This window comes from Gastrolobium bilobum, unplaced genomic scaffold, assembly GCF_033153095.1.
Source record: "Gastrolobium bilobum isolate Gb01-03AN ecotype WA unplaced genomic scaffold, APGP_CSIRO_Gbil_v1 utg19092, whole genome shotgun sequence".
Taxonomy (NCBI): Eukaryota; Viridiplantae; Streptophyta; class Magnoliopsida; order Fabales; family Fabaceae; genus Gastrolobium; species Gastrolobium bilobum.
Genome location: NW_026896119.1, coordinates 1,465 through 73,553, shown reverse-complemented (window position 1 = coordinate 73,553; position 72,089 = coordinate 1,465). Strand labels below are relative to the sequence as shown.

Below are 72,089 nucleotides of genomic sequence, written 5' to 3'. Positions count from 1 at the left end.
GATACAGTGAATGAATGAAAGGAAAGGAAAGGAAACAGAGAACAATTGAACATGGCTATTGATGTATGACAGTGCTTTTGAACGAGACTAATTTACTTGCATTTTAATATTCTGCTGTTTTTGCACTCGCTTTTGCTTTATTATCCCCTAGACTTTAGGTATCTGAAAGCAACATTATGTGCATTTGACTAGACAAGCTTAAATGAATTTACTTGTATGCACAAATATATATAAAGAGGTACATGACAACTTCTCTCTCTCTCTCTCTCTGCCCCCACATATCCGCAACAGCAATTGTTTAAGTGACTGCTTCAAGATTACTATATCGCCTTCTTTTATAGGTAAGGAAAATATCTAGTATTAACAAGTTGTATCGACTTTGAGATCTGAATATGCAATTATGTTTAAAATTTGGTAGGAAAAACTTTGCAGCCCTTATAATCCTTCATGCCTCAAATCGAATTAGGCGGATGAATTTTCCCTTATGGTCCTTCTCTCTTTGAATCGGATTAATTGGATAACCGATGAAGAAATCCAAACATAATGATTAAGGAAAATATCCGATAAATGCAAACTTATTTAACTTAACAATAATCTACATGTGTACTTTCCTAAAACATAATCTGCTTGCTTGGATTAAGAGTCTTTAATTGGGAGGGTAGGAAAGGAGGAGTTATTCTATGGACCGGTCCTATATAATTGACAAATGCTCCCTCTCATATGCAAAGGACAAAAATGGAAAACAAAAGAAAAAGCAGGGGTAGAATAGTAAAAACAAAGTGTTGACTGTGAGTGGGACCACGAAAATATAAAATGGGCCGGGATCGTATAAATTTTTTTCGTAGGAAAGGGGATATTAAAGAGGCAAATGTATTTGCTCCAACTCAAATGAGTGTGTCTAGTAATTAATTAATAGGTGGGATTATGAAAAAGTAAATGTAAATTAATTTCACATATATTTTCTTCACATTATCCTACTTAGGGAATAAAAAGGGGCGAACCGGAGCCGTGGTAAAACTGTTTCTTCGTGATTGAAAAGTCATGGGTTCGAATACAGGAAACAAGAGTGATTTTTATCCTACCTAGGGAATGATTAACCATTGAATTTGTTGAAGAAAAAGGAGAGAGAATATATGTAAGTAATGTGAATAAAAACTAAGGATAACTAACATTACTCTTGTTAAAATGTGCTAGAAAATGGTCCTCCACTGACATTCAGACGGTTGTACCTAATTTTATTACACAATAATTTAAACAGTAACTGATACAAAAAAGTAGATAATACAAGATGGAATAAAAGAAGAAAAATATTCATCTAACATTATTATTACATTAGATAAGCATTAATGATGGACTTATCCAAGTAGCATTTAGAAGTAACAAGAGGACTAAAAGTTAGAAATAGTAGTAATAGACTAATAGTGATAATACAGACAAGAGGAGCAAGTGTTGTCAAAGATGTACTTCCACGCATCATGTTTCAATCACCTTATACTAAGCAAACACTTAAGCCTATAAATGGATAATTGCCTTTGCAGCACTCTTCATTCATCAGCATAAGCACTTTATTCCATTATCTTCAATGGGGTGCCCTCTACAATTCCTTCATTTTCTCTTTACAGCTTTCCTTCTTATCTGCTGCAAAGTCATCTCAGATCAAGTCCCCAAGGTTCATATATTTTTTTCTTTGTTTCTTATTTTGATTCTTATATAGGATGAATCTTGGAGCAACAGTGAGGTTGTTTTTTGTGACCTTTGAGTCTAGAAACCATCTCTCTATAAAAATATAATAATAAGTTTGCGTACAATCAACCCTCGTCTCTATTCTCGCAAGTCAGAGCTGAATTTGCCTTTCATAATGACAGAATCACTAAAGTTTTTTTTTTTTTGTTATTTTTATTTTTCTGCAGCCTTATGTTGTTTATATGGGAAATTCAGCACCTAATAGCACTGGGACAGAATCAACTCACTTGCAGCTATTGTCTTCAATTATTCCAAGGTTACTCATCACTATGATCATCTAATTTACACCATGTACCTTTTTCCATAATCATATTCATTGTTTAAATAAATTCAACTTACAAAAATTTACTTATTTTTTTTTTCATTTTCTTAGAAGAGAGAGTGAGAGGATAGCTCTAGTCCACCATTTCAGTTATGCCTTTAGTGGGTTCTCTGCCATGCTTACAGAGAGTGAAGCTTCTGCATTGTCTGGTATTAATTCATCTTGTCAGCTAGCTCATTTTCTTTTTGTATGCTCCAAATTCCTATCATCAATCTTTGACTTCTTAAGTGTTTTATTGTTGAGACATTGTCGATCGAGCATTGATGTAAACTAAAGGCAATATAAAACAAAGGCAAGTGTTCTTTTAATGAAAATTAAAAAAATAAAGTCAAATATAAAAACATAGTATATTCATGACTAACATTTAATTTAATATATGGATTTGCCCACAATAGAGTAAATTTGATGACCCTAATTATCCTTGTGGGACCAATCAGGTGTGTTTGTGTAAGTCCACAACTAGAGGTGGCAAAGTGGGCGGGGCCATCAACCCGCTAAAAAATGAGTCAGTCCGTCTCGTCCCGCTTTTGAAAGTGGGCTGAAAAACTCAGTCCGCTCCGCCCCGTTTGGTGGGTTGGGCGGGTTGGCCCGCCAACCTGAGCCTATTTTACACTGACCCTCCTCCGCCCGCCTATACCCGCCATCAACCCGCCAAAAAATGAGCCCGCTCCGCCCCGCCCCGCTTTTGAGATGGGATGAAAAACTCAGTCCGCCCCATCCCGTTTGACGGGTTGGACGGGTTGACCCGCCGAGCCGAGTCCATTTTACCGACTCTATCCACAACCCGAGTGGTGAAAGAGTTAATCCCGAATCGAACTGCGTAACAATTGTCCTACCTTGACCTCAAAGATTTTTTCAAGATTCTAGCACTTAGTCTCTTAGGATGTTCATCCGAGACTCAGTACCACTTGAGTCAATCCCAGAGTTAATTGTTTATAATTTCTAATGTTACGTAATAATAGTTTTAATAATAATATTATTAAAATTGAACTATTGCAATATACCATATTATTGCAAATATGCTTACTGTAAAATTTTATATATCAATGTCATATGTGTTCCACTTTTAAAACTTGAGAATATTGGACCCCCAAAAATATTAAACAAAAGCCTGTAAAGTACCGGTGTCCTTATGAGCAGTTAACTGTTGCTACATGATTTGTATACAGGTTATGGAAATGTGGTGTCAGTGTTTCCAGATCCAGTTCTTCAACTGCATACAACACGATCTTGGGACTTTCTGGAATCAGATTTAGGGATGAGGCAGAGTGACACTTCTAGATACCAACACTTGGCATGTGATATCATTATTGGTGTAATAGACACTGGTAAGTAGTAACAAAATGGAATTAAAAAAGAAAAGAAAAGAATTAATAGCTCTTTTATATGTACTCAATAACTTACAATTGCTTTTTCTTTGTTTTTTTCGAAACATGCTTTTTCTTTTAATTGTCTACCTTGCTGTCATCCTACTTTACTTTCTATTATACAATAGATATTGGTACCTTGCTATGTACACTAAATATACAAAATTCTTTTGCCAAAATAGTGTGATTATCAGGTTTACATATCTAAATGGGAAATTATCCATTTATAAATTTTTTTTACAAATTACACTAAGTATGATCGGTCATACACTCTTGATTTAAATATGACCGGTCATACTTAGTGTAGTTTGTAAGAGTTTGTAAATATAACCTTCCTCTATCTAAATATCCCAAAACATGATTTTTTGCTCCCCAACTTCTCATGTTGTATGAGAAGAAATTTCTCTTGCAACAGATTAATAATATGTATTACGAATAGTACATAATTATAATATTAAAATTAATTTTATTCTCTCCGCCACGTCAGCTGACAGCATCTGAGAAGAAAGAATTTTTTTTTTTTTAAATTATAACTATGTACTACCCGTAATATATAGTGTTAATTCGTTGCAAGAGAAGATAACTTCTCCTATTACATTAGAGCTATATTTTCTTCTTCTTTTTTTTATAGCCTATATTTCCTTTTTTTTAATATAGAATACTTTTACCTTTATTTTCTCTAATAAATAAACCCACTTAAACTTCTCATTTTAGTTAGTAATGCATTAGGAACTTTTCCTAAAATAAGACATAGGGAGAGATTTTATACTTTTTTTTTTTTGGTGAAAGATTTTATACTTATTTTATTGTCAATTTTATTTCATTTGCATACAACTGCTATATAATTTTAAATCTGTTAACTAGTTTATTTAATCTTTTAATATGTGATAAATAATACATTTTTTCTTTGATTTTTCATTTCTTAATTTATAGAGAGAATTATTTATTGTGTGTTAAGAATTCAAAAATTACCATTTTCAGTGCAATTTATGTAAGGTTGCATTAAAATTAAAAACCATAAAATTGGAGTTACAACTTTTAGTTTTTTTTTTTTTTTTTGATAACACAACTTTTAGTTTTGATTAAACAAATTTTGGTAGTTGGGGGAAGCCACAAGAAGAAGAAAAGTTTAGTGGTGCGGAACCACCGAATTTGGTGATCCCTTTTATTAAAAAGGAAAAAAAATACTTTACTTTTTTTTTTAATAAAAGGGACCATCCCTGAACCATTAAAGTTTTTCTCCAGGATCTAAAAGGAATAATGGCAAGAAATAAGTAAATAAACAATCCTCATGAAAAAAGAAGAAGTAAATAAACAATGAAATATAACAGTATGTGTGACAACCATTCAATTGGCTTTTGGACCTTTTTCTATATAGAAATATATATTATTATTTTTTCATTTTTTGGTATCTTATTTTTTTTATTTTTTTGGCAATCATTTTTTTTTCTGCACCCAGGAATGTAGAATTAAAAAAAAAAATTGTGTCTTTTTCTTTCAATTTTTGTTCCTCAGCTGCCAATTCATTCACTGGAATAAAAAATAAATTAGTTTTATCAAACATAATTTTTAATCATTCTATTCCCCAAATCAAAAATAGAGGGGGAAAAATGTTATTGAAATATTATCACAGCTACAAACATATAGAAATAATTGCATGCCTTACCACACTAGCATGAAATTCGTTATAGAACTTGTAGAAAGAGTTTTGGGAGGGGCACCCATCATTCTCACAAATGGTCCATGGGCCTAACGATACAGTGGTCTCATGTGAAACTCATTGTCCCTATATATATACACTAAAGATATCTTAACCCTAAGTTGAAGCTCAGTTGATAAGTGAATTATAGCTCATGAGTCGAGCTCTGGTGGCTGATAAAGTCATGGGTTCAATTCCTACGAGAAACACTTTGGAGCCGGTGATGAAAACCTTTTTGTTCCAAGCTGCGAAGGAATTAGTCTCATTCTACGGGTGAGGACACCTTGAGTTCACTCAAAGAAAAAAAGATATCCTTGTTATAGAGGGCAGTTCCATTTTTTGCCGCATCCAAAACTAGCTTTAATGATGGTACCGTTAGACTTCACTTTCATGCCATACAAAACCATGTTAGAAAGCAATGGCAACTTATTGTGAACAGAAACTAGCTGTTGTGATTGACACACCACATTGTTTTGGTTAAGAGAGAACCCAAGATCTTATAGCCACTGAAACCTTCACTTGCTTATTTTGGTATATTATCATATGCTAGTCCTTATAAGTAATGTGCAATTGTGCATGCATATATGTTTAATTCAGTGTGGGTCTGATGGTGGCCTCTTAAATGCAAACCTCTTATCAGTGATGCTCAATTGTGAGTTTGGAAAGCGAAAATACGATAAATGAAAGAGAAGAGGTGAGGAATAGCATTATATCAAATGAGTTTTCCATCACACGTTCCTTTCATTTAGCTTTCCATTCCTAACTAATATCAAAACTAACAAAGAGGTGCATGAAATAGCTGCTAAAGTGAAGTGAGGAATAGCAAATATTATGTGTTCAAAAATATATAGGAGTTAAAAGTGAAATAGTCACTTTTAAAAAAAATTCAAGCACTGCATTCAATTTCTTGCTGCAAAACTTTGGGAGAATATAAACAATTTGAAGGCTTAAAAGAGTATAAATCATGTTAATAACTCCATCTTCGATCTTGTCCCCAATGAACTGTATGTTTGATCATGTAATGGTAAACAAGATTCTTTTCAACACGGAGTATAGCCTATCACAGAATAATTATACTACCCCTCGCTTGTGATCTTCAACTCATTGAGTAATCTTTTAAACTACATTCTCTCAAAATGCCATGTGTCACTGCTAGAGTTTAATCTACTGCAAGATACAACTGATTATTGCTTGCTTCTCCATGTTTCCAGATTTCTCCAGACATAGTACAATAACCAGACGTGAATCTATCATTTGCATCAAATCTTGCCCAAATTTTAACAATTTTGTTGTGCCCCTTTCTGAAGAATAAACCAATTAAAGAGAATAATCAGTCTAGCTAATTAAAGTAAAGTAAGAATTAGGATCGTAAAAAATATATGTTGCAATAAAACAATAAGAATTAGGATCCTAAAAAAATGTTACAATAATTCCTTAATCAGAATGAATAACAATAACTCCTGATTAATCCTGATTGTTAAATAAGTTTTCCTAACTCCTCACTTTGAAACTATGGAAGTCCATCATAATCTTCGTTGTTGAGCATCACGTATTTATAAGCTATATAGATCTTACTATACAGCTTGCATGTTAGACATTATGAACAAATTGTTTGAATTGAATATTATTCAATTTTTATGCCTATTAACTGTTCTGCAAAAAGGGATATGGCCAGAGTCTCCAAGCTTCAAAGATGAGGGTATAGGGAGGATTCCTTCAAGATGGAAAGGAGTTTGCATGGAGGGTCATGATTTCAAGAAATCCAAGTGCAATAGGTGATCATACATTCTTTTATAAATTATTTAAGAAATATCTTATATCTATTCATGTCATATTTACTACTGCAGAAAACTGATAGGTGCAAGATACTACAGTACCCAAACTTCATTTGATAGTAACCAGACACGTACTCGAGGAGCCACAGGCTCCCCAAGAGACTTTAATGGACATGGGACTCACACGGCATCAACAGCAGCAGGAGCCCTAGTCAATAAAGCTAGTTACTATGGTTTAGCACAAGGAACAGCAAGAGGTGGCTCACCTTCTACTAGGATTGCTGCTTACAAGACATGCTCAGAAGAAGGTTGCTCTGGTGCCACCATACTAAAAGCTACTGATGATGCTATTAAGGATGGAGTCGATATAATCTCAATCTCTATTGGAGTTAGCTCACTCTTCCAATCAGACTTTTTGAATGATCCCATAGCCATTGGAGCATTTCATGCAGAACAAATGGGGGTCATGGTTGTGTGCTCAGCTGGGAATGATGGTCCTGATCCTAAAACTATTGTGAATACAGCTCCATGGATAGTCACAGTTGCAGCTTCAAATATAGATAGGACCTTCCAATCAACTATTGTCCTTGGAAATGGGAAAGCTTTCCAGGTAGGTTGCTTAATCACTGCTTCCAAGCCAAAAAGTAGTGGGGTAGATTTCTTAGAATGATTTCTTCTTCATGTACCAGATACCTAACTTGTCCCCTTGTTTATTCTGTTAGGGTTCAGGCATTAACTTTTCAAACCTGACTCGTTCATAGATGTATCCTCTTGTCTTTGGAGAGGAAGTTGCTGCCAAATTTACCCCTGCATCAGAAGCTAGGTCTTATAATACTAGTCTAATTAACAGCACCTATAAGCCTATAAGGAAGTAACACTTCTAACATAATAAAGCATGTTCTTTACCACTAATGCAGGAACTGTTATCCCGGATCACTCGATTACAACAAAATTGCAGGGAACATTGTTGTTTGTGTTGCTGATGACCCAACTGTTTCAAGGCAAATCAAGAAGCGAGTTTTACAAGATGCAAGGGCCATGGGGATGATACTCATTGACAAGAATAACAAAGATGTTCCCTTTGATGCAGGTGTATTTCCATTCACAGAGGTTAACAATCTTGAAGGTCATCAGATCCTTAGCTATATAAACTCTGCCAGGTATTAACAACATGAAAATTTCTAATAACTCTTATGTTTCAGGCTGCTTGATTCTTCAGCCATATACACTCCACAACTTCTTTTATTGATAACAAAAATTTGCATTAATATTTTCTGCCATTTTAGATCACTAGCAATTAAATATTATATGAAGCTTAACTCAATAAACATAAACTTAAGATATGATCAACATTCTTAACACCATGCATTTTACAATTTTGAGGAATTCAATTTCAAAACATATTAGTGCATTGTAAAAGTAGCTTTTTTACTTGTTCTATGTACAAACAAGATGTCAGATAGTATAAAGTTAGTTGCACACAAAACTGGTAACATAAAATGCATGGTAAATGGTGGTTGTCTAAACAGCTCTTGTATGAAGGGTTAAATAGTAAAGATAAAAAAGCACATAATACGATTATTTATTTTGTTGCCGTGATGATTGGGAAAGGTTGAAAATTAAAAATCTAGCTAATATGCCAAGTCTTCCATGCCTCCATGACAGGAAACCCACTGCATCAATTCTTCAAACAGTAGAAGTTCCTAAATATAGGCCTTCCCCAATTGTTGCATCTTTCTCATCTAGAGGTCCTTCAGGCCTTACGGAAGACATTCTCAAGGTATTTTTGTGCCCTATAGCCTTACAGGCAAAACACAGAATTATATAAGCATCATGAGGACAATTCATTCAGCATTTCTTTCACAATAGCTATAGCAACTCTCTTGTCCAGCCAGATGTCATGGCTCCAGGCATTGACATTTTAGCTGCCACGATTCCCCAAAGTACTGAACCAGGAAGTGTTCCAATTGGGAAAAAACCATCCTTGTTTGGCATAAAATCTGGTACATCTATGGCTTGCCCACACGTTACAGGTGCTGCAGCATTCATTAAATCAGTTCATAGAAGATGGAGTCCATCAATGATCAAATCAGCACTAATGACAACAGGTTCAAAACCCAACATCCCTTTTAATTCTTCAATGGATTTATACTCAAGACAGAAAAAAGATAAATAGTACTTATGCTCTAATTTTTTTTTCACATTGTTCACATGAGGAAGCCTCTGACCAACAGTTCAAACTATTTTGCCAACCCACATGAAATGGGAGTTGGGGAAATTAACCCAATCAGAGCTCTCAACCCTGGTTTAATATTTGAAACAGCTACAGAAGACTATCTCCTATTCCTTTGTTATTATGGCTATCCACAGAAAAACATAAGGTCAATGTCTAAGACTAACTTCAATTGCCCAAGGAAAAACCCTGAAGATCCTATTTCCAACATTAACTACCCATCAATCTCCATAAAATCACTCAATAGACATCAGGGAGCAAAGATAATCAGAAGAACAGTTACCAATGTGGGATCCCTAAATGCCACATATACTGCAATGGTGCATGCACCTGAGGGATTGGATGTCAAGGTCTTCCCCAACAAACTTGTTTTTGCTGAGGGTGTCAAAAGCATGTCCTATGAAGTCTCATTCTTTGGGAAAGAGGCCCATGGTGGATACAATTTTGGGTCTCTAACATGGCTTGATGGCCGACATTATGTTCATACAGTATTTGCAGTCAACGTTGAATAATTTGGCACACAGACATATAGATATATAAATAGGTTATATAAACATACATAAATGAACATGATATTGTTCAGGTTTAATTTTATTCAGTAGATTGGAATGATCTTTTTACACTCACTGTACTCCAGAACAGAAGTACTGTCCTAAGGAGGCAAGTCCTTCTTAACAAGAGCCTTCAACAATTGAAACTTCATTTTGTAAGAAGATGGGGAATTACTTGTGATTCTTGTTATTATAGCTATTCACAGAAAAACATGTCTACAATGTCATGTGTAAGACTAACTTAAGCAGCCCATGGTACTCCACTGCCGATCATATCAACAATTTAGATTACCTATCCATCTCCAATAGCCAGAGCAATAAGAAGAATTGTTATCCTTTAATGCCACATATATAGTTATCAAGGTCTGCCCCAATAAAGTTGATTTTGCTGAGAGTGTATATACATATTGGATCTGTAAAATGGCTTGATGGTCGATGTTTTGTTAGTACAGTATTTGAAGCCAAGGTTGCATAATTTGGCACTGTTTCCTTCCTTCTATTGACATAAACACACAGATAGACTTAGATATATGAACATAGTACGGGGAAATAAAAATACATATACAGATGCAAACCTATTTTTCTTTTTCAACTTGTATGTTGAATTAAACTTCTAAACTTCCCAAAGTGGTATGGTGTTAACTATTAACTCCCTAACCTTACTATACTTGTATTACAAGAACAGAGAAGTAGTAAGTAAATGTAAAAAGCCCATACATCCTAAAGAAGAAGAAAGCAATTTTTAAAGACTATTCAAATAGATATAACGCATTTTATGAACCGACCTCACAAAGACTATTCAATTACTTCCTGCCAGAAATACCATGCTAAGCACATATATAAGAGACTCATCACTCACCAATTATTAACACTACCACACCCACTACAACAACATTTCCACTCCACTGGGGACAAAGATGATTCTTTCAGCAACATAAGGGTCAGTTAATCTGTATGAAGGTTTTAAATTGTGGACTGCAACATCTAAGTTGTAATAGTTGCCAAAACTGTACCAGGCCGTGATTGCAGACAGTGTCGGTTGCAATTGGCTGCATCAAATCGCATCAATGGCAATGCAAGTGCAACCGCAATTTGTAACGCAACTGCTGCCATAATTTAAAATATACTACTCAGTAGATATATCTATTTAAAATTTATTGAAGAAAGACCCTCGAATTTTCATCAACATACATGTAGCTTGAACCATAAAAAAAGGGCCGACCCAGTTCAAATACCCACTTCGTGAGTGTCTGGGGAAGGGAATACTCTAGGCAGTCTTTCCCCTGCTTTTTGCAGAGAGGCTGATTCGAACCCGCGACCTGACACACCACGGCAAGCAAGCTTACCGCTTAAAAATTAATTATTACCTAAAATACCATGCTAAGTAGATATATCAATTGATATACCATTCAAATGGATACAATGCAGTTTGTAAAATGATCTCACAAAGACTATTCAATAACTTCCCACCAGTAATACCATGTCAGGCAGATAAATAAGAAACTCATCATTCATCAATTATTAACACCAACACCACACTACAACAACTACATTTCCACTCCATTTGGGACAAAGATGATTCTTTCATCAACATAAGTGTTGGTAACTCTGTATCAGAATTGCAAATCGCAGACCACATCTCGTAATGCAGCCATGACATTTCAGTTATAATGGCCGCTGCAACCATATGACGCCATGATTGCAGGCCACATCGGCCGCAATTCTTTGCATCAGCCAGCAACAGGAAAATATCTTCAATACTACGGAGTACTAAAGACTTAGTACATCATTTACTAAAATTGGAAAAAAAGTAATACACCCCAACTTTACCTATTCTTTTATGATTAATGCCACCTAAGTCCCACTTTTTTCCAATTTTTAATAAAGGAGTACCTACTCGTATAGCACTGATATGCTCCAGCAATAGGCACAATGCAACCACAACTTGCCACAAAACAGCAACCAGTAATTTAAAACTCTACACTGTATATCATTATATTTTAAAATTTTGGAACAAAAAACCCTCCAATTGTCATCTAACATGCATCTAGGGTCAAACCATAAACACATTACGCAACAAACACTATACCTTTACAAAAAGAAATCACCAATCAATCATCATCATCATCACTCTCATCACTAAAGTACCCAGCTTTCTTCTCCTTCTTCTTCTTCTTATTGGCCACAACATTTTCATTCATCCCCAACAGCCTCTCATCAGCCCCATTATCCACAACCGAAGCCCAATTATCATCCTCAAACCTGTCCCTGCCGCCGCCGTCCGATCCATCGTCCTCCTTGTCATCCTCCTCCTCATCCTCCTTACCTCGGCACAACCCGAACCCTCTCCTGCCGCCGCATTTCGGAGGCGGGGGACGCTCCCGCGGGCCTAACAGATTCCTAGGGCAGTCATAGGACAGGTGGCCACTGTCCCCGCACTCGAAGCAACGGCCGTCGTCCCGGTAAACGCGCTTCCGGATGAACTCGGGGGCGCGGCCGTTGTCGGCTGCTATCGAAGCCGTTAGCGTCCGGCCGTTGAGGATTTTGCGGTGCATTTGGGCGGCGGCACTTCGTGCGTCGTCGCGCGACACGAACTGGACGAACGCCACGCCCCGGCTGAGGCGCGTGTGGCGGTCCTTGAGAACCGTTACGCGGGCGATGCGGCCGAACGTTGAGAAGAGTGTGTGGATGTCGGAGTTTGTTAGGGAGTAATCGAGGTTCGATACGTAGACCGTTGATTTTGACGGCGCCAACGGTCCTGATCCGTTGTTGTTGGTGGTGGTGGTGGTGTTTTTGGTGTCGTTGATTTTGTGTTGGTGTTGGGTTTGGGTTGCGTTTGATGAAGATGAACCACAGTAACGGTAGAAGAACATGTCGTCTTCATCGCTCTCACTCTCTCTCGCTTTCTCTTTCTTCTTAGTCATTGTAGCTTGTTTTTTCTTCTCTCTTTGGAGTGAGAGGGTTTTCTCCACTGTTTATCTCTCTTCTCAACTTTGCACTTGATTTAGTGTTATAAATTAGAATATCCTCTCATAGCATACATAAACATATGGCTCTGTTTGATTGTTTTTATTTCTAACATTACTTTTTGAAAAATTTGTGTAATGTAAAGTTAAACGAAGTTTTGTATGCGAAAATTATGATCTATTTATAATTTTAATTTATTTTAAGTTATAATTGTTTTTTTTAATTTTTTAACCCAATAACAATGTTATTTTGTTGATTATAAGACAAAGTTTTATAAAATAATATTAGGTTTTATTAATCTCATGCAATAGGAGAGAACTCTCAGTAAAAATAATCATGTATGGGACCCACCTATTATAGAAAAAGAAAAAAGAAATAAAAAAGTAATACGGAAATCGAAGTATGTATAGGAGAAAAAAATTCTTTTCTATAACATAAAAGTATATTTTTTCAATAATATTAGATACTTTATTCTCGTAAATATAACAATAAAGTTATTCTTCTATGTTTTAAAATATGAATAAGGTTTTATAACTTTTAGTTGGAGAAACACAAATTTTTTTATTTTTTTTTTGATAACAGAGAAATACAAATTTCATGTTGTAAGAAACTTGTATCTTATGTTATAGAAATTTTGATAATTATATTATCATTTTCTCCTTTTTGTTATCATTTTATATTTTAGCATAAGATAGATTCTCTTATTACATGATAGTAGACAAGTCATTTTAGTTATGCCTCAACTAAATATCTATACTACTCCTATATTTGTTTTGCAAGAAGAAATTATAGGGCTTATTTTTATTTTCTTTTGGTCTTATAGAAATAATTCAGTGTTCTTTTGAATGCAAAATTAATATGATTTTGCTTGTGAATATAAATAATGTTTCCATTGTATATGATAGATACGAAGAACGTTTTAGAAATTTTATTTTTTCCTTATATCATTAAATTTTTATTAAAATATATTGTATTTTTTTCTAAATTTATAAAATAATATCATTTTAAAATTATAGGAGATAATTTCATCTGAAAAATATTAATCCCCTAAAAATATCATGATAAATAAGAAAATTGCCTTTTAGTATTTTTCTATTGTAATTAAATTAAGATAACTTCAATTATTTTTCGTAATAACAGTTCTTATTTTTTTCCCGGTAAATTACAGTTCTTATTTTAACCTCAACATCAGTTGTTCAATATTTAGGCGATTATTAATTTATCTTTTGGGTACCGGTTGATTAATTACTTAATTAATCCGATAGTATTTTTTTCTCATTCATGACAAAATATGTCTTTATAATAAGACTATAATTATAACTTGGAAGAGAAGATTATAAACCATTACGCTTAATAATATAAAAAAAAAAAAAAAAAAACAAAAATTATGCATCGCATTGGGCGGCCATGCCATAACGAAAATATATAAACACCGTTTTGTGTGATAGAATATCCCTTTTAATAATGGGATTTGTATTTGTCATTTAACATGACACAACAAAGTTTTTTACACATACAACATTTTATGAAGCCCACACTTTTTGAAGAAAAAAAACTACGGCACGCAAAATGATTCTCTATAACATTACACAATCATTTTTCCTACAACATAACTCTTATAAAACCCTTTAATAATTGAGATAAATATAAAAACTAAACTTCTTTTTGTTTTGGTACATTTTTTTATTTACTTTTTTTTCGTAGTTTGGTACATTTAAGGGGAAATCACTTCTGTTGTCACTGCATAAGTGATTTCCTCCTACCATACTCTCCCTAACATTTTTTCTTTATTTTTATTTTTATTTTTATTTTTAAAAATAGTGGGGCCCACCATATTTTTGTGTCAGCTGTAAACTCTCAAATTTTGCAGTCTCAGGAGAGTTGTAAAGCCCTTATACTTATATTAAAGAACAAATCAGGGTAGCACTGAGTTAGGTTATGGATATTCTTCTTCAAGCCCTCCAAAATCCCCCCTTCTTCAAGCATGCAGCAACATGTGTATAATCCTTAAGATTAACCAAAGATTAAATACATGAAAATATTTTTTGCATTAATGTAATTTAAATTTGGTATATTAATCATTAAAGTGAAAAAAATAATCTACATAATTACATTTATTTAATCACATACTTTTATATTTTTAAAAATTCACAATATATAATGTAGATATAAACTATGTTTTGTCTATGAAAAGTTTGGCCTAACCACACTCTATTGAGCTTAGTCCAAATGATGTTGGAAGAGATACAATAATGGGATTTGTTGACTTGTGATGCAGGATAATTCTCTGAGATGGTTGAACCGGAGAGATTTTCTTGTCCGGGACAAATTGAGGATACCTGCAAGGCACTCTGATGCTAAAATCATTATTTGAATGAAAAAGCTTAAGTAAATTAGAAAAGATGATCATTTTTTGCCTTTAAGCCTTCCTTATATCATAGCGACATGATATGTTTGTGCCACCTTAGTATGGCGGCATTTATTTTCATTGGTGGGTTGGTGTAACCTCAAAGCCTATCTCATTTGTAGGATGCCTGTTGGTGAGTATAATGTGTAGGCTTAGCTGGAGTGTCATGCATGTCCTTTAGCCTCATGCTATGATGTGTAGGCTATTAAAGAGGCTAATAAATTCTTTGTTGTTGTCAATCCAAATGTGTGTCTGAGAGATTGTATGTACGTGGGATTACGTGTACACAAGATATAAAGATTTTCTTACTCCTTAAGTTTTTCTCATTACACCTCTTGGGTTATAATTGGACTGAACCTCTTATCTTGCTTAGTATGGGTTCAGATCAATTTTGATGATAATAAAGAGACAACAACAAAAAGGGAAAATTTTTTATAAAGAGCAAAAAACATCAATAATGTGTCAAGATTGAAGATATATATTGGAGCCACACAAGAAAAGTGATAAGATAACAAAGTCGCAAAACATGGATGAGTTTGGAAGAAAGCTAGCCATGAGTCAAGAGAATTAGATCAAGAGAAACAATATAGAAAAAGAAGAGCTAAACCAAGACCAATAGCAACAAAATATCTACAACCTTCAAGAGAAGCTTGATGTCACAAACCATGGTAAAAGTATATCAAATCTAACACAATATCAAAGAATTGTCTTATCCAACAAGTCAAGAGAGGAATCAAGATTGAAGAATCAATGTAAGAAGCAAAGTCCAAGACCATTAGAAAAGTATTTATTTAGGACTTATATTTGTATGTTAGGGAAAATAAGACATTGCATTGCATGAGCTTAAAGTTATTTTCAATTTGTATATTTGAAAATGCTTGAAATATTTGGATAGATCTTTCAAAGATAGATGAAAAATATTTTTAACTAGTTTTAACCTTATAAATATCTTTCCAAGAACCAACTACATGTTCCTAGAATATTAGGAACCACTTAAAAGTGAAAGGGAGTGAAAAAGAAAGTATTTTCTAATTTGCAAAAGATCATGAAATCTGTGATTTATTCCTTAGAAATCGATGAAAAAGAGTTTTAACACGATTTCGAATTCATAGACATTCATCCATAATACAATTGTATGAATTTACAATGTTAGAATTCGATTGAATCAAAAGAGACCAAGTTTGGCATAATATGAGGATTTGCTTGACTCATTAACTTGAGTACATCATTCTTTGTTGCTGAAGAACAATTTACTCGAGTAAGTTTGAAGATTTACTAGACTAAATGTTGTCCAAAAAGTCTACAACAACTATATTTCATTGGAAACATTATAAATAAACTCCCAACTGTGAAATCAAGGTGATGATATGGATTGTGTGTGTTATAACAACCCTTACTGTCAAGATAGATGACAGTGAATTAACAAAGTGTTTAAGTGAAATTTAAACACGTATTCAAAGAAACGGTAATCGGTAAATCATGTAATTGATGAAAAGAAAAGATGGCTAAACAACCACACAAGAGGGGGGTAAATTGTGTGTTACTTAAAATTTGAGAAACAATTCAAAAATCAACTTTTTAACATACAACTTCAACCAAAACAAAATTTATTGACCATAAACATTTTCCCAATAAAAACAGAATTAAAATAATTCTTATAACATTAATACAGAGACAATATGCAACGGATCAAATTTGAAAGGGAAAATAGAGTAATTTCAATGTTTATGCCTACCCTTTTCATGAATTCATGTAAGAACAAATTAAAACAGAAAAGTAATGATTATAATCCTTAAAACACATTCAATATGACATATATCAAGAATCAAAACGAAATTCAATTGATAGAAATCAAAAGAGATAGGGTAAGGAAGAATCGCACTAGGGTTTATCCTAGTTCACTCTTTAAACCACTTGAGAGCTAAGTCCAGACTTTCACTATCATCAAGCTTCTAACAGGTGCTTGAAGAAATCTTTTTACAACTGAAATTTTACAAGTCTATGATCACACCTTGATCACACTTAATCTAAGCCTTTAAGGTCACTCCAATTGTCTTTCCAACAATTACAACAATTCACTTTTCCTAAACAGATGTAGAGTCACCTCTCTAAGTTCAAACAAAAAAGAAAGAACAGAAAAAGATTGAGAGATGAGAAAGTAATTGAGATTTTTCTCAATGATGTGCAAAAGTATGCCAATATGGGTTCAATTCTAAGATTTCTTTGATTCTGAGTTTTTCAATGTTAATTCTTATGTTCAGAACCCTAATAATATGTATTTATAGGTGCCCAATGAGTTATTAGTCATTTATAGCCGTTGGGCATCAAAAAAATTGAGTTTCTTCGAGTTTAAGTCACTAATAACAGAAAGTTTTCGATTACTCTTCAGGGAGTATTCAAATATTTCTTTAAACCCAGAAAGTATTTGATTACTGTTCATCAAGTATTTGATTACTTTTCTACCCAAAAAAAATATTCAATTACTTTGCAAAAAGTATTCGATTACTTTTATGCATAAATCAGTTTCCAGTGGCTTCTAAATGATTCTAAGTTACTTCTAACATATGTATGATCTTGTTCCACACTTGTATAACAACTTTTGATGTGTGTGAGCATTATATGCATGATCAAAGTGAATATGTGTCACCTATATGAGTTTATGGTTTATTTTTGCACTTCCCAAGTTAAAAACTCAATAAACTCAATCCCAATAAGTTCTAAGACTCTTAATGTACTATATAACCAGTAAGTGCTTGAGTCTTCATTGTTTTCTCTTCTTCTTCATAGTTTTAGTCTTCTAATACTCCTTTTAGCTTGAAATCTTTGACTTGAGCTTTGACTTTATATATTTGAGTCTTCTCTTCATGTTTGCACTTTGTTATACTTGTGTCATTTAGAACTTGTTGCCATACCTTTCATTGAGAGCTTTCATGTTGAGCTATGTTGGTACTTGTTGGTGGTTTGTTATCATCAAAACTTCATAAACATAGTCTTCTTGACATATGCACTACAAAAATTAAGGTATTTTGTGGGGGTCAGATTTGCAAATCGTGGAGGTCTTTGACCCCCACAAAAGACATTTGTGGCATTCATAGAAACCTCCAGTTTCGCATGCGCCACAACACATTTTGTGGGGTCTTTGTGTGCAACGCCACAATTTGTTTATGTATTTTCTGGAGGTTCCGAACCCCCACAAATATTGCATTTTCTGGGGGTTCCAAACTGCCACAAATGTTATATCATTTTCTAGAGGTTCCGAACTCCCACAAATGTCACTTATAGACCTCCACCACATTTATAACATCCTGGAGGTCATAGACCGCCACAATTTTTTTTTATCATTTTGGCAAATTTAAACCTCCACTTTTTGTCACATTTTATGGCAACTTTAGACGGCTAGTATCCAAAAGTTAAAAGATTTATGTATCATAATTTTAAAATTGGACGCATCACTTGATTTATTAGCCAATTCATTATTTACTTGTTAAATCTCTTACAATCTCCTTGAAAACAATTACTATATACTAGTTATCCAAAAATAATATTGTAGCTCCAAAACAGATAAATGGAAGTGAGAACCACAATTAAGCAAGTAGGACAGAATCAATATGGTTGAGAAAACTGAATATTATTTTCAACAATTGGTGATAATATTGTTCGTGAACTGAATATAATGTCATTACAATCCACAAGAAAACTAAACTATAATAAACAAAAGGTATCCAAACTCCAACAATAGCAGTAAGGACTAAAATCAAAATGATCACAAGTGGCTCCACATAAGCTTCAAATCCTGAGTTCCCATATTCACTTCCATGAAAGTAAGCCAAAAGAAATGATATGAATGCTGCAGCCAAAAGTATCTTCACCAGCATGTCATCAAATTGTTCTAATACTAGTTCCCACAAGGGCTTTCCCTTCTCTTTTGCTAACTCATTCCAACCATATTTCTCACGCCTCTTCTCAACCTCATAAGAACTCAGACCCTTGTCCAATTTCACACCATACTCTTTCAAGCACTGCTCAACGGACCATGACCATGCAGGGAATGGTTTTTCCTCCATTGGAACTTTCAAGTTTGTGTTAAAATTCACCACTGAAAATTAAAAGAAAAAAAAGTAACATGGTGCTACAATTCACAGACATACAACTAATCCTCTAAACCGATCAAAAACACTTATAAATAATCTAAAAGAAGCACATATTACAAGAAAAAAAACAATGTTTTTTGACAAAAACATTTTTCTGTTTTTTCAGGATGAAATAAACGAACAAAGCAATTGCAGAAGATAAAAGGAACGAGGATATATTATCATAAATCAAAAACATCATCTTATGAGGACATCAAGTCAAGGCAAAATGCATACCTCAACCTCTCTCTATCTCTCACACAGAGAGCATAAAGTGCATGATAAAACAAGACATGGGGTTGTGTAATACACATGAAAGGAACAAAATTTGTACCATTTGAAGAGGCAGACAAGGTTAAAGTTTGTTAGCTTGGAAACCAAGCAAAGCTAAGGCCGAGAATTTTTCCACAGATGCTGTTGAAGGAAACCCTTCAATATGGAGGAAAAATAAAACTTTAGCCAGAACGATATGGGGAAAGCATACTATAGAATCAAAAGATATATCTATGTACCAAAAAAAAAAGATATATCATCGGTGCGTTCTTTTAAGGGAAGAGGCATTAAGCATTTTGCTATCAATCTACATTTTAAAATAGTACTTTAGTATCAAAAAAACTCAATCCTTTGGTCCCTATGTTCATAAGATCTTATATTCATAATTCGTAATGTTAAAGGAAAATATTGGGGTGCGAAAAACAAGGATAAAAAAGTAGGCAGTTTACTATAGAGGAATAAAAGGATATGCATAAAAATAAGTCATGACATCCATTCAGAGACGTAATTGATTTGATTACCATGTCTGAGAGACTTGCTTATGTTTGAATCATCCAATCGACCAAATTCACATACCACTAAAAATTTCTTAGGTTCATAGTGTCCCACCAAACACCAAAACAAGTTACTAAGCACAAGCAAATCATATTCCAAACGATGATAAAATACAAGCACCAACTGATTTTGAGATGTAAAAAAACTCAAAATGAAAAGAGGGCAACGAGTTGTAACCGGATAAGCAGACTCAAAGTACAAACTATATACAGAACAAAAACACACACAATGCACAATTACGAAGGAGTAAGCTAAGAAATTTCTAGATACAAATAAAAATCACAAGAAAAATGGAATGAAAAAAAAAGGTTGATTGGGATAACATACAAGTCAACAACTAAAAATGAGATATTTTTCATGCAGTTGATTCTCACGAAATCTGGAGGACAGATTATTTACAATGGAATGCTAGGTCATCATTCAAGTAGACTAATTGAATATTTTCAAGTATGCTCAAACCAGCAGTGTACATAGTAGCAATTTGGATTCTGGAAAAATCAATGATCATCTTATTTTTTAATGTCCTTTTCTTGCAATAGTCTTAAGGAAGTGAGTGACTGGTAACAAACTGGTTAAGACTTAGATAATTAAAACTGCTCATTGTCCATCACAGTATACCTGGAGTGCCAAAGATCAAGGACAATTATAATCCTGCAACCTGGATGTTGGAAGCTACCTCTGCAACTGTAGAACAAGAACTTAAAATAGATTTTGCAGAAATCTATAAAGAGTCACACATTCACCGGTTAGTGTCCGGTTGGCTGTCATTTCTTTTCACAAAAATATAGAAACTTTTGTTTTTTGGTTTTATGCCCTAACTGGTTTCAGTTGTAATGATATTCATCATACATTGGAAAGAGCATTGATCCTAAGTTTTGAATTAAAAAAAATTCTCCAGGAGGAAGGAGCAAAAAAGCCAAATACCCGGAGGTACTATACGTGCTTTAAAGAGAAAAGAGAGATAAAATAATATTATATAGAACTCCAGCTAAAAACAAAGCGGTTCATGTCAATAAAAAAATTATAAAGGTACTGAAAAGAGGGTAAAAAAATACCAAAAGTAAAGATTGGATAGGTTTGAAAGTTTGGATGGAAGTTGACCATTAAACGAGTTGTTGTTCATGTGGCTGCAAAGATACAAATGAAGCAGATAAAGTACATGTAAGAAATCAAGCTCCAAACTAAGTTTATGATGCATTGGGCTTAGAGATCTACTTACATGTGTTAGCATTGACCAAGTTGGCAAATGAATCTGGTATAGGAACTGATAATTAGTTTTCGTCAACTTGAAGTCTATTCAAGTTTGAAAGGTTGCCAAGCTCATCTGGTAAACTACCAGATAAGTTCCCATATAGGACCCTACATAGGCAATACATCAGAATAACTATTCATATTACAGCAGAAAAAAACATGATGAGGATCAATACTAATAATTTATTTTCTTTGGTAAAGTTCTTACAAGAGTTTCAATGATATATTATTTCCAATTTCCTTTGGTATTGTGCCATTTAGATTGTTCCACATGAAATCCCTTCAAGCATAAAACAACGAAGATATTAGCATGGAAAAAGATGTTACCAATAGTACTTTTGATACATTTTTTTTTATTATTCAGAGAACAATATATAAAATGACTCAACTCAGAATATCTCAAGTTGAGATAGTTGACCAAGCTGAGGTGCTAGACTTCCAGAGAGATTCATAGTCATCAAATGGCTACAGTAAAACTCGGATAACACAAAATAATTAGAAATTAGAAATTCACCTTCTGAAGGATCTGTTGGTTGTGAGGCTGCTATGAGGATGATAAAACAAAACGAAACAGCCAAGGCATATCCATGAATACTCAGAGCCAACATCACGGTATATCCTAGAAAAGCAACCAAATAAAATGGAATATGAGTGAAACAAACTCCTGATCAGTGCACAATCCACACAACAAACACTTGGGGTGCATAGTATCAGAACACGTGTATATGGGAAAAATGTTATAGCTCGCACCAACAAAAAAATGTCGCTTAAGAATGCCAAATAGAAGTCAAATTTTGAATTTCAAGAACCAATTCATGGTGAGTGCAATATGCGATAATTTCCAAGGTAAATGAAAAAGGATATCAGAACAAGTCAAATTTTTGATTTTCAAGCTAAATTGTCGGATCTAATATCAAAGCAGAAACCCTTAACCTGACAAGGAAAGTGAGTGTCGCTGTGAATCTAATCTTTATTGAGAATGGAAGAAAAAAGGAACGATGACCATTCATTTGAAAATCTGAGAAGAGAGAAGGTTGGGTTAGGTTTTGTGAGCTTTTCTAGGAGAAGAATCAAAATAAAAATTGAAAAATTGGGAACCACAGTAATGAAAATGGAAGTGGCGATGGCTCTGAATTTGGAAGTAACGAACTTTCTCCGAGCATATCATGATCAAAACAAAAGGTTTTGAATTGCAACTTCAACAAAGTCATGATCTCAGCGACCAAGACGTACCAAGCTTGAACAGAAGAAAATAGGAACAAGAAAGCACTAGAAATTAATCTGAGCTATGAAGCTTCACTTATAACAGTTCAAGAATTAGGAAAGCTAAGAAAAGGTGGAAACACAATGTGGCGGTCTCTGAAAACGCCACAATATACATAATTAGTGGAGGTTTTATTAACCTCTAGAAAATAACCTCCACAAATGGCATATTTTTTTGTAGTGATGGTTTAACAATTAACATGATAAATAAGTTAAGAATACAGTTCCTATAAAACAAGTCGAATAGGACCCTAATATAAGTATAAGGTATATGTGGGGACATAGATGTCATTAGGTGAAAAGTTATTTGGTAATTTACCAAGGTTAGGCCAAAGGTTGATTTTGATGATGTCATTAAATTCCATAGTTAATTTCATGGGTTCAAAGTGATCTTATTGTAATCAAAAAATGTCTAGATTAATTTATAAAAATAGGTTAGAGTACGGAAAATTATAAACCAATGGAAATTGGCTCAGGTCAAAGATGAATGCAAAGTTGTCAAGTTAGTTATATAGCTTGATTTTGTGAATTCTTTGCATGAATTTTTATGCATGAGTGAGTTGTTAAAAGAGTTACCAAGTGGGTATGTGAAATGTTAGTTGCTTGTGTGTCAAGCAATATGTGTTTAGGTTTGGTGATAGAATGTATTTTTATAAATAATACCAGAGTGTAAACAGACAAAGTAAGTGGAAGTAAAAAGTACAGGTAGCTTGGTATACAAGTTATAGTAGGAAAGCGAAACATTTAAGTTCTCGGTTTAGGAGCTTTCTCCAACTTAATGTTCCATCGTAATCAAGTGGATTATGGTTTCTGTTTGAAATATCTGTAAGAAGTGTTAATCCTAGCATAGATTGCATTCATATAGGATCTATAATTATATATGATTGGTATGATTTAAATAATGTGATTTTATATCAATTGATTTAAACTGTTATAAATTATTATATTAATAATTGATGTATGAATTTGTGCATAACTATATGATTTGTCATGATTAACATGCAAAATGATTGATGTATTGATAACATGTGAATTATGTATGATTGTTGTGATTAACATGCTAAATGATTTATGTATTGTCGATATGTGCAATATGTATGATGTGATGTTTACAGTTAATAAATGATGTTGAACATGAATTTATAAATAATATATTGTTTGTTATATTTGATTAACGTATTTATTGACATGATGTATTTGATTTGATATATTTTGTTGATATGTTTAATTGATTGTGTATATATCCTAAATGCTGTGTTGTGATGTGGTTATATTTTGTGCTTGGATTTTTGTGAATTAAACTTAATGTACTGTTATGATTTGGTTATCAGCATAGGAAATGTTGTGTTGTGATTAATCTGATAACATATTAAAGAATACTGTATAAATATGATATAAAGATTTGTGATTTTGAGTAAGGGTGTTGTGATATATATATATATATATATATATATATATATATATATATATATATATATATAATAAGAATTCCAGTACGAGGCTGATTAATAATTTGGTCGTACAAGTTGAGTGTATCCATATAAAGGATAGCTCTAGTGGAATTATTGAGAATAAATATTATCGTGAACGTATCCGTCCTCGGTTGGTTTAGATTACTTTGTAAATTAGAGATATATGATATTCTGATGTATTTTGATGAATGTGTATCTGATAGTTCTGGATGATTTGATTAGTGTGAAGTATTAATCTTTCTGTTTATGAGAATTATGTGTTGTAGATAATTCTGATAGGAGTATCTGGTTTCTGAAGTAAATTCTGATTATGTGAAATAAGTATATTTTAGTGGATTATAACTGCTAGAATGAGATTGTGAAGTATGTGTTATGAAGTATTTGTTTGTGAAGTAATTAATGAAACTATAACTTGAAAGGTTATGTATGTTTAATGAATGGTAGGAATGATGCAACATACTTAATTTTATTATTTGAAAATATATGGTGCTTTTTGTGTTTGGGAATTTAACATGTAATGCAAGAAAGGAACTCATGGGTGGAGACTTCTCCATAAACCTCGAGCTTTTTGAGTTTAACTCACCCCGCGTTATGTAGATATATTTAAGGTACTTTTAGAGTTGGAGATAAGGATAAATGTAAAAAGCCAGTGGTTGAAGACTAGAGTTATGCAGGAAGCTGCTAGTTGAAACAGTTATATGTTTTGTGAATTATCTGTATATGTGTTTTGATGTGGTGGGACTAATGTAAACAATGTTTTGAGAAGCCTGCACAGCCTATGTAATTAATTTTTAAAAGGATAACAGAGATATGTAAATATGTAGGTGTTAGGTTAATGTAAGTGGCACGTAGCCATCTTTATTATAGAGTTTGAATGGAATGAGAATTGTGTCAATAAGATGGTGTTAACTAGGGGAATTGTGAAATTCCTGATTGTTGAATAAACAGTGGAGATGCTGTCAAAAATTATAAAAAAATGTAATTGTAGTGTGTATGATTTGGGTAAGTCGTATCTCACTCAATTTTTAATCAAATGACATGTGTGAGTTGTCATTTTGAAGCTTAGGATGTAAGCTTTAACGTCCTAAAATAAAGAACTGCAATGAGAGAAAAATAAGGTGCAATTTCTATTTACGTTTGCTGCTCAGTTTGTAGTGAAATTGACGAAAACTGTTAGTTAACTTTGAAAGTTAATAACTCCATTGTTTCTTATCGAAACAAGGCTTATAATATGTCAAATTCAAGTCTAGGTGTTAGATATAACATATCAAAATTTGAGAGAAAACAAACAAGTGGTTTCGTTGCAGTTTTGAACACAGTGGAACAACACAGACTCGTTGTTGACGTATGTTGACAGTTTTGAGTAATTAACTTACGGTAAACATATCTAGAGTTGTAGATGTCCAAATTAAGCTTATGATACCTTTTAGAAAGCTTAGAATGTCTAGTTTAATATACTCAAAGATAGGAATTTATTGGTAAACAAGTCAAGTGCAGTTTGTAAAAACCGAACCTATATAAGGTTAGTAAAATGCATAATAGTGTGTTGAAACTTTGTTAGTTTATGGGAACCAATTAGCAAGTCTTTGTATATGTATTATGTGATACTTAAGCAGTAGAAATTTATATTCCGAAATTGATTTTGATTATGATCATGTTATGAGAATTGTTTTTAAATATGATTGTTTTAAATGAAAACATTATTTTAAAAAGGAAAAAGTTCTACCGTATTTTAATTCAATTATCGTGATTGTAACTATGCTTAATATCATATATATATATATATATATATATATTAATACACTGATCTGGAACGAGTGTTACATGTGTAGATACAAGGTATGTTTTGATGATAACAAAGTGGCTACAACAAAAATAGAAGAGCATTGATCTAGAGCAAAAAAATCAACCATGTGTGAAGATTGAAGATACATGATTGAGCCAAACAAGAAGAGTAATGAGATATTAAAGTAGCAAGAACATGGATGAGCTATGAAGAAAGATAGCAATAGATCAAAAGCAACAATGAAGAATAAGAGGAACAAAACCGATATCAAAGGAAACAAACCATGAACGACATATAAGAGAAGCTCAATATCACAATCATGGTGAAAAATGATCAAAACCAACAAAATGTCAAGCATTCTCATATCCAACAAGTTGAAGCATCAAGTTAAAGTAAGGATCAAGATCCAAGATTGAAAGCAACAAGCTAAGTCCAATTCTTTATTATAATACACTTTTAGGACTTAGATATAGTTGTAAGGGCATATGGTAGATTACATTGTATGAGCTCAAAGTTTTTCTAAAAGTAAATATGTTTTCAAATTGCATAATCAGTAACATTTCATATACTTGAAAGAAATTTGAAAAATTCATGGAAAATATCATTGACATGTTTTATAATTTCAAAACATATTTATTAAGTCAAGATCTTTCATAAAAAAGTGGTTGGAAGCAAGCTAGAAGACATTTGAACTTAAAATTTCCTGTATAATTTGATTACTGTCTTCTATTAATTTTTTCGTATCCAAGATGATGGATTTGGATCTCGTGTTCTATATAGACGTTGTATATCTCTCTTTTATCTTTCCAACGAAACCATTATCACATCAATTCAACAAGAATAACCTAAGTTATACCCAAAATATGAAACAATATTCTTGTTGCCGAATTTTCAACCTGTAACAGGGTTGGTAATCGATTACCTACATTAGGTAATCGATTACCTCTGCGAAAAAAAGCCTATAACGGCTATAAACGGTTAGTTTTAAGAAAAATCATTATATACATATTCCATATTGTAATAGCCCGTTACGTATCGATATTGTTAACATTGATTATGATATTAAGCGTATTTACAATCACAGTAGTTCATTTATAAAAATGTGAGTAAACTTTTTCCTTTTAATTACGCGAGCATTTAAAATCATAATAAAATATAATGAATAAAAGCTGTGATCATAACATAAAACTAAATGCGAAATAATTAAAACAATTGCATAACTATCATATAATACTTCTCTCAAGTTGTAACACCCCGTATATATCCGGTAATGTTATCATACTATCGTATTAAGCTGCGCTTAATTAAAAATGTGGAATATCTTTTTCTTTTCAATTATGAAGTCATTATCATTACCAACTTGCTTATTAATCAATTAATAAAACATCGCCTGTATGTAATTGCAATAAAACAGCTATCTGAAATACCTCATTAAATAAATAACATAAGATGGGTCTCTAGTCACGGAACTACAACAAAGTAGACCGGACCATCTAACATTTTATACAACTCCAAATAAAGTACTAACAACATAGTGACATGGACAACATCCCATGCTCACCCGAATAAGGCAACAAAGCCCAACATCAGTCTCAACTCAAAACATAAAGAGCAGAAACATAAACAGCATCTAATCCAGTCATGCTAGCATAAAGCAGTAATAACATAATCAGCTAAGCTCCGGCCTGCTGCCGCCTGAGGCATCGGCCCCCATACTACCTGGTCCTGAAATAAGCATTTTCAAACGTGGGGTAAGATCTCTAAACTAGAAATTTCAGTAAGACAGTGAGTCCTCAAGGATCTTCCACCCCAAGCTCACTTACATGTGCAATATAAGTTCAAAAGCAGTTTATCATCATCAGTTCTAAATCAGTGCAATGCAGCAGATAATCATGTCATGTGTGTCAAATACTATTCTACTGGCCAGAGAAATGCAGGATTTATATACGCCAAATACCCACACATAGTGCAAGACGCCACTTGCATTCACCCCGGATCATCATATCGTATGACGCCACATACTCAGGCTTACCGTCAAGATGAAACAACACATGCATATTAAAAGCCATTACACATAAAGCTCAACAGCATTTCAAATATTCAAAGCATGTAACACAGCATGCATATAACCATACCCCCATGGGACATGGTGGAACCACAACATGGCTAAACCGAGGACACGAAAGCTTACCTCTCAAGCTATCCGTCCAAACCAAGAGTCCACACTGGCCCAAGGTCACCAAACAGCACAATCACAGTCTGTTTATAACAGTAATATCATCAATAACCATACTTGATTGCTTAATCATTTTCAATACTGCATTTTCATCTCTTTATGAAATATTCTAAGATTTTAATATGTTAAACTAGACATCTCCAGCTTTACAACGACATATTATACGCCTCAATCGGAGTTGTATAACTCCAGTTATGCTTTACGCAAAGTGACTGTTGTAACCGGAATTTCCAGCAACCAAAATGCGACTTCAAAATGACACTGCGATCAAACCACTTATCCAATGGCTACTAAATTTTACAGAGTTGTAGCTCTATGTTTTAGCTTTACATAGGTCCAAATGTCACTCAATATGGAGCTTTGTAGCTTGAGATATCGCAATTTTACTAAACTAGGTCGTTGCTGTCACATTTGCACTAGGTAATTGATTACCATACAGGGGTAATCAATTACCCTTCATGGTAATCGATTACCACTCAAAGGTAATCGATTACTACCTGCGCAGAAATGCGAAAATGCAGATTTTTTTGCATAATCCGAGCTCCAATGGCCTCCCAAGGTTCCCAAGTCCGGTTTTTCCTCAAAACAGATATTCATTTACACTTATTAGCCTTGGATTAACAACCTTTAACATGATTAATCAAAGTTACCTCTTTTCATGGCATAAACAAGCTATTTTCAAAAAAATTCAAAGGAAATGTTCAAGGTATACCTATGGGGTCCTTGAACTCAGAAAAGAAGAGCCTTTAATACTCAAAGAAGTGCCCCAAGCCTCTGCCTTAGTGGTGCACGAAAATCACCACACAAAGGTAAGTTCTTTCCCTCCAAAGCTTGGTTCTTTAAGCTCCAATGGAGGTGAAATGCACTCACACTCCCACAACCAAGGAGGAAGCCCCCAACACTCAGAAAAACAGCACCTTGAGCTCACAAGAACACTCTCCCCATTTCCCCAAAGCTTGTCACAAGCTCACTCAATGATGGAGAAAGGCTTTCAAGAAGAAAAGGTGGAGTCTTTGGCTTAAAAATGAAGAAAAGCTCCAACTTTGCAATGGAGAAGAAGGTGGAAGCCAAGGGAAATCAGAAACTCACGTAGGAAGGCTTCAAATTCTGACCTAGAAGTGTGTGCCCCTTGTATTTATAGGTGCGCTTAAGTTAATCGCGCAGTATTAGCGTTAATAGCTACGCTTATCATTTTAATCCCAAACTTTGGAATCTGAAACTACTCATTTTTACAAGAATTATCATATTTTTCTTATATTTTTCGGAGCACCTTTCCGGTACGCGCTTTTCATAGCCAGTACCAGTTTCTGGCACCAGTTGTCATTATTTTAACTTGAAACTCGTTTTACAAGTCCTACATGTTATTCTAGTAATTATCATGCGCTTATTATAATTTTCCGGAATACTTTTTCGGTACGCATTTATACCGACTAGCAGAACCGGTATCCGCACTTTTCGTCAGAAAAGCGACTTTCAGCATTATTACCCACTTACTATAATTATTAGAGCTTCATAATAATTATTAGGGTCAATTATGGAATCATTTCCTAATTTCACATAATTAATTAATTAACTTCTTTAATTAACGGTGCGAGTTCTTACACAAGTCACTAAGGGGTTCCCATAAACTCACTTAGCATAAATCTCACTTTTACGATTTTTACATAACTAAACATGGTTCAGTAATGTGGATATTGCGAGAGATCCGCATGCTACGAACGTCCCATCTTTTATTATATTATTCTAGATTTAATTCTCTTTCCAACAAACTATCATACGCTCCATAAAGTTCTCGTTTGCTCCGGTTATCACCATTTGAAGTTGGACATGGAAAGCTGCCAGCCAACCTCAAATAGGGCTCCAAACAGCCTATACTCTTTCAACGATTCTGGACAAACTACTCAACCAATTTCTCTTATATTTTTATAAAGTAAACTAGAAACCTCAAGGTTCAATTTGAAATATCATGGGCCTAATTTGACGAAGAATTGAGGCGGGAATAAATTTCCCACTTCAGTAACCCGACAGCCCCAAGTGCAGGGCTATTCTGGACAGTCCGTATTCAAATAACTTTACAGGTCAGCTTACAACTCCAATGGCTACCAAATTTTGACACAACATATTTGACATCTCAATATTCAAAATGGTGTATGGCACGTCCCTATTGGACTTCTGTGGAGGGAGATATACTCTCCCAAAGTTCACTCAAAATCTGCCACTTTCTAGAAAATTCGACGGCATCTCCTTTGTTTATTCAACCTATCCCACTTTATCAAAAGTGTGTTAACTATCATCAATGATACCTAATATTCAAGGGTGCCACTCAAGTACCAGCAACGCCTTGATGCACTTACAACCCACAACAATTTATATCAATTTGCTTATTTTACATTTCATTTCTTACATTTTAAAACTTAAACCATTTCAATCACTTTGATCCAATTGCATGCATTCTTTAAACATACACATATTCATAACCTAAAATAGGCCTATTTTCCTTTCATCATATAGCATGCTTCAATATTACACAAGGTCTAATATTACAATTATGAGAAACTTTGATTACTCTTATGTTTTCTTACTGTTTACAAAGAAAGAGAAATGTTAACTTTTTATGGGTATTGCTGATGTTTTCTATCTTAGTAAGGGGAAGCATATTGGTAAAAAAAGTTTGATTTTGATTACACATGCTACTAACCCCATTTCTCAATTAAGTGCTTTTCATCATCAAAAAAGGGGAGATTGTTTAACCATAGGTCAAGAAGACTATGTTTATGAAGTTTTGATGATAACAAAGCACCAACAAGTATCAACATAGCTCAACATGAAATCTCTCAATGAAAGGCATGACAACAAGTTCTAAATGACACAAGAAGTCTATAACAAAGTGCAAACATGAAGAGAAGACTCAAATATACAAAGTCAAAGCTCAAGTCAAAGATTTTCAAGCTAAAAGGAGTATTAGAAGACTCAAACTATGAAAAAGAAGAGAAGACAATGAAGACTCAAGAACTTACTAGTTATATAGTACATTAAGAGTCTTAGAACTTATTAGGATTGAGTTTATTGAGTTTTTAACTTGGAAGTGCAAAATTAAACAATAAACTCATATAGGTGACACATATTCACTTTGATCAGGCATACAATGTTCACACACATCAAGAGTTGTTATGCAAGTGTGAAACATGATCATACATATGTTAGAAGTCACTTAGAATCATTTAGAAGTCACTGAAAATTATTAGGATGCATTAATCTTCAAAAACCAGCATGAAAACTGATTTCTGCATAAAAGTAATCGAATACTTTTTTGGGTAGAAAAGTATTCGAATACTTGATGAACAGTAATCGAATACTTTTTGGATTTGAAGAAGTATTTGAATATTCCCCGAAAAGTAATCGAATACTTTCTGTCAGTAGTGACTTAAACTTGAAGAAATTCAAATTTTTTTATGCCTAACGGCTAGAAACGACTAATAACTCATTGGATACCTATAAATACATATCTTTAGGGTTCTAAACAAAAGAATTAACACAGAAAAACTCAGAATCAAAGAAATCTCATAATTGAACCCATATTGGCTTGCTTTTGCACATCCTTGAGAAAAATCTCAATTGCTCTCTCATCTCTCAATCTTTTTCTGTTCTTTCTTTTTTGTTCGAATATAGAGATGTGACTCTACATCTGTTTAGCAAGAGTGAATTGTTGTAATTGTTGGAAAGATAATTTGAGTGATCCTAAAGGCTTAGGTTAAGTGTGATCAAGGTGTGATCATAGACTTGTAAAATTCAAGTTGTAAAAAGGTTTCTTCAAGCACCTGTTGGAAGCTTGATGATAGTGAAAACGATCAACCTCAGTCTGGATGTAGCTCTCAAGTGGTTTAGAGAGAGAACCAGGATAAACCCCGATGTGATTCTTCCTTAACCTATCTCTTTTGATTTCTATCAATTGAATTTCATTTTGATTCTTGATATATTTCATATTGAATTTGTTTTAAGGATTATAATCATTACTTTTCTATTTTAATTCGTTCTTGCATAATTTCTTGAAAAAGGTGAGCATAAACATTGAAATTCTTCTATTTTCCTTTTCAAATTTGATCTGCTACATATTGCCTCTGAATTGATGTTATAAGAATTGTTTTAATTCTGTTTGTATTGGGAAAAGGTTGATGATCAACAAATTTTATTTTGGTTGAAGTTGTATATTAAAAAGTTGATTTTTGAATTGTTTCTTGAATTTCATGTAACACACAATTCACCCCCCTCTTGTGTGATTGTTTAGCCATCTTTTCTTTTCAGAAAGATTGATGACTTGTGAAGGAAGTTATTGATAGATGGTGTAATTGGATTGGTGGTGGTTTGAATCATAAATGATGAAGTTAAATAAGAGTTTTAAGCACTTGAATTGTCAAAAAATTACCTTGGCCCTCATTATGTACACATTCGGCCATATTGAGATTTTTAGGGAAAGATAGTTTAAATTGTGTTTTGGTTTGATGGAGGGTGTGGGAGTGTATTGGTTATTTGATTGATGAGGTTTAAATTGAATTCATGAAAAATCTTCCTTGGAGTCTTTAAGCATACCCTCAGCCTTAGAGTAAAATTTTGGGGAAGATGTGATACCTTGTTGGAAAGTTAGAGGACTATAGTTTAACATATCAAAAGATGAGAATTTATGGACATGTGGTCCATCTGCAGTTTTGATAAGACTGAGTGTACCTCAAGTTGGTAAAACGTCAAATTGTGTATTTGTGCTTTGTTGGTTTGTGGGAACCACCTAGCAACCTTAAATAGACGTCGTATGATATTAAGCAATAGTATTTATGATTCCGCAATAGTTTGAGTTACAATCACATTTTTGTAAAATGTTTAATGCGGGTGTTTTATAAAGTGCGAGAATAATTGTGAACGGTGTTAAAAAAAAGTTTCCTCATATCTGTAAATGAACTGTTGTGATTGTAACTGTGCTTAATATCATAATTGATGATAACATATCTGAATGCATACAAGGTATTACACTCATCGCGCCTCTTGAAGAGGTTAGCCCTGAAGAAAGCAAACTAGGTGAAATAAATGCAGCTGCTAATTTTTAACTATTCCGGGAATACGGAACAACCAAATCTGAATGTCTTGGGAAACAACAAAGATTTGGTTCATATTGACATAAAAGTATGCAATAAAACTATATTAATAAGGGAGAAAATATAATAATATTATTTGTCATCGGCGACACCATTGCCTTCTCAGTAGCTCTTGTTATCTCAAGAGATAATCTGGATCCAGAATCCAAAATCATTCAAGATTGCCAGAAGCATTCATATAAGAATGAATGAAATGATGCAATTAAGAAGGAACAAGGGTTTTTGCAGAGACCCTACATCAATTTTGATGTTTATTCTCCCATAATAAATTCTATTATGTTCCATTACTTGATCAGGATGGCAACTAGGATGCATATTAAAATGCATTTAATAGACGTCATGACTATAAGGTCACTTGACGATGATATTTATATGAAAATCCTTGTATGGAAAGAATAAAATTCGTAGTATGTTCAGCATCGAGCTGCAAAAATCGTTGTATGATGGTCTCAAACATATTATTATCTCGGCCTGCAGATCGAGCATATTCTAAAATGATTATTTTATTTTCACCAATGTTATTATATAAGTGACCAAATGATGGTTCATTCACTAGAAGTGAATATAGATCTATTTAGACCAATTAACGAGAAAAGATTAGGACTTGAAGCCATTAATCTTAAACGTCATGAGAACACTATTATACTCTGCAAATTGCAACAGGCCTGATATTGCATTTGCAGTAGAAGTTCTAACTAGACATAATGTGGCCATTTAAGACATTGGAATGATGTTAATCGTATTTTAGTTATCTTCAAGTATTTACACATGATATGGAGATTTTACATTGGTGGAATGTTTTGATGCTGACTATTTGTCTAATAATAATGAATTAGATATGCATTTGTTTGTGAAAGCACTGCAATGCTATGGAAGGCTATAAAAACTAAGCCTACTCGCTACTTTCTCAATAGGTTACTTTCATTAGGGGGAGCGAATTAATTAAGACTATCACTGAAGGTTTATTATTATAATTTTCCTTTCCTAAGGTTTTCTTTGCAAAGGATTTTTCTTGGCTAAAGGTTTTTTTTTTTTTTTTTGTTAAACTAGCTAAAGGATTTTTAATGAGACACTTTATGCGATGTTTTTTAATGATGGATGAATAATAAGATTTCTGCCTCCTACTCTCTCTTCTTTCTCTATTTCCCTCAAATCTCTTCCTATATTTTATAACATGATTGATTTTTTATTTTCTTTTTTTGTCGAAAAATTTCAAAAATTTAATATTATTTAATTTAGGCGTGTAATATCGTACTAAATAATTGCTTGAATGCTAAAATTATTCTCAAATAGTATCATGATTACAAAAGGAATCCAAATTGTTACTAAGTAACATGAAAAACAAATCAATAATCAAAACGTCATTAATGATAATAAATTTAATATTTTAAAATTAGTAAGAATGCTGGAAATCATGCCTAACAATGATTTAGAATATTAATTATCGTTTGATTAACTGAATTCAATATTAATTTACAAAATCATATCATAATAATTATTATGATATTAATTAATATTTAAAAGATAAAAATATGAGAGACAATAAAATTTGGAACATGTTACCATATGGCGAATTCGCTTGCCAAACCTCCCCTGCACAATTAAAGCGTTATATTTATCTTATTTTATATGAGATAATTAAAATTTTTATACATATAAAAATAAGTGGGTTCTATTCTTTTTTTCTCTCTCTCCGTATCTATGGATTCCACTTGCAATCTTGTTTCTACAACATACAATAACTATTTTCCTACAACATAAGAAAATTATTTCTCGCCATTCAATATTTAAAATGTTTTAAAATCACATTAGAATGATAATATTTTTTTTAAATGCTTTAGTATGTGCTTTTGCAATAATTTAGGATTAATAATAAATTTTATTTATCAAAACTTGACTGTAAATTAAATTATACAATTTTCCGTCCATTTATAATAAAATTAAAAGGAGTTATGTTTCTTAGGACATAATTTTATTATCCACAAATACATAAAAATATGTAGGACTCAATTTTGTTCTCTCCTCTTTACATGGCCTCACATGAGCCTTACACATTTTTTTTCTTGGTTTCTAAAGGTATTCTCCAGCCAACAGCCGAAGACTAATTTATTCGAGCAGGAGATTACATTACGTAGGTAAATCTCTCTCAATAATTTTTTTTCCATACACATAGCCAGAGATTGAATCCCTATCAGTATATTTAAGGAACTAGCTATTTACAAACTGTATCGGACTTTGTTGGTAGGCCTTATACACTTTCATGTATAAATGATAAAATTATCTCTTATAACATAAAAAATATTAAATCCAAAATTAATTTTAAATCTCCTAATATAAAAAAGTATGTTCCCAGTAAATTAGATTTGCAAAAGAGTTTATTTTCAAAATTAAAAAAAATTATTTTGATACTATTTATTATTTAATAATGGAAAAATATTTTCTCTAATCGTATAAGAATTATTTTCTCATACCAATGACTCTTCAATTTTCATAGAGTAATTCTTTTGTTTTTTTAATAGATATAGGTTCGTATGAGAAATTTTTATCAAACAACATGAAAAAATTGAAATCCTTTAGTGATATATCATTTATTAGTGATATATCATTACAATTTTTAATCACAATTTTTAATGAAATTTAAATTCATTAAATAATTTAAAATATATTATTAAATAAAACTATAATTTTTTTTTCTTAATAACATATTAAAAATTAAATTCTTACAGTATCACGCTCTTTTAAAAACAACCTTTTATATTTACCGGAAAAAAAAAAACCACCTTTTATTACAAGCACGTGTTTTACAGGACAACATAGAAACAGTACATAAATATTTACCCTTTCACTCAGCACACCGTACAAAACACTGCTTGGTACTTTGTTCCCATAAACTCACTTAAATTTTCAAGCTCTTCCTCACTTGCAGCTTCATCCATCACAAGCTTCAGCAATCAATCACTCCCACAAGGTAACCCCAATTTTTTTTTTTTCTTTTAATGTTGAATTTCTCCTTCTTTTTTCTTTTCTTTTATGATTCTCGTACTTTGTAGTGATTTTCAAGCTTGGTTAGAATTTAGCAAATTGTGGGGTCCATCTATTTTCAGTAAAAATCCCTGCTTGATCTCATTTTTGTTTTGGGTTTCATCTCATCGACAAATTTCTCCTGAAAAGCATCTTATTGTATGACTATTTTGTGTTTTTCTGCAGAAAATGATGAAACTTTCCAAGTTGGGGTTTGAAATGAAGTTGTGAATTTGATTAGTTTGTCTGGTTTGGGCTAAAGGGAAAGAGAAATAAAAGGTTGGGGTGGGGTGGCTTTTGTTTGAGGGAAAAAAGAGGGAGATTTATAACCAAAAAAAGGAGGAAATTTCTAGCTGGTGGAGGTTGATTTTCCGTGAGCTTGATTAAAAAGAGATCTGATAATGGAAGAAGGGTTAGGTCAAAACTCAGTTCCTCCTTCAGGTTCCATTGACAAGTCTAGGATTCTGGATATTAAACCTCTTAGGTGTTTGATTCCTGTTTTCCCAATATCTCCTCAACCTCCACCTTCTGGCCAATATCCTTCTGGGTATTCTCCTTTTTTCCCATTTGGTGCACCTCAGACAGCAAGGGATGGTGCTATACCAGCTCCAATAAGGGCATTTAGGAGCCCCCTAGGGGCAGGAGACACAAGTTCAACAATGGAGGGGTTCAATGATCATGATATTTCTGGTAACAAAAAACATGCAGCATCGCGTTTGAACCGCTACAAATCATCCATAAAGAAATATAAGACAAGTCAAGAGTCACATATTGACTTAAGTGCTTTAGTTAATATTAGCCCCGCGCAAAGAGAAGATGGTATCCGTGAAGTGGTTGATATTACACTCATGACATTTGATGCACTTAGAAGAAGACTCTGCCAACTTGAAGATGCCAAGGAATTGAGCACGGGTTCAATCAAGCGTGCAGATTTAAGAGCTTGCAAGATTTTGATGACGAAAGGAATTCGGACAAACATGAGGAAGAGAATAGGATTTGTTCCTGGGGTTGAGATTGGGGACATTTTCTTTTTCCGAACAGAATTATGTATTGTGGGTTTGCATGCTCCCAGCATGGGTGGGATTGACTCCTTGCATATCAGGGGTGAGTCTGAGGAGGAAACTATGGTGGCTATAAGCATAGTTTCATCAGGAGAATATGACGATGATGCGGAGGATAATGATGTTATAATTTATACTGGTCAGGGTGGGAACTCTAGCTTCAACAAGAAAGATAAGGTCGTGATGGATCAGAAGCTTCATAGGGGTAATCTTGCTTTGGATAATAGTTCACGACTGCACAATGAAGTAAGAGTCATCCGCGGCATGAGAGATGCTGTGAATCCGAATGCAAAAATCTATGTCTATGATGGTCTGTATCAAATCCAAAATTCATGGGTAGAAAGAGCAAAAAATGGCGGTGATGTATTTAAGTATAAGTTGGTAAGAATGCCTGGACAGCCTAGTGCCTTTTCCGTTTGGAAATCGGTTCAGAAGTGGAAGTCTGGCTCCCCTTCAAGGACTGGACTTATTCTTGCGGACCTTTCCGCAGGAGCTGAGAGTATTCCTGTATCACTTGTCAATGATGTTGATAATGTGAAGGCGCCTGCTTATTTCACTTATTTCCATTCTCTTAGACATCCAAAATCATTCAGTTTAACGCAACCCTCCAATGGGTGCAACTGTGCTAAAGCATGTGTACCTGGTGATTTGAACTGCTCTTGCATTAGGAGAAATGAAGGTGATTTCCCATACACTGGCAATGGCATTCTGGTGAGTCGGAAGCAAATGGTTCATGAATGCGGCCCCACATGTCAGTGTTTTCCTAACTGCAAAAATCGAGTATCCCAAACTGGTTTAAAGCTCTACATGGAAGTATTCAAAACAAAGGATAGAGGGTGGGGTCTTCGATCACTGGATGCTATTCGTGCTGGAACTTTTATTTGTGAGTATGCAGGAGAAGTTATTGACAGAGACAAGGTAAGTCATCATGTGAAGGAAAGATATAATGATGAGTATGTTTTCGATACAACCTGTATTTATGATCCATTCAAGTGGAATTATGAGCCTAAGTTGCTGGAAGAAGTGAGTACAAATGACACTAGTGAGGATTATGCTATACCGTATCCTCTAATTATAAGTGCCAAGAATGTTGGAAATGTAGCTAGATTCATGAATCATAGTTGCTCCCCAAATGTTTTCTGGCAGCCTGTCTTATATGAAGAAAACAATCAATCCTTCCTCCATGTTGCATTTTTTGCACTCAGACACATTCCGCCGATGACAGAGTTAACTTATGATTATGGATTTGCTCGATCTGATCATGCTGAGGGTAGCAGTGCACCCAAAGGGAGAAACAAATGCTTATGCGGATCATCAAAATGCCATGGATCTTTTGGTTGACATTTTGTGACTGCTGCTCACAGACTGACATGGTACTGGCAAAAGCATTCATGGCTAAAAAGGTTTGGAAATCTCTTTCATGTTTCAAATCTCCTTATCGATTCAAATCCAATTTTTGTAATAACCAACATCTCTCTCTAACAATTTTCTTTTCAAATTTACTTTTTCGTTTCTTTGTTTTGTTATCTTAAAATTGATAATAATAAGTTTTATGATAAATGTATGGGATATAGGTTATATCTGTAGCTTCACATTTTACCCACACACTTAAGCTGTAGAACAGAAACACTTTAGGAAATGAAATTTAGTAGTGTATGAATTCATGCATCATGTATCATTGTCAATTTTTATTCCTCCCATTTTCTGGAAATGTGTATAAGGACTCATTTTAACAGCACATCAAACTCATGAGAAGCCAAAAGATTTTATGCTAAATGGGTATACTGTATACAGACGAGGTAATTTTGTTACTTTTTACACTATTTTTAATTCAATTTTTCATACTGCTGCTCTTGGGATAATGATATGTTGGCATTTCCTGATTAACTACAAATCAACCAAGCATCTAAGTTCATAATGCCTTGAATTCACTTCAGATGCTGTTGGGGTTCATTATTATGATATTATATATATACATAATAGATGTTGATTAATAGTATTATCATTGTTTTTTTACTTTGTTGACATGTGCATGTATATTTGTGTGTTGATTGAAGTGTTTTCTCATCTGTCTTTATCTTAAACTTTCGATTTTGGTTTATATGGCTAATCAAAATTTTTAGACATGTCTTACTCCAAAGTGTGCTGGCAATTACACTTGTTCTGATTTTTATCTATGAAACTTACATATTTGTTAGCAAATGATAATGCTTTCATTATCTCGCCCAGGGAAGCTAATTGTTCTTTCCGTGTATCTTATTTTGATTTAACAGGTGGATGATGACATTATATATCAAGTGCCAGATCCAGTTTTAGAAGTTCCAGTTTAGTAGATGTTTGCTCCCAAATATTGTGGTCAAGTTTTAGGTGTGTTAGACTATAAATAAATCATATGAGTATGGCCCTTTTTTTGGCTCCAACTTTATCTAAATAGTCAGTGAAGTGGTATAATTTTGTAAAATTTGCGCTGGGAATGGCCACAATGCACTAGAAAGTATAAAACTAGTGATATGCATCCTGACTTTTATCTCTGACTTTGTCCTCTTTACATGGATCTGTTGTTATGTAATTAATCTTGCTTAGAATTCTAGAATGGTTTTATTTATTTTTCACTCTTGGGATTATAGAAGCCAATTTGTGAAACCAAGTTGTCATGTCTCACCATTGAGTGAACTAAGTTCCACTTATGTTTATTAGAGAGATCTTACTATGTGCAGTAATCATTAGGGTTAATTCTTGTGTTTTGGCAAGTTGGGTGTGTAGATTAGGGAGATTTTGGTACTGTGTCAATGTCAAGCTCTATCAACAAATATAATCATATTAAGGACTAAAAGATCACCTTGTCAAGCCACTAAGGTTAGCCTAGTGACGAGGGGTGTGGGTAGTTATGTAATAGGTTGTGTTCAATTCCTCAATGTATCCAAAAAAAAAAAAAAAAAAAAAAAGATCACTTTGTCTCTTAACAAAGCTAAAACCACTCACCCTATCAAACATACTAGAAACAATAAAGGGAGGAAAATGATGAACATTTCCACAAAGCTAACTCACCTCTTCTTTTCCTAGGACACTGGGTGACAAAATTCTCTCTATCAAGTTTTATCACAGCTGCATTTTCAAAGACTCGAACTTGAGATTAGTGGTTAAGTTGGAATAATCTTTATTAGTTGATCCATGTGTTTGGTGGTATATATAAAGGACTATAAAACACATCAATTCCTCTATTCCATATGCAATAAGCACTTAACTAGTTTGTACCATTTACGTGCTTGGAAAAAACGTAGTGTTAGGTTGCTTGAAGAAGAAACTAGTGGTTAGTGAGAGCCCAAAGGTAATCAACTAGTGGTTAGTGAGAGTCTTAGTTATACATAAAGAAAATTTTAAAAGGTACTCAAAATTCACCAATAACAACATGGGTCAAGTGTACATAGATAGACTAATGTAATGTTTTGTTTAGAGTGGAGCACAAACGAGGTTTGGATTAAATAATTATCAAATATATTGTAAGAAGATATTTGATGTCATTATGAAAATCAAGAGGAACCATGTTCCCATCAAATTTGAATATATGACATCCAATTCACAAGGTTTGAAGTGGATAAGGTACTCAATCCGATTGTATAGAAAGGTGGATAGAACTTAGATATGACATGTAACAATTGAACATATGCACTTGTCACTGTGAGAGGTTTCGAGCATATAAATATTTGTGCTTTCTTGTTATAGTTGTATGAATTTCTATCAATTTCTGAATTCTTACAAAATATTGTTGATGTGAATTTTGGATGATGATAAATTATTGGTATATCAATAAATATACATATATGTATATAAAATAGAAAATAAGATTTAATATAATAAAGCATGACAACATTAATTAAAAAATAATATTTTTATGTTTGCCCCTAATCCGGTCTCTTGGGCGCGTTAATTTTTTTACTGTTCATTTATGTTCTTTATTGTAATTTCTTTTGTTATTTTCATTCATTTAACTTCAATATAAGTTTATCTCACAAAAAAAAAAAAAAACACTTCTATATAAATTTAGCTTTATTATTATTATTTTTTTAATTTTTCAAATTCTATTTGGAGCATTTTTTTAAAAACTAAAACTTACTTTTAATCTAAAGTTAAAAAATAAGCTTAAAAATAAAATTAAAAATTGTTTGGTAATTAATAAATTATGGGATTAGTGTTTCTCATGTTGTAGGAGATAAAATTTTATCTCCTACACACATAAAAATATGTGAGACTCATAATTTCTTTTTATTTTTCTTCTCTTCATATGGGCCTACATGGGTACCACACACTATTATGTGTATGCAAGAAATAATTTTATCTCCTACTATATAAGAAACATTAATCACATGAATTATTAGCTTAAAAGTTATTTTAAAGCTTAAACTAAAAATTAGTTGTTTGCAAGCTCTGAAATCATCATGAAAAATATGATAAACCTCCATTATTTAGACAAACACAAATATGATAAGAAATATTTTTTTTAAAAAAATAAAGATTTTAAATAAAAAAAATAGATCATAGAATGAATAAAATTTTTTATTAAAAGAAAGTTGAATAAAAAATATATATTCAAATGATCTCTCCCCATATATATATATATACTTAAAAAAATTTGGATGCATCAAATCACAATAATACACACGACTCTATCCTTTTTTGGTGACATTATTATGATTTTGGACAAAATGACGAGATCAAATGTTTTGTTATTAAGATAGAGAATGAAATTATAAATATAAATTTATAATAAAAAGATAACTAAAATTTAAATATGAAGATGAGCTTTTTCTCTTATTTATTATAAAAATATATTTTGCTAAAAAAATTGTTAGTATTTATCCTTTTAAACGGTATAGAATTATATTATTTTAATTAAAATTACTGTATTTTATAAAAAGAAAGTTAATTACACAATAAAAATTATAGTGAAAATGTGAACTATTTTTTTAATTTAAATATTAAATAAATAATAATAATTTTAACTAAAATAATTACCCTTTTGACAAACAATTTGTTGCTTTGCTGAAAGGTGAGGAGAACCAAAGAAAATAAGCAGCCAAAGGTGCTCTTTATGCTAAAAAAAATGGGAAATGGATCCTCTCGATTGAAAAAAAAATATGACGTGGTCATGTGAGAAGATCACAACCATATAAAGGTAAATCAACGGTTATGATTTTGTAACTATTTATTTTAATATTTTTCTCTCTACTTTTGTATGATTATGATTTCCCACATAATATGGTAATGTGATTTTTCACATTAGAGAATCCAGATGCAAAAAATCAATCGAAAGGAAACAGAGGGAAAAACCAAATAAATATCGCAATGAGCGCCAAAATTTTGTTACAAACAAATGAAAAACAACCAAAAAAAAAAAAAAAAAAAAGTTCAACAAAATCAAAGTTCCATTCCCCCTTTCATTCTATGTAACTATTCATCTCTCACAGCACAGAACACACCCATATGAATTATTTTACAAAGCTTTTTTATTGCATGAAATGAAATTGGAGTTCACCACTTTCTTCTTCACACTATTATGAGCATGCATCATCATCACCACAGAGGGGACATAGTGTTTGCAAGGGTTCAATTCCCTCACCAATGGTGTCCCGCACTCGTTCTCCGTTCCGACAACCTCGGCGTCTTCGTCTCCTTCTTCGACGACATCATCTCACCCTCGTACTTCGTGGAATCCGAGGTTGTCCCCTTCGAGGAAGCATTCCCTTCCCTAATGTCCCGTCACAACAACAGCTATTACAAATGTGACACGTTCCGCGCGTCGCTTCACTCTGCGCTCAGGTTGTTGGGTCAGAGGGTGATTTCGGGTTTGCGGTGTCGCTGTCAAATGGGGCAGACACAGAGGAAGAGGATTGAAAATGGGTTTGGTGGGTCGGGTTATTGTTTTGACCCGAATGGGGTTTTGGGTTTTGTTTTGAATGCAGCTGTTTCGCCTTGGGTTGAGACCCCTCGTTTTGTTGATGCTGTTAGAGTTGTTGCTCAGCTTCATGCTTTTCGAAGTTATTGTTCTATTCAGCAGAGGAGAGTGTACAGAGAAACCCAAAAAACAGGTTTTTTCTTCTTTTTGATTGAGGTGTTTTTATTTTCTTGGCTGGGAATTTTGATTGAAATGTTTGATTACTGCATTTTACTGAAACAACAAATAGGGACACTAATGGAAATTAGGGGTTAGGGATTGTGCATGGTTGGTGCGGTTTTTCTATTCCAAATCAAAACGAACCGGTTTTAGCCGAACCAAACTAGTTTTTTTATCAACCGGTTTTGGTTCGGAACCGGTTATAAGGCAAAAATTAAAAAATAATGAAAATACTAATAGTTAAGGAAAAAAATTTGATTTGGTTCCTTTGATTCTCAAACTGATTCGGACAAAGTGGTGTGTTCATTGAACCGATTTTAAGGCAAAATTATTGAAATAAAAAATAATAAAATGCTTGTAATTAAGGGAAAAAGAAAATTGGTTCGGCTTTTTTGGTTTTCAAGCCGGTTCAAATAAAGTGGTTTGTGTTGGGTTTTAAACTTTATTTGAATAAAAGAAAATAGAAAATGAAAGGTTTTGTGGTGAAGAGGTATGTCCCTTAGGAATTTGTTAGTGGTCAATTAATGTGTTTAGATTTCCTAAGTTAGTCATTAGTATTTCTAGTTATTTGCTATTGCTTTTAAATAGTACCATGTAAATCATTTGAATGTAAGGCTTGAATGTTAAAAGATATACAAAGAGGTATATTCAGAGAACTCCTTGTGTGTTTAAAGTGTTTTGTGAGAAACACCATTAGAGGACCTGCGATTCACAAATTGGTATCAGAGCTTGAGTTATGGAGAGTGTGAGCACTTCCAGTATGTCGTTGCCCCGCCTGACAAAGGTGAATTACGTGAATTGGAGTATCCAGATGAAGGTGTTGCTCGGATCCCAGGATGCTTGGGATGTTATTCATGACGGTTTTGCTGAACCTGCAACCACTGCAGGATTTACAGCAGCTCAAACCAAGGCGTTGAAAGAGACGCGTGCGAAGGACAAGTCGGCCTTATACATGCTTTTCCGAGCTGTAGACGAGTCCGGATTTGAGAAGATAGCAGGAGCAACGACGTCTAAGGAAGCATGGGACATCTTGGAAAATGTCTATAAAGGTGCTGACCGAGTAAAGCAGGTCCGACTTCAAACTTTACGTGGCGAGTTGGAAGGCATGAAGATGAAAGATTCAGAGGGTGTATCCGAGTTCATCACCCGAGTTCAAGCCGTGGTGAATCAGTTAAAGCAGAATGGTGAGCAGATATCAGAGACTAGAGTTGTTGAGAAGATTCTGAGGTCGCTGACCGACGACTTCGAAAATGTGGTATGTGCAATTGAGGAGTCGAAGGACTTGGCTGCGCTTTCTGTTGAAGAGCTAGCAAGTTCCCTTGAGGCGCATGAGCAGCGCAAGAAGAAGAAAAAGGAGGAGTCGCTGGAGTCCAGCGAGCACTCCAGACAAAAGCAACCATTAAAGATGAGAAGGCGCTCTATTCTCAAAATGTCCGAGGTAGAGGTCGTGGACGAGCTGAACGTGGAAATGGCCGTGGTGGTCGTGGCCGAGGTCATGAGGTGAGAAATGAAGAAAGAGCTCAGTCGAGTCAGAGAGGAAGAGGACGTGGCCGAGGTGGAAGAGGCCGGTGGTCAAATCAAACAAATGTGGAATGTTACAAGTGTGGCAAGTATGGCCATTACTCAAGAGATTGCAACTCGGACAAGTGTTACAACTGTGGCCGAGTTGGGCATTTCGCTAAGGATTGCCGAGATGAAAGAAGAGTTGACGAGGCTTCAAACCTCGCTGTAGAAGGAGATGGAGGAGTTCTTATGCTAGCCCATGGTGAAACCAGTTCAAAGAATGAGACGGAGTGGTATTTGGATACCGGTGCCAGTAATCACATGTGTGGTTACAAACACTTGTTGAAGGAGTTGAAGACGGTGGAAGCCGGACATGTCTCTTTTGGAGACGCGTCCCAAATTAAAGTAAAGGGCCGAGGTACGATCTGTTTCTTGCAAAAGGATGGACGAGTTGGTATAATCCGGGACGTGTATTACGTGCCCGAGCTCAAAAGTAACATATTGAGCATTGGACAGCTGATGGAGAAGGGTTACTCGATTCTAATGACAGACCGAGTTCTACTGTTGAAAGATAAACAAGGGCGTCTGATAGCCCGAGTTCAGATGGAAAAGAACATAATGTACAAGCTGAGTCTAAGGAGCATGGAGGTCGGCTGTCTGCAAGCCGGGGTAGAAGATAAGATGGACTTGTGGCATAGACGGTTTGGACACCTTCATTATGGTGGTCTGACCGAGATGATGAAGAAGGACATGGTAGTGGGACTACCGAAGATTAATTCTGAAGGAAGATTTTGCGAGGACTGCGTATTGGGAATGAAGGATGGTAGAGATATTAAAGTTTAAGGAGGAGTTTTGTTGGGTTTTAAACTTTATTTGAATAAAAGAAAATAGAAAATGAAAGGTTTTGTGGTGAAGAGGTGTGTCCCTTAGGAATTTGTTAGTGGTCAATTAATGTGTTTAGATTTCCTAAGTTAGTCATTAGTATTTCTAGTTATTTGCTATTGCTTTTAAATAGTACCATGTAAATCATTTGAATGTAAGGCTTGAATGTTAAAAGATATACAAAGAGGTATATTCAGAGAACTCCTTGTGTGTTTAAAATGTTTTGTGAGAAACACCATTAGAGGACCTGCGATTCACAGTTTGGTTCTTGAACCGGTTTTACATAGAGTGATCTGGTTCTTCAACTGATTCAAAAAATGTGGATTTTTGGTGTGTTTTAGTTTGGTTCACTATTTAGTTTGTTTCTTTTGGATTTTTTCACACCCAAGTGGTACGAGGTATTTTTTTTTAATTAATTTTTCTGGTTGTTATTTTTGGAGGGTCAGAGAATTGATAATTTTATTGGGGGAGTGTGAGTTTGATATAGTATTCGAGTTTATGGACAGTTTGTAATATATGAATTTCTTAACAGTGTAGTTAATGTGGTTTGAGCCTTTTGAGGATTACCAGGCACTTTGATTTGAGAGATTGCTGGAAAAAGACAGTGATTGTTGGCTAATTTAGATTGTAAATTGCAAAGGCATTCTTCAGTTTTCTTGGTTTTAAAATTTGGCCTAAGCTTGAATGCATGAGTCAGGTGTGCTTCTAATTCTTCTTATAGTAGTTCATCTCTAGAGTGTATAGACCATATCTGATCTGGGTAATATCATCAAAAGGCAAAGATGCAATTTCTGGTTGTAAATCTATGATCACTTAAGCTGTTCTTCTAATTGTTGTTGCGATGACCATCCGTACTTTGAAATTAAAAGCATTCTAATTTATGGCTTTGGTGAGTTAAGGTTTACCATTTTCTTGACATAACGAAGCTGTTAGTCCTCCCCATACGATGATAGTATCTTGAATTTAGAAACTTCTATGGAAATGACTATTTTGCATGTTCCAGCGATGGTGTTACCCCTATACCAATCTTTTTTTGGACTGAAGTATGCTATTTACTGAACTTTAGATATTAATTATGGAGAAGGATATTGTAACAACCAATTAGTGTTACTATCAATGTTACTACCAATCAATTCCACCGTTAGATCGATTATGTTAATCCAACGGTTATATTTATTTCCATATTTGTATAGTTATGATTCTTCATATTTAATACTTTATATTTATTTTCACCTTTGTATGTATGGTTATGATTTCTCATATTTAATGCTTTCACAATAAATATGAGGAATCATAACCATACAAAGATGAAAATATATATAACCGTTGGATCAACATAATCGATTTAACGGTGAAATTGATTGGTAGTAACATTAATTGGTTGTTACAATATCCTACTCCATTAATTATACCTTGTTATTATATAATTTTTATCCATGTTTATGATAGGTAATAATGTGAAGCTGCGTCCATGTTCATCTATGGTTCAGGAGATGCACCCAGTTACTCTTGACTCTGTTGCTTTGGAACCCAAGGAAGAATATCAGATCATCTCCAAATTGGGGGAGAAAAACATGGCTACTGTTGCTATAAAGGGAATGAAGTCGACAGATTCTGTTCCTGAAGGAGATTCTGAACACTTGTTTAAGAATAAACTTCTGATTGTTCCAGAGATTCCAACTAACAATGGCAAGAATGAACTTGTTATACACTCTCCTGCTTTAGATCCATTTTACATGGTGGGAGAAAGCCTAAAATCTGAAAGGCATAGCCTTCTGAGATTTAAGAATATATCAGACCCGGGCATGGTTGATATCTGGTTTGGAAACTGTTCTACGATGAGTGAAAATCATTTCTATGTTCCTTCCAATTTTAAGACTCATTTGAGAAACTTTATCAATAAAAGAAAAGACAATGCGCTAGAGTTTTGCTGCAGATTGTCTGATATAGAAACCACTATATACCTCACCAGGAAAAGAAGGCGACTAGATGAACCTGCTTCATGTGATGTTTTTCCTCAAATTTGCAGAGTTCAAGAAACTGAAGGGAATGCATATATCTCAAAATATACCACTACCAGACCTAGGATCTCACACATCAAGATGCTTGAACCTGAAGAAAGTAGCCAGAAAGATAATCAGGCCGGCACATTCTTTTGTGAAACTAACATGAATTTCACTGATGAGGTTCAGAAAATGGATTTGAAAAGAAGTCAAAATTTGACTTTACAGGAGTCTTTTACCTGTGAATCATTGTCTAACTTAGTCCTTGGCTTCCATTCTTATAACTGTGAGATTGATGCTAGTGCTGCAAAAGTTAAGGGTGTATTAAGATCTAATTCTTCTATTTACCAGAAGAGGCTGCAAATAAGCTGCAATGGTGATACAACAGCTCTTAAGTCAAAAAAGTCAGAAAGCGTAAAATTATCTCCTGTGGATTGTTTGGTGGAGGGTAAGGATTGCTACCAACGTGTTGCTTCTTCTTGTTCAATATTCAATTCAAAAGTTGGACAGCAATCAAAAACACATGTCCCTTTGTCTTCTACATCTTTGTACATGAAGTTCCCCAAGAATTTCAACCTTCCATCAAAGGGACAGCTAATAAAGAAGTTTAGTGTATTTGGCTCAATAGATTCTTCAAAAACAAGAGTCTTTTGGTACACTGGCTCAGCTAAAGTGGCATTTTTCCAAGATGTTGATACAGTTGCTGCATATCTATATGTCAAAAAGAAGGTCTGGTTTGGTGAGGCTAATGTCCGGTTTTGGCTTGACCCTTTTGAGCACAAAAGAAGAGGATTCAAACGTTTTGCTCTGAAGTCCCCATCAGCAAGCAAACCAATAGGACCACCGCTAAAATCATGTCTGAAAAAATCCAATCCCTCGGGACAGGAAAATAGTAAGAAACGTTACAAGGTAAGATTTACAATAGAAACTTAGTTGACACAAATTTTCTGTATGAAGGATGGCATACCCTATATATTGAAGTTTTTTTGTGCTCATCTTTGTTCCTTTTCACCATGGATAACCAAAGCCAGATGCTTCATCTCATATCATCTAAAGTTATATACTGGATTGATATGAACAGATCAATATTCTACAATGTGTATGTGTATCATAGTCTTGCCAATGTTATTGGGTTATTGTTGTGTCTCAATGCTGCTGAGTGCTGTTAAAACCGGATTTTTGTATTGTGCCAAAAAAGTACAAAAAAAATAAAAATAAAAATCTTACCATGCTTTTACTTTGTAACCAAATCTAAGATCTGAGTAAGTTAATAACTTGTTGGCTTTAGAGGATTGGGCTTGGAGGGGTAAATATCAATCCTTTTATTAAACGAACCAGCTCGGTTTGGCCCACTTATAATGGACGTATGATAAGCGTATACTCCTCTATTTATGAAACATTAAAGTGGAATCAACATCATTTCACACCCTCGTTCTCACACCCTCGTTCACAACAAAGTTGTTAGAGTTTGTGTAAACTCGTACAGTCCAATAAACTCGCAATTTGCAAACTAAAATTCCCCCTCTGATAGTTAACTTTTATTAGCATTTTCTTGTACATTTGTGTTATGTTTCCACTCAACATCAATCTTCCTTGCCAGAGCATTATTTAGAATTAGTAACTATGTTGTCTAAGGATCAAAGACCTTTACCCAAAAGCTTCAAACATGTTGATATTGGAATTCATAGAATCAAAATCCAAATATGGTATAAAGATGACGAAAGGAAAATGAAGAAATTGAAAAACTTATACATTTTGATCCCTGAGGCCAAAACTAATATGTGGAGTTTGGTTCCATCATGCATTTTGACTTGAGGTTCATTTTAAAACAAATCCTCACATCTTTATGTTAAAATTATCCTATTTGTTGAGAGAGATAAGAAGTGGACTGTGAATAGAAAACTAAATAACTGGTAGATAATGTAATCCAGTTGTCGTGACCTAAGTTGCAACGTGCTGTAATCCAAAATTTTAAAAATTAAATTAAAATAAAATAAAAATTATTATTTTAAAGGATACGATTTTGTGTAATCTTAATTAGGACGACCATATTTTAATACAAAATATATATCAAAATATGGTCATTTCATTTAAAATGACACAAAATTATATCATTTAAAATGATAATAATTTTTCCCAATTAAAATTTAGTCAGAATCAAGACCAATTTTATTTAATTTTAGATATATACTATATCAAATAATCACATGAAATTACATATTCCAAACTCAAATGATATCAAATCTAATCCTAATTTTCTTACATCTAAAATCTCCGATGTCCAAACGCAATAATTCCAAAAATATTTCAAGCTGCCATTTATAGTTAACCTGCGGGTTAAAAGGGCTAGCCGAAGATACTCACATTTTTAGAGGCCCCATTCTCGTTCTTTTTAATGGGCTGGCCCAAAAAGTTAAATTAATTCATCTTGCATTTTGGTGCTATCCATTAGCAACAAGCATCGCCGTTACAATCTCAACACTATTGCACACAAATAACCTTAAGATGCTTCACCCCTTATGCAAAATTTACTGATATCAATCATCAATGTAACTGCTCTGTGGGTGCTTTCTTCTTTTCAGTTAGGAATGGTTTGAACATCAACAACACTCCAAGTCCTTCAACAACATTGAGGACAAAGAAGACCAGATGGGTGCCTGCCATTGGAATGTACAACAATGAACTTCCATTAATATAGCTAGCAAAAGAAAACATGTCCCTAACTATATTGACATAGGGAATGCACCCTTTCATTTACCATTTTAACATAATCACATTATATAAAAAATCTTAGTCATTCATTAATAAATCAATGGTTAGCAATTACCATGATCATTTCCTCTTTTTTCATTTTGCGAATTGTCGTTAAGACTATAACCGTTGATATGTTAATCAACAGGTTAAGTTTTTTCACATAACGTGGCTATGTCAAAATGAGACATGATAATCCATTCCCATTGATATCTTAGTATAGCTAATTAATAGTTCATAGTCAACTACAACCATCCTATCCACCAAAAAAACTAAAAGAAAAAATAAAATGAATACACAGCTTAAGAGGGTGGAACAAGAGTTCACACATGTTATTCTAAAATTGCATTTTCTTTCTTTGCTTTAGTTCAAGGTAAAAACGGCCTTTTAACCATATTGATGCAAAACATAAACTATTTCACCGGTTTAATTTTTTTGACAAATTATTTACCAATCTAATGCTAGTGAAACGAGCATGAGAAGTGAGCGTGTTTAAGTCGTGCATCACCCCATGTGCAACGTGTGCAAAAATCAAGCAATGCAAGACGCGCATTTTGGGTATGCGCATTCAAGTCGCACATTCACCCCATGCTTGTCTTGCAGAGTGCAACACATGGCAGATGCGTTTCACTCGTATTATATTGATAAATAATTTGCCAAAAAGATTAAACCAGTGAAATGTCTTGGATTCCGCATCAGAATGGCTAAAAAGCGGCTAAAAACTCTTTATGCAGTACAAGAGGTTAGTCATGTTATGTTCTTTCCTATTAATGAACACACTATGAGTGAACTTGACAATTAGATTAAGGATTTCAAAATTTAGCATCAGATATAGAAACCAGCTCAAACAAATTAGTTGAGCATCATACCTGGGAGGAAAGAAGCATTTAACCGCTTTTGTGACAAAGCTAATCTGCATTGACCAAGAGCAAAATCAGAATACTAGATATAATTTTCATTTTATCATTAAAGTCAGAAAGTATTGTTGATTAATGTTATATGCCATACTCCCAGCAGCACAAAATATTTTACGAATGAACATTTATCAACTGCAATTAGATCAGAAAGTAGAGAAAGTTAATCTCCATAACTCACTTACTATAACTGATGAAGTTCAATCTAGTCTACACACAGTTAGGTTTGAAAGCAAATTTGTATGTTAATCCATTTCAGGTTCTTATTATGTCCTTATCTGGAAACAACCTTCTATATTTTAAAATAATCACATTTTACGTCAGCAACTGATCCAATTTGTCAAGCCTACAATATCTATTCCTGCTGTTAAACTACAAGTCTAATAAAAGTCTTGAACACAGAAGACTTGACCATATCATAAAGGAACTTAGCAGCATGAACTTTCGGACAGAAATGACTTATGAATATTCTATTAAAAGACCCTCCATATTAAACCTCGACTAGCAAGGGTAGGGGTCAACGCAATTCTTTTATACAGTCTTATCCTTACATATTTGCAAAAAGACTGTTTTCCAGATTCGAAACAGTGACCTTGGAGCAAAATTACCACTATTCCAAGCCCGCCCTCGTGCACTTACGAATATTCTATATAACAGAAAACAAGTATGTTGAGATATATAGTCCCACATTGGTTGTATGTGCAACTAATGTGGCCTTTATAAGGCCTTGGGCACTCCCACCTTTTGAGCTAACTTTTGGGGTGGTGTATCCCAAGGTTCTTTACATGGTATCAGAGCCTCGCCGCCCCCCACTTTCTCTTGTGGAGTTTCTTAGCACAGGTTGGCTGAGCCTGTTGCATTGTCCACGCTTCAAGCCCAATGGGCTCTCGTGTGAGGGGGCGTGTTGAGATATATAGTCTCACATTGGTTGTATGTGCAACTAATGTGGCCTTTATAAGGCCTTGGGCACTACCACCCTTTGAGCTAGCTTTTGGGGTGGTGTATCCCAAGGTTCTTTACAAAGTACAATATCTACAATACACCATTTTTAGGAAGACTTATTTAAAACACTGATCTCCTATTGAGATCCACAATCACATTTAATTAACAATGACTCATAAGTCAAATAGAAGCTAAAGAAATCAAAGGGATACTCACATGGCACCACCTGCGGCTGGTCCAATTACTTTACATGCTGACATAGCAGTCATAGAAATGCCATTAGCTACCCCCCTTTGATGTTGTTTCTGTTTTTCCAAATCAACATGCCATGTATGTCACAATTCCATTAAAATAAAAAATCTCAACATTTGTAAGGAAACAAATGTAAAAGACCTGAGTCAAAAATTTACCACTGCTCTATTTTGCAGAATTAATAAACCAGTTGAAATTATCTCCTATATAAGTCCAGTAAAAAGAATAAAATTAGGCAAGTTTAATGAACATAACCTTTTGCAATAAATTAAGCTGATCTTACAAGGTTTAGTGAAGTCAATTCCATTCATTTACACCCTCAATATCGCTCATGATTGGTTATATACTTAAAGAGGTTCACTTACAGTGGTCAGATTCTTTAGAATGGAAGCACTATATATCACTATGTGCAGTGTTAAGCCTGACAACATTGTCATGAAAGGGTAGCTTTGCAAGATGGGTATGGATAACACCTACACATGATGCCAAATAACAAGACATGTTTTAAAATAAACAAACAATGAAATGCTGAATCACAGTAATTGCCACAAAAAAAGAGAAAGTTAACCCCTGCAATGCGAGCAAGGACAATAGGTCCACAAACTTTTTGCACTGATTGGTATAGGCCAAGCTGGAAGATTATAATAGCAAGACCTGACCAGTTGAGAAATCAGTAATTAAGCAGCATATCTATCAAGTAATGCACAAAAAAATAAGTGTATATCTTTGTTTCTATGCAAATCCATGAGAAAAAATTTAATAGAGTTCAAGTGTATATATATTATGTTATGTTATTGTTGAAAATATACAAGGTTCCTTGATTTGTGTAAAGAACCAATTCAACCCAAAAGCTTAAGCTAGTGGGTGAGGGCTTTTTAATGGTTTTATATATCTCAACACGCCCCCTCACACGAGAGCCCACTGGGCTTGAAGGGTGGACAATGCACAGACCCACCTACTTGTGCGAACAAAGAAATTCCACTTGAAAGAAAGTGGGGGGCGGCGAGGATCGAACCCGGGACACGAGGCTCTAATACCATGTAAAGAACCAATTCAACCCAAAAACTTAAGCTAGTGGGTGAGGGATTTTTAATGGTTTTATATATCTCAACAATTTGCAAGGGTGGGGGTGCACGCAGCCTTACCCTTGCATATTGCAAGGAGGCTGTTTTCCAGACTCGAACCCGTGACCTTCCGATCATAAGGAGTAACTTTACCGCTGCTCCAAGGCTCACTCTCTTGAAATTGTTATTGATGTGAAAGTTTAGTATGTACAAGTGCAATTCTTGAAGATTCATAGATGTCAAGGATGTACCTGATATAGCAAGAACATTACCAACAACATCAGTTGTAAAGTTCAAACCGCCTAACCTTAGAGGACTCACAGCCCATAATGAGAAAACCTAACGAAAATGTAGAATGGTGTTTGGTTACTTATAGCCAATTAGAAGAATATCAATTTGTAGAAAACAAAAAGAAGTCAAAACAGCAACGTCTTTAAGCAGGAATAATAATACCTCTGAATAAGCTATATCATGAAGTGCAAAAACACAGTAAACAATGATAGATGACATTAGGGGCCAATTTCTGAGGATGCTTTCATCTTTTTGGATCAACTTGTCTTTGTTAACCCCACTTTTTCCACTTTCTAAAGCTTCAGTGTTGTCAGTGGACTCACTATGGTTGTGAAGTGTCTCCTTCAGTAATGCAATTATTTTAAAACAATTTAGTTGACAGAGTCATGAACCAAAAACTTTTGGAAAAAGGCACGTGAATGGTTTTATTATATCTCTGACATAAATAAAAGGAAAAAAGGTGCTACATTCTGATATGTCATCATATTAAGGTCAGAATAAAGTCACAAAACATAAAAAATGCAAAGATATCTGTGATTAATGTAATATACATACTGGAAGCCAGATGCAAGAAATTGCTACAGGAAGTGCAAAAGCTGATATTATAAAGGAGGGCAAGAAGTATGGAAACCTGCAGAGAGATTTAAGATTTGACTAATGAAATTCAGTACAACAAAGGAAAAAAAGTAGAAAGAAGGAAAGACAGAATTGAATCAGCTTTTTATAAAATTAAAAAAATAATAAAAAATGTACTTACTTATCCCAAAAGGAACCATTTGTAAATAGATGTGGGTATTTGACTGCTGGCTACAATACAAGATTTCAAAATGTATCAGAGAAAAAACCATTGCTTGTATTCTTAAGGTCATGGAGGGTTGAGGGCATTCTTGTATTCTTACCCTTGCATATCACAAAAGAGCAGTTTTACCACTACTAGAAGCTCACCCTCTTCACGCAAAGGGCAAAAGGAAAAAAGGGCAAATCCAAGTGCACAAATCTCCCTGACTTGCAAGAGTGGAGGTGAGGATCGAGTGACCTTCCGGTCACAAGGAGCAACCATAACGCTGCTCCAAGGCTTGCCCTTTTCCCACACTGAAGGAAAAAATAAATGAAAAGTTTACCTGAGCCAAATAACCTCCCAATGCTGGCCCAAAGACTAAACCTACACCCCAAGCTGCAACCACCTGAAATCAGATCACACTTTGAATTATTATGATCAACAAGTGCTTCCAAGAAATAATAGTAGGCAAAGGTTACTGAGGCTTACGGTAGAGAGTCCTAGAGCTTGGTATTCTTCTCGAAAAATTTCAGTAGAATAAGCCTGTTAATACAATAGAATATGACATACATATATTATAAACAGATACCCAAGTAAACAAATTCCAACTTTTATTTGTGCCATATGTTAATGGATGAAATGAAATATTAGGTATATATAGTGATGGAATGAGCTGTAAATTAGGAATGAGCTGTAAAAATTAGGAATGATTTGTAAATTAGGAGTATGTTTAGCGATTCTTTGTAATTATAGGTCTCTAATCATGAGATTTGATTTAGAAATTATTTAGGCAAGAATTACTCTATGTATATAAATTTGTAATGTTACCTCATACTGAAATATATGATTTGCAGACAGAAATTTTGACATGGCATCAGAGCAGGTTCGTCTAAGAACCTATGACCTGAATTTTCAAAAATTGACATGACCTAGATTTTTTTGTTCTTCTATTCTTCTTCTTCTCTCTTGAACAGCTGCTGCCCCAAACTTCCATAGCCACCATCATCCTCAACCTCCACCATCTCTTCCACTCATCGCACCTACCAAAATACGACCTCCCAAATCTAAAAAAAACAAAAAAAAGAATCCAATCCCACCATGACTGATTCTTCAGCAGAAGTTGCTACACCTGAAAACACACATGAAAAACCCACCACCGAATTTTTTTGGAAAGCCTTACCACTAAACTTGCCCAAATACTCTCTCAAAACTAGACCCATCACACTACTGCAACACATGAATCCACCCCTGTACCGCAAATCGCTGTGAAACTGAACGGAACAAACTATGGCCTTTGGTCCCAGGTCGTGGAGATGTTTATCACCGGGAAAGACAAACTTGGTTATATCAATGGCGACATACCCGTGCCATTATTGACAGATCCGACATATCGACGATGGAAGATTGAGGATTCAGCCGTGAAAGGCTGGCTGGTTAATTCCATGGACCCGAGTTTAATTTGCAACTTCATTCGCTACCCAACTGCAAAATCAGTTTGGGATGCGGTTGCAACCACCTTCTTTGATGGTACTGATGCGTCTGAAGTTTATGACTTGAAGCGTCGTGTCACAAGGATGCGACAAGGGGGTGGATTGATTGAAGCCTACTACAATAATTTCCAAGCTCTTTGGAGGGAGATTAACTTTAGACGCCCCAATCCGATGCTCTATGTTGATGATATAAAGAAGTTTAATGCCGCTCTGCAGGAAGATCGTGTTTATACATTCCTTGATGGGCTCGATGATCGCCTCGACAAGGTGAAAGCTGATGTACTGCAGATGCAACCGTTTCCTACGGTAGAGCAAGCATATACAAGGGTGCGGAGAGAGGATGTTCGACAAAGTGTGATGCTCTCTAAGGACCATGGCATCTACGATGTTGCAGCCATGGCAGGAAAAGGGGGCAAGGTGACTAACAAAGATCAACCCTACATGTCTTTGCAGAATTCCAAACCAGGAATAGGGCGCTCCAGTTCAAACTCTAAACAATTCTCACAGATAGGGGGAGGCTGCACACATTGTGGAAATCCGAAACAGACGCAAGAAACATGCTTTAAAATTCACGGTTACCCAGATTGGTGGAAAGATTTGAAAGCTCGCAAGCAGGCCGAAACCAAAGGAAAAGCTTCAATGGCCACTGCTGATGTCCCATTACCCCTAGAATCCACAACCATGCAATCAAGTAAGCCACATCTTGGCATGGAAGGTAATGTTGGCTTCCTAGAAGGTAATCTTGGTTGTAGCTTCTTTTCTAGCAATTCCCCTCCAATAAATGGATTATTGATTCAGGTGCTACAGACCACATGACATTTGACCCCCATGACTTAGCTAATCTGAGCAGGCCTAGATGCAATAAGATTATAAATGCCAATGGGAATGAACACCCTGTAATTGGTTCAGGAGTTGTTGAACTTTCATCCACATTTACTTTACCCAACACACTTCTTATTCCTTCACTATCCACTCGGCTATTGTCTGTTGGGCAAGCAGTTGAAGATCTAAATTGTGTAGTTCTCATGTATCCTTCATTTTGTCTTTTTCAGGATATCCGCACGAAGGAGATAATTGGTTGTGGTACTAGGAAAGGGGGGCTGTACTACCTAGATGATGTTAGTCATGGCAGGGTCAATCATGTACAAACCAGTTCAGCTAGTAAGGAGAAAGAGATCTGGTTGTGGCATACTCGTTTGGGACATCCATCCTTTAGCTATCTTAAGAGACTACTTCCTCATTTATTTGTTGGTTTGACAGATTTTAATTTACATGTCATACTTGTATTTTGGCCAAAAGTCATAGAGTGCCATTTCCAATAAGCTTCAATGAAAGTTCTATTCCATTTTCTTTGATCCATTTAGATGCGTGGGGACCTTCCCCTGTTATTGGTATGTCAACAAATCGTTGGTTTGTATTGTTTGTAGATGATTGTACTAGGATGACTTGGCTCTACTTGATTAAAAGGAAAGATGAAGTCACTGCTTTGTTTAAAGCCTTTCACACAATGATTCAAACTCAGTTTGGAGCACAAATAAAAGTATTGCGAAGTGACGTTGGTGGAGAATATATGAATGCATCACTTCGGGAATTTTTTCAGCAGTAGGGTATGATCCATGAGTCCTCATGCCCTGGTACACCCCAACAGAATGGGGTAGCTAAAAGGAAAAATCGACACATTCTTGAGACTGCTAGATCCCTCTTATTTGAGAAACATGTTCCTCCAAAATTCTGGGACAGTGTTGTCGCCACTGCAGTAAACTTGATTAACCGTATGCCCTCTAAGGTCTTGAATTTCCAGACACCTTATCAAGCTCTAAATGCACATGTTCCTTTACCTTCCATCCTCAGTCTTCCACCACGAGTGTTTGGTTGTGTGGCGTTTGTGCATGTACCCCTTACTCATCGAACTAAACTTGATCCTTGTGCTCTCCGCTGCTTATTCTTAGGATATGGAACTCACCAAAAAGGCTACCGTTGTTACCACCCCTCTACCCACAGAACCTATGTTACCATGGATGTGACCTTTGTTGAGACAGATTTTTTTTCTCGGATTCCAATTCATCCTTCCAGGGGGAGGCTAGCACAGAAAGTCTGAATTGGTGGGAGACAAATATTGATACGGAACTAGCTAGAATAGTTGGAGGGACATCTGGAGGAGGAATTTTATCTAGAGAGAATGAGAATTTAAATATTCCTGAGATAGATACAATTGTTACTGAACATGCTACTGAAGACATTATTGCTACTGAGCATACTACTGATACCCTCGCTAAAGATACGACTACTGAACATGTTGGACACATTGAAGCTGAGCTAGAAGGTGATGATATGCCTAGGACAGAACAACCTATCCCTTGTCAAGTACCAGACCAATCTCTAGCGGATATACTTGAGGTAAGTTCCCTTAAAACTGAGAATATTGTTGGTTCTAACACTCCTATGAGATTCAAATTTCCTGACAGGAGAAATCGAGGAAAGCCTCCAAATAGATATTCTCCAGATATAGGAGTAAAACAATCCACCTATCCAATTGCAAATTATGTATCAATAGAAAAACTATCACCATCCTTGAAGGCATTTGTCTCCAATGTATCCTCCATCCATATTCCAAATCGGGTTGAAGAAGCTCTAGAAGACCCAAAGTGGGTTAAAGCAATGGAGGAGGAAATGACTGCTCTCATGAAAAATAATACATGGAGGCTAGTGGAACTTCCAGTTGGAAAGAAGACTGTGGGATGCAGATGGGTGTTTACAGTAAAATACAAAACAGATGGATCTGTAGAGAGGTACAAGACGAGACTTGTGGCAAAGGGGTATACTCAGACATATGGTATTGACTATCAAGAAATATTCTCTCCAGTAGCTAAATTTGACACAGTGCGAGTACTATTATCTATTGCAGCAAATTTAGAATGGTTGCCCCATCAATTTGATGTGAAGAATGCTTTCCTCCATGGAGATCTAGAGGAGGAAATTTACATGGATATACCACCGGGATATTCCATTCCTGGACTGAAAAATAATACAGTCTGCAAACTTGAAAGATCTCTATATAGCCTAAAACAGTCTCCTCGAGCATGGTTTGGTCGCTTTGCAGCAGCTATGAAAAAATATGGATATGCTCAAAGCAATTCAGATCAAACATTGTTCCTAAAGACATGCCAAGGTAATATTACAGCCTTAATAATTTATGTGGATGACATGATAATTACAGGAAATGACTCAACAGAAATTGCTATACTCCAAGCAAAATTATCTAAGGAATTTGAAATGAAAAGCCTGGGTGGTCTAAGACACTTCCTTGGAATTGAAGTGGCACGCTCCAAGGTGGGAATATTTCTCTGTCAACGAAAATACGTGCTGGATTTGTTAGCTGAAGTTGGATTGTTAGACTGTAAACCTGCAGATACACCTATAGTTCAAAGCCACAAACTTGGAGAATATCCAGATCAGGTACCAACCAACAAAGAAAGATATCAGAGGCTGATAGGTAAGTTAATATACTTATCTCACACTAGACCTGATATAGCGTATGCTGTAAGTGTTCTTAGCCAGTTCATGGTGAAGATCATATGAATGGGGTATTACGTGTACTTCAATATTTGAAGACTTCACCGGGGAGGGGATTATTTTTCAAAAGAAATGGCCATTTGGAAGTTGAAGGATACACTGATGCAGATTGGGCCGGGAGCACTTATGATAGGAGATCAACTGCAGGTTATTTTACATTTGTTGGAGGCAACCTAATCACTTGGCAGAGTAAGAAACAAAAGGTAGTGGCATTGTCTAGTGCTGAGGCTGAATTTAGAGGAATCGCTAAAGGTGTGTGTGAACTACTCTGACTTCGAAAGCTCCTATTAGAGATGGGGTTCACCCCAGAATCTGAAATGAGGTTGTTTTGTGACAACAAGGCAGCTATTGATATATCACATAACCCAGTTCATCATGACCGAACGAAACACGTTGAAATAGATCGTCACTTCATCAAGCAAAATCTAGATTCAAAGATTATTTGCCTTCCATTTGTGAGATCAGAAGACCAACTAGCGGACATCTTAACAAAGGCGGTAGCTAGAAAAGTTTTTAACAGCTCACTTGACAAGTTGGGCATTCAAAATATTTATTCACCAACTTGAGGGGAGTGATGGAATGAGCTGTAGATTAGGAATGAGCTGTAAATTAGGAATGATTTGTAAATTAGGAGTATGTTTAGCGATTCTTTGTAATTATAGGTCTCTAATCATGGGATTTGATTTAGAAATTATTTAGGCAAGAATTACTCTCTCTATGTATATAAATTTGTAATGTTACCTCATACTGAAATATATGATTTGCAGACAGAAATTTTGACATATAGTGCGTAAATTGGTAGTACCTTCATTGGTCCCATCAAACCATTTAAACCTCCAAGAAAAAATCTCATAATAACAGCCATCCAAAAACTTGTGCTTAGGCCAAATAATGTGTTGAAAATGACACTGAAATAAAAAAAAGCATCACTGTTGTTAAGGGAAAACATGTAATATAACTTGAAAGAAAGCATCCACCTTAGTCACATATATACTTACACAGAGATAATCCCTATAATAATAACAGGTTTTCTACCATAGCGATCAGCTATTATTCCCCACAATATAGATGTCAAAGATCTTCCAAGCATAAATGCAGATCCTACAACATTTTCAAAGTCATATCAGGATCAGAAATAAAGACTTATGATGACTGAACGCATCATAGAATGGAAGTACTAAAAAGTAATCTTACCCACATAACCAGCATAGGCACTGATATCTTCCTCTCTTTTTACAATATTAAAATCCTTTACCTAAAAGTAAATATTTGTTATATGGTTATCTTAAAAGTTGCATTGTTGAGGATGCATATCATGTGAAGCACTAATTAATTAATATCAATCGTTAAGCAGAGTTTGATTTCTTGATTATTTCAAAACAAAATTGGAAAAGAAGAGGGGAAAGCAAAAAGCAATTAGGAATTGTCATTGGCATATCCAAAAGTTTGCAGTTGTATATTAAAATGTAAGCTATAATACTAGGAATAACAGTGAATGGAACATTATATATTTAAGGAAAGTTTCTGATTAACGCCTCTGAGGATTAGCTGTTACTTAGAGAGAAGTTTATGTCAGTTCATGGGAACAGTAAACAATTATATTTGCAGGCCTAAATTGAAATTTGAAGCGATCTCATTATATGTAAAAATCAGGATCTCATGTGTAAATTTTGTATATATATATCTATCGGTTCATCAATTACACGACTAATCCGGTTACAAGAGGCGGCTCTCCCAAAATCTCCCATTCCAAAGTTTGATGGTCAAGTATACTCCAAAAACCACACAAACAGCTAGAGTTAATAGTTGTGGGAACATCTTTAAAAAAGGACATTATTCTTACACAAAACTTTTTGTTCCTTAAAAAAAAACTGGATCAAAGACTTAAGGCAGAAATTTATCCAATTACAGTAAACCAGAAGGATGAAACCATGTAGTGAAATGGAAGGTAAAAGTGAACCAAAGTTGGTAATAAACTCACCATGAAATAAAGGTAAGGCCAGAGAGATGATATAGGCAGAGCTTTACAACACAAAAACAAAAGAGCCATTAGAGATGAAAAAAATAAATATCTCCTTTTAACATGACCACATAATTTAAGAAATTCCAATCATTTATTACTATCAACAATTAAAAAAACCACCATTCATATGAAATAGTTATGTTCAAATTTAAGACATGAAAGGATTCATTCCAAAAACTCTTATATAATGCTTACAGCCGCACAACATAATGATCCATATATTGAAGATATTTCGAAAGGTAACATCTTTTTTGAGCTCTTTGGCTTGCTCCACCTTACAACCCGGACAATTCTCATAATAATGTTTCTCCAACAATGGCACTCCAATCTTCTCCCGTTCCATGTCTGTAAGAGAACCCCACTTCTTGTTTCCACACAACAATGGTTCCTTCTATATGTAACATCCAACAAAAAAACACAAAAACACAAAAAAAAAACTAATCAGAAGGACACAAGTCCAAGAAAGATAAAGAGCAAATGCTTGAGGACTCAAACATACCCTTCGGAAGGAAACTAACTGTACCTAGAATGTAAAAAGCCCGATTCACTCAGTGAGATAAATTATGTCTTTCATTTCTAAAAAAGAGGATTTAATTGAGTATCAGGGGGTGTTTGATTGAGGGTAAATTTTATGAATAATAGGGAAATGGAAGGAAAGTGAGATAGATAGATAAATGTAAAAAAATATTGTTTGGTTGGAAAAAATTTTACCGGAAAAATTAGGTAACTTTTTAAAAATCTATGTTTGGTTGTAAGTAAAATATAGATGGAGAAATTAGGTATCTTTACAAAAATAACCCTGTTTTTACAATATTTTTACGGGCATGCTACTTCACATTTAACCATATTCCTCTCTATCAATATCATCAATTCATCGATCATCTTCCTTCTTATTTGCTCAACCCTCTCCTCTCGAGGGTTTCTCCTGCTCTCTTTTTTTTTGTTTTTTATTTTGCTTTAATTTTATTTTCCTTATATATCAATTAGTTAGGTTATTTATTCTCTTGTCTACTGACTACTGCAACTCTAATCTCAATAGTCAAAGCTTTTCGTTCCCATCATCAACACAATCGCCCTTAAAGTTGAAGATGGAGCAACACCAACAGCAACAGAGTCGTGCAGAAGCGGGTGCAGAACTGGTGACCAGAGAAGGAAGACAAAACCTTATCAATGCCAGCTGCTGACCACAGAAGGAAGACAAAACCTTATCATCAAGGAGCTAGGGTATAATGGGTGTCCAAGAAATGTGTCAACAGTAGCATACCCGGTTTTTCATAAAAACCCACCTCAATTTTGGATTATAAACAGTGCAGAAACGTTGGTTTCTCAGGCAAAGTTAGGAAAGACATGCAAATTACATAGATGGAGATTTGGAGAAAACCTGTTGAAACAAACGTTGCTTTTCTAAAATCCTTACTTCATATAGATGGGAAAATGTTGAAAAGAGCTAAACCAAACACCACCTCAGGGAATCAAAGAATTTAACCCAAAATACCAAATCAAAGTAGATCCATTTTTTTTCATTCCCGAAAAAAATCATCTTAAAATTACATCATTTTGAATTAATAAAACGTGCTTTTATAATTTTAAAAAAATTAATAAAAGATATTTTGATAAAATTTATATATAAAAAATAAATAAAATTATAAAAATACTCTTTATTAATTCAAAAAATAACATAATTTTAAAAGTCATTGAAAATAATTTATGTCCGGTGAAGAAATAACTTATCATATATAGGGAAGGTCGCACCGACTCAGACACGGCATGTTCAATATGTTCCCAATACATTCTTGATACGACCATTAAATCGTTGATACGATACAATACGTTTCCAATACATTTTTCGATATGCATATTCGGAGTATCGGTGCTTCATAGGAAAATGTTATATTTACAAATTTTTTATTTACAAACTATATTAAGTATAACCGTTCATACTTCAATCAAGAGTGTATGACTGATCATATTTAATGTAATTTATAAAAAATATTTATAAATAAATCCTTTCTATATATATATATATATATATATATATATATATATATATATATATATATCGGTGCAGCTTAGCTACAAAGAACAGAAGAGTAAATGTAGAAGCAATCATAGTAGTTCCCATTTAAAGCACAATGAATGGACCAGCCGTACTACTCTGAAATGAACGTTGAACACTTTTTTTTTTTTTTTGGAAATAGAACGTTGAACACTTTGACAACACTGCACACATCCAAATCAACATGTAAACAGCTCATAAATAATGGGAACTTACGTGGATTATATTATTTTCTTAGATAACAAATTGATTATGTATTGATTGATTAAATTAATATATGGGTTTGATACTTCTCCTTTCAACGAGAAGTATTATCTTCAGTCATACACTCATCAAAATGCGTGCTTTATTTATATTTATTTTGAAGAAAAAAATCTCATGGAACTTACTAATTGTTGTGTCTGCAAAAATCTTGAAAGTTCTGGAATAACATAAGTCATGCAAATCCCTTAATATATATACAGTTAAAATAATTTTTTTAGTTACATTTGAAGTATATTAAATGATAGAACGAACCAATATTATTAAACCTTAATTGTTGATTCATTCATCGGAGGTATCGGGTTAATGGTTAACTCAGTGTTAACTAGTGCGTCAATGGTTAAATCCCTTAAATTGAATTTATATAAAAATATATAAATAAAAATAATATAAAGACTAAAGTAATTTGGTTTGATAATTAGTATAACACTTCGCAGAATTGAAATATATTGTTAATAGTTAAATTATGGGATAGGGGGTTTAATTAGTTAAAATTATGGGTTTTGGGTCAAAATACCCATCAGGGAAAAATGGTAATTTGACAGGAAAATAACCCTAAATTGTGAAATGGTGAAATTAGATATTATTTGATGAAAATAATAACGAATTTGGATTCAGAACCAAATTTGGAGTGGATGGACATTTTTTAGAAAAATTGATAAATGGTGATTTTATCGGGTAAAATATTATGGTACAATTTTATCGAAAAACTCAGAAATGATATTATTGTTCTAGGATTGAATATATGTTGAAAGATATATTTAGAATCAAGAAAAATGATTATTGAAATTATTCGGTGAAATTTGGTGGTTTGGGGAAAATGTACTGAAAGTACATAACTAGGGTAAATCGTAATTTCACCAAACTACCAAATAACTTAAGATTCATCTGTTAAAGTAATTTTAATGGACTTTGATGAATGTTGAAATTTTAACTAAATGAATAATTCATGAATTAAGTGGAGGTTAGTAGCGTAAATGACTAGGTTTAAGTGATGGGTAGATTGATAATTTCACATGCGGGGTCCATCTCACTTAAGCGAGCACTTAGACACATGGGAAAATCAGTTTTCATTCATCTTTCTACTCCCTTCTTCTTGCTATTTTGTGGCCACCATTGGAGGAGTGAGAAAAACCTTCAAATTTTCATAACTTGAGTTGTAGGGCATGGATTTGAGTGATTTATGTAACACCCCGTGTATACCCGGTTTGTTAACATGTCATCGTATTAAGCCACGCTTAATTAAAAATGCGGAATATCTTTTTCTTTTCAATTATGACGTCATTATCATTAGCCAAGTTGAATTACTTAATTCATTTTCAAAACATTGCCTGTATATAATTGCAATCCAACAACTAACTGAACTACCTAATAATATAGATAATTGTGAGTATCTAAAATCACGGAACTACTACACGTAGTCCGGACATAATCCTGATACATTATTATAACTCGAAACTAAAATAAAGCATAGTCAAGTCAATACGGCATGGACAATCCCCATGCTCACCAAATAAGGCAACAAGCCCAACATCAGTCTCAAATCAAACAACATAATAACAGATAAAAGTCATGTCAGCATCCAGCATATAAACGTAACAGCAGACATCTAACTCAGCTCCGGCCTACTGTCGCCCGAGGTCTCAACCCCCGAGTTACCTGAACCTGAAAATGGTGCCCAAACGTGGGGTGAGATCTCTAAACAGAAATCTCAGTAAGACAAGGGGTCCTCAAGGATCTTCCACCCCAAGCTCACTTACATGTGCAATATAAGTTCTAAAAGCAGTAATTCAATATCAGTTCCAAAATCAGTGCAATGCAGTAGATAATCATGTCATGTGTGTTAACTATTCTACTGATCAGAGAAGTGCAGGAATACGTCTATTACCCACACAGTACACGCCCATGCTGTACCCGCCCACAGGACCACCCCATGGCTTCCTCCTATCTAGGCGAAACACCACATACATATCATAAGGCAATTGCACTTAATAGATCAATAGCATTTCAACAAAACAGTACATGAAAGCACATCATGCATATAAACCATCCCCCCATGGGACATGGTGGAACCAACAATGGCTAAACCGAGGACACGAAAGCTTACCTTGCAAGCTAACTATCCAAACCAAGAGTCCAACCAAGCACAAAGCCCAAACACAGCAGAATCACAATCTGTTTTGGACTAGTAATCATGTCAACAACCATAGCTCATAAGCATATAACAAAAGACAACGCTTCTCTTTTATGTTTCATGTCTTAGGCTTCTCACAAAGCCACAAGCCCTTAATCACTTAGATTCTGACTTAACAATTCATTATAGAAGTCTAACTTCATCAATCTAGGGTCCACAAACCCATAACTCAGTTCTTATGAACAGTACCGTTACTATTCACGCAAACCCAAAATATCCAGATATATGTCAGGGTCATATCCGGATATGCATATCTGGATATCATATCCGGATATCCATATTCAGATATCTACAGACCCTATATCCGGATATCATAACCGAATATTTCGCGACAGAATGCAGTTCTGCATTTCGCGAGATATCCTTCCCAAAGGTGGTTCTTTTCACAGTTCCAGAAGCAACATGCATTTCTAGGTGTGTTTAACCTTACTCAACCTTAAGTTATCAGCTTTATCTTATTACATGCATCAAGACTTCATTTTAAACTATTAACTCATGATCAAAGGTTGGTGGAACTTACCAACAGCTCAAAACAGAGAAAGCAAAGCTCTTGGAGCTCACCACCAAGTCCCCACAGTTCTGACTTTGCAAGGAAACGAAAATGACAACAAAACAAGGTCCTTTCTTCACAAAGATAGCTCCTTGGAGTACCAACCACCAAGAAAATGGCTTCAACCACACAAGCCAAGGAACTCAACTCTCAAACTCTCACAAGCAGTGGCTGAACACTCAGGAAAATGGTGCCTCTCAACCTCTGAAGACTAGTTCACAACATCTAAGGTGATTCAAAGAGGAGATTGGGAAAAGAATGGCCACTTGGCTCACCAAGTGGAGGGAGGAAGACAATGGAACAGTGGAGGAAGATGGTCAACCACCAAGGGTCACGTATAAACTGATTATGGCCTAGGGTTTTGGGCCAAAATGAGTATATATAGCCGGTTTAAGTGTTAACACATTGTATTAGCACTAATAGTTACGCTTAGCATTTTAATCCCAAACTTAGGACTCTGAACCTACTTATTTTTTTAAGATTTGTCATATTTTTATTTTATTTTTCCCAGCACCTTTCTGGTACGCGCTTTTCCATAGCTAGTATCAGTTCTGGCACCAATTCTTATTATTTTGACTTGAAACTTGACATACTAGTCCTACATAATATTTTAGGAATATTTCCACACTTATTATAATTTTTCGGGATACTTCATCGGTACGCATTTATACCGAGTAGCGGAACTGGTATCTGCACTTTTCGTCAGAAAAACGACTTTCAACATTCTTAATCTCTTACTATAATTATTTAAGCCATATCATAATTATTAGGGTCAGCTATGGAATTATTTCCTAATTCTCATATTTATTTAATTATCTTCCTTAATTAACGGTGAGGGTTCTTACAATTTCAAAGCCAAACTTGTGTAAAATCTTGAGAAGAACATATTGCTACCCTTATTTTCGAGTGCCGATCATTGTGTGAAGTGATATTCGCCTCCTAAAGTGATGGTTTTTGAAGAATTTTGGTGCCATTAATAGTGGTTTAAGTTGATTAGTTGCTTGAAACTTCATTCCTTGGACCTTAGAGACTCATTTGTGATAAGTATTCTGTAACACCCTGTGTGCATCCGGTGTATTAAACATACATATGATAATGGCACAGCTAAATAAATGCGGAAGCTAACTTTTTCTTTCCAATTATGATAACATCATTAATTACCCAAGTGGATTACTTATTCTTTTTCAAAATATCGCCTGTATGTAAATTGTAGTAAATAACTAACTGAATAACCTCATGGTATAAATAACTGTGTATCAAGTCACGGAACTACAACACATAGACCGAACAATATCCTAATACATTATACAACTCAGACTAAACCAAAATGACAGAAGTCAATGTGGCATGGACAACCCCCATGCTCACCAAATAAGGCAACATAGCCCAATCAATGTCTCAAATCAAATAACCATATACTGATTTTAACCCTGCCTGAAGCAAATTCTTGAAAAATCTTTGGGGGCCAGAGGATATGCCTCCTTCCTCGAATGAGGGATTAGTCTCATCCTTCCTCCAGTAGCGAAGCTCAATGCACTCGTTGTTCCAATGAGGGGTTAGCCTACAGGGCCGTACCCCGAGGGCAAGGTGACCGGAGAAGGTTGAATAGGGATACCTCCAAATTATACCCAAAAAAAAAAGTAACCTTTATAAATTTGGCCACTTTGGCAGCTAACAAATCTATCATATTCAATTTCAAATAGTAACATTTAGGGTTAATAAATTCAATTAAAAATAATAATAATAAAGAATATTATTCTTTATCAATCCTTAATGTATTTACACACGTACTATATCATTATACCAATAACAAAAAAAAATCCTTACAAATACGAGATTTGTCTACGTAATCTTTTATAACATCAAGGATAAGATACATTTTCATTGGAAGGCTTAAAAAAAAGAGATGCACACTAGACCTCATGTAAACCTTCTTTTCAAATGAAAGCTTGAAAATGATGCACAATCATTATCTCTATTTAAAGTCATGTATAGGATTGAGACCCCAAAAAATAAGACTTTATATAAAGAAAACAAAAATAAACCCCAAAAAATAAAAACTTTATGCCAAAAACACAAAACTTAATTCACTCACGATTGAATACGACGATAGCTCTGATACCAATTATTGAAATATTAATTTCCCCTAAACTTATGGTGATAACCATCACCTACAAATCAAGATCCATCATACCAAATTATAAATGAATACTAATATAAAGGTGGATGCATACATGTCTTCATAGCAGTGGAATAACTTTGATCTTCTCCTTTGGGGTATGCGATCTTCCTCAGTCAAATAACTCTAATTCTTATTCTTTAGTGTATGGTCTCTCTCTTGATGGGAAAGAGAAACTACGGTTGTTATTTTACATTTTGGGGACCAAACCTTTTATAGTTTTTTCTTTATTGTTAGGTCAGTAAGCTCTTATTATACCTAATTGACCCAACACTGTTATCCACTCATTTGTCTCACACTTACTTAAGAATCTATTTGGACATCTTTATTTGATCACTTTAATTTATTTAATATATATTAAATAGCATAATATAATTATTAATACAATATGGAACCCACAAATACATTAGAAATTATAATTTTCTAACACTATTATTCTATTTTAATAATCAAATAAAGTACAAAAAAATATTATAATAGAAAATTTCTTATTTTTTGGTATATGAAACGGACCTTAGGATTCTTAACATAAAAATTATTTTGGCAAAAAAATAGACGTACTAAAAGTTCATACGTAATCTCTATTATTCATGAACTAAAATCATCCACGTTATATAATTCATAAAATATTAATTTATCAATAAAATAGGAACAGCTAGCTGTATAAAAGATTAATTCATAAAAGTTTTTTTTTTTTTTTTTTTTTTTGGTTTTAATCTCTCACGTCTTTAATTTGACAGGAACAACTAGCTGTATATTCAAAAATCACGTGCTCTAGGTTAAGGTATTAGGTGTGAGTTTTAGAGTGTGTATGACAATTATTTTATTTTTTGGCATTTTTTTTGAAATGAAACAAAAAAAAATTTATGCCTTCGAATATTTTTTGAGAAAAAAAAATAAAAATTTGATAACATGTTTTATTTTTATTTCGAAAATAAGAATTGCGTTTGATAACACAATAAATAATATAATAAAAAATATTCCTATTAAGCATAAATTTTTTCTGAATCATCACTTTCCTTTTAATATGATGTGGCGGTGGCAGCGGCGACAACGGCGATGGTGGTAATGACGGCGAAGGTGGTAATAGTGATCTAGGAAGCAATGACAAGTCATTCTAAAAGAAAAAATGTGTGTCGGACACCGACATGTTCTAACATGCGTCAATATTTTCGGACACGTTGACTATCTCGACACGCGATTTTAACTGTGTCCGATATAGTTAAAAATGTAAAAGTTTTGAAATTTTTACAAAATTAAAATAATTATAAAATAAAACATAAAAGTCACCACGGCAAAAACTCTTCGCCGCTTCACAGTTCGGGCACCACCAATATTTCGGTAGCCTCTCAAATTGAAATCCCGGCAGAACCAGATACGAAGGGTCACCAACTTCCTCATCATATTTATACCCACAAGAATGGCAAGATCCCAATATTCAACACGATAAATTTCTCTTCTAGTCTACGCTTATCCAAATTTTCAGATTCTTGTGATTGTGATGTTGAGTCTGGTTGCTCTGACTTTGAAGTGGATGTGTCTTGTTTTGAGATGTCAACAGAGGTTAGATGAATTTGTTTGTTCATAGCCATGAGTTCCTGTGGCTCTCTACACTTTCAAGCGTGAGATTGAAGCTTATTTATGTTAAACCAATGCGCTTAAAATGAAGAGTTCACTTATGCAAGAGTTTTGATGATAACAAACAAGCATATAAGCAACGTTAAAGATAATACAACTCGCAACAATCAAAAGTCCATGGAAGCAATTCAAACAAGACAACAAGAGCAAATCATTCAACACACAAGATCAAGATTGAAACATGCTCTTGAGAGCTTAGATCTAAATGTAAAGGTAATTGATTAATGATGCATAAATGAGCTCAAAGGATATTTAACTCCATGCATGCATTATCCATGTCATCAATCACTTAAAAGCTTTAATTATTATGAAAAAAACCCTTGACATATTTCGTAACCTCAAAACATTATGTACAAGTCAAGGAAATACATTAAAAGTGATTAGAGACTAAAAGGTATGCTTTACAACTCATAAAACAGCATAATTAATGTTCTGTCAAGACAGTATTTGAATACTCTCTTGACTGTATTCGAATACTTGTGCTGAGAACAAAGTATTCGAATACCTTAAGAAAAGTATTTGAATACCAGTTGAAGTATTCGAATACCTCACGAATAGTATTCGAATACTTACTGGACAGTAAGCAGTATAACGGCTATAAACGGCTAGTTTTGCGAAAATAAGTGTGCAAAGTGTCATAGGGGCTCTATAAATAGTGATCATTGTTCCCCTTGATGGGACATCTTTCAAAATCACAATTCTTGCTTTATTTCACATCATTTGCTTACTTTCCATCATCTTGATCATAAATCATCTTTGAGCTTTATTCTTGTGTCATTGATCAATACCTATAAGCTTCAACTTGTACAATCTGTACTTCAAGAGTACAAATCCTTTTCTAAATACTCTCATTCTGTTCATTTGTGTTGAGGGTAGTGAGACCCTAGTGAAAGAGGTTGCTCATAACCTAAGTAAGTGAGTGGAAGTGTAAAGGTTTCAAGAATCTTTATTCTTGAAGGTTGTAGTGGTTTGTCAAGCACCCTTGAAGCTTGATAATTAGTGGAAAGTTGAACATGCGGTTTCAATCTGGTCGTAGGTCACGGTGGTGGTGACCGAACCAGGATATATAGTGTTTGCAATCTCTCTAACTCTTTATCTCTTTACATTAGCATTATTTGATTACTTGAACTTATTTATATCTCCACATTACATACTATTTGCTTGTATTAATTTCTATTCTCTAAGCTTTGCTTGTGCTAAATTATATTAACTCAAGAAAATCGCTTTCAAGAAAGGAAGTGAGGCATTTTGTGAAAATATTTTTAAAACTCAATTCACCCCCCTTCTTGAGTTTGAGGTCACTTGTCCAACAAGTGGTATCAGAGCTTGGACTTTTGTATAAAGAACTTAACTGCTTCAAGAGTAAAGATGGCCTTT

The 72,089-nt window shown here is 34.3% G+C and overlaps 4 protein-coding genes and 1 pseudogene across 7 annotated transcripts; 3 read left to right on the top strand and 2 right to left on the bottom strand.

Annotated features, from left to right (window-relative positions):
* Positions 1-51: 51 nt before the first annotated feature.
* On the top strand, positions 52-9,651 carry LOC133297888 (CO(2)-response secreted protease-like; annotated as a pseudogene).
* Positions 6,083-12,670, bottom strand: LOC133297885 (U11/U12 small nuclear ribonucleoprotein 31 kDa protein). 4 transcript variants are annotated; one of them, XR_009749688.1, is made up of 3 exons: positions 11,780-12,670; positions 7,813-7,897; positions 7,515-7,713 (listed from the first exon to the last, which is right to left on the bottom strand). XR_009749688.1 is itself a non-coding variant. In XM_061497114.1 (2 exons), exon 1 carries the CDS (start codon positions 12,612-12,614, stop codon positions 11,802-11,804), a length of 813 nt encoding a protein of 270 aa, XP_061353098.1. In that variant the 5' UTR covers positions 12,615-12,670; the 3' UTR covers positions 6,083-6,432; positions 11,780-11,801. The 4 variants fall into 4 exon arrangements, 2 of the variants coding, with proteins under 2 accessions (XP_061353098.1, XP_061353099.1); XR_009749689.1 differs by having other exon boundaries at positions 7,515-7,698; XM_061497114.1 differs by lacking the exons at positions 7,515-7,713; positions 7,813-7,897 and adding an exon at positions 6,083-6,432.
* Positions 12,671-36,049: 23,379 nt separating this feature from the next.
* LOC133297884 (histone-lysine N-methyltransferase, H3 lysine-9 specific SUVH1-like) lies at positions 36,050-39,839 on the top strand. Its single transcript, XM_061497113.1, has 3 exons — positions 36,050-36,142; positions 36,382-38,659; positions 39,530-39,839. Exon 2 carries the CDS (start codon positions 36,597-36,599, stop codon positions 38,595-38,597), a length of 2,001 nt encoding a protein of 666 aa, XP_061353097.1. The 5' UTR covers positions 36,050-36,142; positions 36,382-36,596; the 3' UTR covers positions 38,598-38,659; positions 39,530-39,839.
* A 2,977-nt stretch (positions 39,840-42,816) lies between these two features.
* On the top strand, positions 42,817-48,689 carry LOC133297887 (uncharacterized). Its single transcript, XM_061497116.1, has 5 exons — positions 42,817-43,342; positions 43,983-44,010; positions 44,128-44,741; positions 44,807-45,694; positions 47,203-48,689. Exons 1-5 carry the CDS (start codon positions 42,817-42,819, stop codon positions 48,687-48,689), a joined length of 3,543 nt encoding a protein of 1,180 aa, XP_061353100.1.
* Positions 48,690-50,300: 1,611 nt separating this feature from the next.
* On the bottom strand, positions 50,301-62,057 carry LOC133297890 (protein ZINC INDUCED FACILITATOR-LIKE 1-like). Its single transcript, XM_061497119.1, has 17 exons — positions 62,030-62,057; positions 61,793-61,833; positions 61,006-61,066; positions 60,810-60,912; positions 60,617-60,719; positions 55,228-55,291; positions 55,092-55,144; positions 54,728-54,777; positions 54,526-54,601; positions 54,133-54,312; positions 53,931-54,018; positions 53,184-53,269; positions 52,981-53,088; positions 52,774-52,818; positions 52,580-52,668; positions 51,377-51,420; positions 50,301-50,413 (listed from the first exon to the last, which is right to left on the bottom strand). The coding sequence occupies exons 1-17, from the start codon at positions 62,040-62,042 to the stop codon at positions 50,301-50,303; spliced, it is 1,317 nt and encodes a 438-aa protein (XP_061353103.1). The 5' UTR covers positions 62,043-62,057.
* Between the last annotated feature and the right edge of the window lie 10,032 nt (positions 62,058-72,089).

Coding starts and splice junctions, on each gene's coding strand:
- LOC133297885 (XM_061497114.1), bottom strand. CDS start 12,614: ATGACTAAGAAGAAAGAGAAAGCGAGAGAGAGTGAGAGCGATGAAGAC.
- LOC133297884 (XM_061497113.1), top strand. CDS start 36,597: ATGGAAGAAGGGTTAGGTCAAAACTCAGTTCCTCCTTCAGGTTCCATT.
- LOC133297887 (XM_061497116.1), top strand. CDS start 42,817: ATGCATCATCATCACCACAGAGGGGACATAGTGTTTGCAAGGGTTCAA. Junction 43,343..43,982: donor CAGAGAAACCCAAAAAACAG/GTTTTTTCTTCT, acceptor TTTGAATGTAAG/GCTTGAATGTTAAAAGATAT. Junction 44,011..44,127: donor GTTAAAAGATATACAAAGAG/GTATATTCAGAG, acceptor GAGCACTTCCAG/TATGTCGTTGCCCCGCCTGA.
- LOC133297890 (XM_061497119.1), bottom strand. Junction 55,292..60,616: donor GTTTGATGGGACCAATGAAG/GTACTACCAATT, acceptor TTGTATTAACAG/GCTTATTCTACTGAAATTTT. Junction 53,089..53,183: donor TCCTTGCTCGCATTGCAGGG/GTTAACTTTCTC, acceptor CATCATGTGTAG/GTGTTATCCATACCCATCTT.